Source organism: Eretmochelys imbricata, chromosome 14, assembly GCF_965152235.1.
Source record: "Eretmochelys imbricata isolate rEreImb1 chromosome 14, rEreImb1.hap1, whole genome shotgun sequence".
In the NCBI taxonomy this organism is placed as follows: Eukaryota; Metazoa; Chordata; order Testudines; family Cheloniidae; genus Eretmochelys; species Eretmochelys imbricata.
Window position 1 is genome coordinate 53,860,967 of NC_135585.1, and position 70,929 is coordinate 53,931,895.

At 48.8% G+C, this 70,929-nt stretch overlaps 2 protein-coding genes across 19 annotated transcripts in view; one reads left to right on the forward strand and one right to left on the reverse strand.

The window, feature by feature from the left end:
• The window catches only part of LOC144274228 (killer cell lectin-like receptor subfamily B member 1B allele A), a 6,719-nt gene extending 4,490 nt beyond the window's left edge, over positions 1-2,229 (forward strand). Inside the window, exons 5-6 of the mRNA XM_077832879.1 lie at positions 872-984; positions 2,106-2,229. Coding sequence (XP_077689005.1) covers positions 872-984; positions 2,106-2,229 — 237 coding nt within the window. The remainder of the gene's footprint in view (positions 1-871; positions 985-2,105) is intronic.
• An 11,522-nt stretch (positions 2,230-13,751) lies between these two features.
• LOC144274221 (C-type lectin domain family 2 member B-like) lies at positions 13,752-57,749 on the reverse strand. 18 transcript variants are annotated; one of them, XM_077832852.1, is made up of 12 exons: positions 57,731-57,749; positions 53,903-54,468; positions 39,209-39,322; positions 38,856-38,982; positions 36,934-37,036; positions 36,539-36,826; positions 22,944-23,018; positions 21,937-21,996; positions 21,103-21,195; positions 19,383-19,567; positions 16,399-16,508; positions 13,752-14,239 (listed from the first exon to the last, which is right to left on the reverse strand). In XM_077832852.1, the coding sequence occupies exons 5-12, from the start codon at positions 37,016-37,018 to the stop codon at positions 14,077-14,079; spliced, it is 1,059 nt and encodes a 352-aa protein (XP_077688978.1). In that variant the 5' UTR covers positions 37,019-37,036; positions 38,856-38,982; positions 39,209-39,322; positions 53,903-54,468; positions 57,731-57,749; the 3' UTR covers positions 13,752-14,076. The 18 variants fall into 18 exon arrangements, with proteins under 18 accessions (XP_077688978.1, XP_077688983.1, XP_077688977.1 ...); XM_077832857.1 differs by lacking the exon at positions 57,731-57,749 and adding an exon at positions 57,070-57,306 and having other exon boundaries at positions 54,157-54,468; XM_077832851.1 differs by lacking the exon at positions 57,731-57,749 and adding an exon at positions 57,070-57,306.
• Between the last annotated feature and the right edge of the window lie 13,180 nt (positions 57,750-70,929).

Below are 70,929 nucleotides of genomic sequence, written 5' to 3' on the forward strand. Positions count from 1 at the left end.
GTAGGAAATCATGGGGCGGGGACAGACACTGGGCTGGGAGGTCCGGCCATAATTATTTAATGACAGTAGATGTTGAGATTCAAAAAGGTAAAGTTTTGTAACCATCAAAGTATGCAAAGTAAGAATCCTTAAATCAAATGCTAACTTCTTGAGCAGTATTTTTCTTACTTTGCCTCTCCGTAAATTTTTATCATCATCAATGGAAAATATTTTTTCATCAGTTTGTGTGTCTACAGTGAAGTTGACATTTACCAATAAAAATCTAATCTTTCCAAGCCTAAATATACTGAAATCAATACATGAATAGTAGATCCCAAAGCATTTTATGGTCTTAAAATGATGAAGTACAAACTGGAGACAGGGATTGTTCAGCTATCACTGGGATGCGGCTACTTCTGGGGTGGGGTAGCTGGGTAACAGCTGTATAGCAATGTTGCACAGGGTTTGTTCACTCAGTACAGAATCGTGGAAAGAGGTGCAGTAGCTGGATAACAGCAAAGAGTTTGCCCAGAGCTGAAATGTTACTAATTATTCATTAGAGCTGTGTTAAAAAAAGCCAGCACAAAAAAATTGTAAAAAAATTTTCATTCAAAAATGTTGAGAATGTTTACTGAAGTTCATTGAAAAATTTAAACAAAATTCATCAAAATCTTGGCGGAGGGGAACAGGACTGACTCAGTTATTAATTAGTAGTGTAAATTATTTGTTATGTTTACAGTACTTTCAATTGGAGTTTCAGCTAGTCCTGATTTGTCACCGAAATTGATGATCAAAACCCCAACAAGAGATCAGGTCTCATTTGCATTGTGAGCAAAGGAACCAGAGAATTCTACCTTGTTCTGTTCCCTCTGACACCTTGTCCATTTCACAGGAGTTCATACAGAATATTCCAGGAAATCAAAATCCGGTGTGGATTGGACTCAACATCACATCTCCAGGGAGGAAGTGGACCTGGGTGGATGATTCCCCGTTAAATCAAACACTGTGAGTGATTCCTGATTAGTATTTGACATCAGCCTGCAATAGGTATATAGAGTGAAATCCCCATTAAAGTCAATGGCAAATCTGCTGGTGAAGGATTTCGTCCGTTAATTTTACAGTGTAAAGGCTTCAATCTTGCAAACACACATGGGTTTCACTTTGGAGTGAATGGCAGTACCCAGGGGAGGAAACCTAAGCAAACACATAAATGAATCAGGGTCTCTGTTTGCATGCGGTCATCTAGGGTCACCAACTTTGGTTGGATGAATTCCTGGAGGTTTCATCACATGACAGCATCTTTAATTAAAGATTAATCTTTAATTCCTGGAGACTCCCAGGCAATCCTGGAGGGTTGGCAACCCTGGGCTCATCAATCCTTGGCATAACTGGTCACAGGTGCCGATTTTCTTCTTTCTGGGTGGGTGTTCCACCCTTGCTCCACCCCGAGGCCCTGCCTCCACTCTGCCCCTTCCCCCATGGCCTCACCCTCACTCCGCCTCTTCCTGCCCTGGCTCCGCCCCCTCCCCTCAGCATCTCCCACCTGCCACTGAACAGCTGATTGGCGGGTAGCTGGTGGGTGCTGAGCACCCACTATTTTTGCCCCGTGGGTGCCCCAGCCCCGGAGCACCCACGCAGTCGGCACCTTTGGAACTGGTTACACAACAGGGGAAACATTTTTTTAAGTCTTTTCTTGTTTTTAATCAACATTTGAGATTTCAGAATTCCAAAGCTGATCAGGTTCAAAACTGAAAATTTCCAACTACCTCAAATAATTGGTGAAAAAACCAATTCTAGAAAAAAAACTCACAAATTTCATCAAAACTTCCCCATTTTTTAATTGAAATTTGAAATGGACTCAACTTTTCATGTAAGTTTCAAAAGCGGAACATTTGCAGGGTTCTAAAGGTTGGCCTCTCGGAAGGAGCACCCGCATTAAACACTTCGCTGCAAGTTTCTGTACCACGTACAGCTCTCCAAAACATACCAACTTGCTTTACGTATTAGCCTATCTAGGGAAAGACCAAAGATCATGGCTGGAACTCCAGCATCCTGGAAGGGAGGAGAAAAGCGGCTCTTCTCCACCTCTAAACACACCGATAGTGACTGTCTCCTTCACTCCTTAGATTCACGGTATCGGGTCCTGCTGAAGAGAACAGCTGCGCTGCAGTAAAGAAGAATCGGATCCAGTCTGAAATCTGCACCACTGACTATAAATGGATTTGCCAAAAGGAAGCTGTGCTAATTTAACCGGCTGGATTGGTGACCTCGGTTTGAATAGGCGGAATGCAAAACACCAAGTGTGTTTGTCTTTATTACCACTAACGAATTCTCAGGTAGGGGAAATCTGGGCCGCTCCATTAAAGTCAGTGGAGCTAGACTGATTCACAGCAGCCGGGGATCTGGGACCACTGATTCAAATGGAGTTATGGCTGATTTCAACCAGCTGGGGGTCGGGCCACATTGACTCCATTGGAGCTCCCCCCGATTTATACCAGCGGGGGATCTGGCCCTTTGGAAGGGTTCTAGATTTACAAAATTATAAAATCACTTAGCTTCCAAAAATTGTTTTCAATGTATACAAATAATTTGATTCCTGTGATGACATTACGTGCATTATGGTAGCGCTCAGATCAGGGCCCCGTTGTGCCGGACGCTGCCCAGACACCCAGCAAGAGACAGCCCCTGCCCCAGCTGAGATCAGGACCCCGTTGTGCCGGGCGCTGCCCAGACACAGTGTGAGACAGTCCCTGCCCCAGAGAATTTACAATCAGACTCTGAGATTCCAAGGCCCCTGAAGGTGTCAGGTGTTCAAATCCCAATGAAATTCAACCCTTAGGCTCCTCTGAAAATCAAAGCCTAACTGGACAGAGCAAACATTACTATCTACATTTAATAAATGGGGGAATTGAGGCCCAGCGATGAAGCGATTACAAGGTTACAACAGAAGTGTAAAACAGAGGGTGTGTCTACACTACAGGGACTATAGTAACAGAGTGAGATTGCCATAACTGTGCTGGTGTAACCCTGTAGTGTAGACGCAGCCGACAGCAACAGGAGGGGTTTTTCCTTGGTGCAGGAACTCCACCTCCCCATGCAGGTTGACAGACGCACTCTTCCATTGACCCATTTGTGTCTACACTGGGGGTTAGGCTGGCTTTGCTCCCGTGCTCAGGGGTTTGGATTTATCAGACCTCTGAGAGGCCTCGCTAGGCCAACTTACATTGTAAGTGTAAACCAGGCCAGAGCCAAGAACTGGAGGGAGAACGCTTGTGCTGCAATTCAATGTCTTATCCACAAGGGCATTCCTCTTACTCCCTGCATACGCTGAGTGTGATCAGTGGGACACGTCAGGGCCTCCAGGGGGTAGCACTCTGTCCTTTAAGCCTGTATTTCTTTGTCACCTGCCTGGCTTTTAGCTGGTTGAGTTCTCTCACTGTTAGCTCAATGCTAGTCTTTTTGCATGACATTTCCTCCTCTATTTAAAACGTGTTTTAGAAAAATACATAAAAATGGACAATAGGGATTGCCGGCTCTCTGGATCCAGAATCCGCTTTGTTTAAAGAGACCACCTCAAACTGAAATGGAGTTACTTTTAAAAAAAAAAAAAAACAGGGACAGATTCTTAACTTGTGTAAACTGTCATCAGTCCTCGGATGTTGACGGAGCTATGACAGCTTACGCCATCTGAGGATTTGGCCCAGAGAGTTTAAAGTAACCTCAGTCCATAGGCGCCGACTCCGGGGGTGCTCCGGGGCTGGAGCATCCATGGGGAAAAAACAGAGGGTGCTCAGCACCCACTGGCAGCCCCACGGATCAGCTCCTCCCCCCTCCCTCCCAGCAACTCCAGCCCGCCGCGGATCAGCTGCTCAGCGGCATGCAGGAGGCGGGGAGGGGGTGGGGATGGAACGGTGCGGGAAGAGGCGGAGCAGGGGCGGGAAGACACAGGGTGGGGCGGGGGTCGAGCACCCCCAGGGAAATGAGGAAGCCGGTGCCTGGGCCTAAATCCCCTGCCAATTGTTGTGGTTTTTAAAAAATGGTTGTTCTCTTCTCGGCACAGGACAGATGCACACACAGGGGCACTGGACTATGGGGCAGATTTCGGCCGTTATACCAAGTACAGTTAAATGGGGAAAGTAACCAAACTAAATATAAATTCCAGAAACGGAAGTAAAAAAAGCCGTAGATTTTTAAGGCCAGAAAGGGCCATTCCGATGATTTCGTCTGATCTCCGGCGTAACACGGGCCGGAGAATCGCATCCGGTGATTCCGGCATGGAGCCCAATCCTTGTGGCAGAGCGACAGCTCTTAGACCAACCCGATCGTGAGTCAAAGAGCTCACGCGATGGCGAATCCACCACGTCCCTCGGTAAGTTGCTCCGATGGCTACTTCCGCTCACGGTTAACAAAGGGGCAGCTTATTTGCCGTCTGAATTTGTCTTGCTTCAGCTTCCGGCCACGGGATCTTCTTCTGCCTCAGTGTGTTCGACTCGAGATCTCCATTAGCAATCCTCTTCCCGTGTAGGCTGTGAGCAAGTCTCCCCTGAACGCTGTGTGTGATAAGTGAAGTAGACGGACCTCTTTAATGTCATCCACTGCCCGGCACGTTTGCCAGAGCTTAAATCCTTCTTGTAGTTCTCTGAAACAGCTACAATTTTTCAACATCTTTGTTGAAAGATGACAGCTCTGACCACCTGAGGTAGTGGGTTAAAAAAACCCTCGCTCATCTTAAAGTGTGATTCAAAGTTGTCAGTTGATCTTCGACGCCTCCGGAGCGCAGTTGACCACAAAAGGGCAGATATCGCTTTCATCAGGCGACAAAAAACACTTAGCACTGTTCCACTGTACGTGTGAAAAGCGTCTCTTAACTGCTCATTATAGATATAGTTACAATTACCAGGCCATAGCTCAGTGCTCCCCAAACTGTGGGGTGGGCCCCCCTAAGGGGGGCACAGAGGAACGTTTGGGGGGGCCCAGGCCAGCCTCCACGTGGGGCAGGGAGTGAGCACTACCCAGCCCCAGTCTGCCCCCAGCTCTGCCCCACCCCCAGCCTTGCCCCTGGCTCCTGGCCCCTGCTCCGCTCCTGGCTGCAGTCCCAGCTGCAACTCCAGCACCGGCCATGGCCCCAGCTGCAGCCCCAATCCTGGCGGGGCAGGGACCAGGTAAGGAGGGGGGCCGGGTGGGGCACGACCAAAAACGTTTGGGGACCACTACCATAGCCCCAGCCGCATTAACTGGCCCAGCTCCTTTGACTTCTACCAGCTGGAGATTTGGCTCTAATGACTCTAACAAGCTATGGCCGATTTACTGCAGCTGGGGAGCTGGTGACCGTGAAGTGTATTTTTAACACAGAAGCCCAGCGCGAAGAGGAACTGCGAGTGAACTCTGGCTCCCTCTGCTGTCTGCCCCCCAGCACAGAGTCAGTATTGTACCATGGCACGTAAACAGATTTGGATGTGTCGACACCTCCCTTTGGGGATGCAGGGCCTGATCCCCAGTGACTATGTTCCTCAGCTCAGGCTGGGATTTAAGTAGTTTTAACCCCCCTTTTTGCTTCCCCTATTCTAGGTCTGTGCAGAGCTCTGCCTGCCCCCTGGTGTAAATCGGAGCAGCTTCAAGGCTGCTCTAGTCTACAGTCTGTTCTCTATTGGCCTTAGGTAGCACAGAATAGGCGTAGCACAGTGCACCCCGACCACATCCTCAGTCCAGCCCCTACACCAAGGGGCTGGAAGCAGGGTACGTGCAGGGCCCTTATGCCAGCTCCACACCGGCCATGGTAGCATAAAGGTGAGTGTAGCTGAGAATCAGGCTCCGGGCACTGCGGAATGTAGGTTCGAGTCATGTAACCTTGGTGTAAGTGATCCCTGGAGTAAATCTAAGACCCTGAAACAGTAGGCAGACCTCTGCACCAAACTCAGGATCACGGGTCTTTAGTCTGAAACAGACTGCGTCACACGAGCTTCAAGGAATGTTGCAAAATATGTAATTTAAGTGTGTGTGTGTGTGTGTGTTACTGGAAGGGGAGGAAGGTCTGGATTTGGGTGTAGACTTGTAATTTGCCTGACTTATTGCAGGCAGGGCCTATATTAAATTGTACCCCTGCACTTAAGGCATATTATTTGTGATGCATTTTCAAGTTATTGCAGGGGGGCTGGTGTGTTAGGAAGAGGCGCCCCTCTTCTAGCAATGTTCAGGAGGAGTTTTCTATGGAAATTGGGAGAGAAACATCAGTGGGAACTGGGCCCACAAAGCTCTTCAAAACCCCCCTGCCCCCCCATGCATCTCACTAAATAGGCTGGAATTTTCTAAGGAGTTTAAGGTAGTTTGGTGCCAAAATCCCACCAAAAGTCATCCCAAGAGACTGGAGTTGGGAGGGAAACTGGAAATTCCTTCCCATGGAAAATTCCACATTTCTGGCAGAGAGAGAGAGAGAGAGAGAGAGAGGGGTGTGTGTGTGTTCCAAACAGGAATTAATGGTCAGCTGTGCGATACTTTCCACGGGAGGGATTGTTTTAAAAAAAACTCAATTTTGGAAGAATTTTGCAAAAAAACATCCAGTCCCACCTCCCCAGCTCCCTGGCATCCCACTGGGGGCAAACGTCCAAACAGGTGGGAAGCACTGGGAGACCCAGCTCCTCACCTGATATAATGCTGAGGACCTGGGAGTCTAACAACTCAGTCTCCTGCGCAAGTCACCACGGGGGCTGCTGAGGAGCCAGGAAGGCAGGCAAGTGGGTAGGAGACCAGATAAGTTTCCGTCCAAACTTTTGTCAAAATAGATGCAGCCCTGCAGAATGTCTTGATTTTTTGATGAATCGCCAGGAAAAATGGCCTGTCGAAAAATTTCTGCTCGGATCCATTAGTGGAATGCATCCGATGAAGTGAGCTGTAGCTCATGAAAGCTTATGCTCAAATAAATTGGTTAGTCTCTAAGGTGCCACAAGTCCTCCTTTTTTTTGTGAATACAGACTGACACGGCTGCTACTCTGAAATTAGTGACTCTGTAACACACTGGTCAGTATGTGTCACAGGTCGCTGTCTGCGCCTTCTCCACAGAGGATCTACGTCTGTTACACCCTTCGCTACAAAGCCTGGCTCTTCAGCTCAAGCCCATGGCCGTTTATGCGTCTTGTTCTGGACATTCCTTGGCTCGTAAGAACATACGAACGGCCATACTGGGTCAGAACAAAGGTCCTTCAAGCCTAGTATCCTGTCCTCTGACAGTGGCCAATGCCAGGTGCCTCAAAGGGAATGAACACAGGTTATTATCGAGTGATCCATACCCTGTCACCCAATCCCAGCTTCTGGCAAACAGGCTAGGGACACCATTCCTGCCCATCCTGGCTAATAGCCATCGATGGATCTATCTAGCTCCCTTTTGAGCCCCGTCCTAGATTTGGCCTTCACAACACCCTCTAGGAAGGAGTTCCAGAGGTTGACAGGCTCAACTCCTGGGGTGTCAACCAAGACAGCAGCTGTCACACCTCCACTGGGACACCCAGCGGAAATAAACACACACCTCTTAATGCAAGGACTGTTGCAGGACAGGCAAATCTCTAGGAGTCAGGTGAGGATTCACAAACAACCAAGTAGAATTTCACAAAACAGCACATTTATTGGGTGAGGATGAGGAAGATGAAGGAAAACCTTAGATCCGCATATCCCACAAGAGAGAGAGCTTCCCCCATGCTACTTAAAAAAAAAACACCACCACAAGTCGGTCAATACATTACATATAAATATAAACAGAATTCAGGCACAAATGAGACAGATACAGTACATACATGTTATTACAGACCAAATGTCATAACTCAGAGCATTTGCCCAGATGCTGCGGTCAGTTTCTATGCACTCAGCGAGCAGGATCATTTATGTTCCTGACAAAGCAACGGGGTTTAATTTCCAGTTATAAATAGAGGCAGAAACAAAGGAACTTGCACTGTTCCATCCTGTTACTTTTCTCTCTGTGTGGTTTCCCCCATCCTTCCTTAGCATTTGGTTCAGACCCGGAAGAGGAGCCCAAATGTGAACTATCCAACACTTAATTTACCTATAAACAGCCAGGGAGAGAGAGAAACAGCCTTTGTCTGACAGAAAACCTGGTTTACACCTTTGCCAGTGACCACCTACCTAGACACAGACATGGGGACCATAATGGTCAGTGTTTACACAGAACTGCTTGCACAGCAGCCGTACGTGTTTCACAATGATGCTGGTGACCAGTGTGAGGCACGCTTGAATTTGAGACCTCACATGATGCTCTTTGGTGAGCTAGAATGCTCACACCCCTGGGCTCCCTCTCTGGCCCCTTTGGCAAGTGGCACTAAGGGGTCCCTGGATCACACTGCGCGTCCATCATGGGACAGTCCAGGGGTCATCTAGAGAAGAGAAGCAGAATGACAGGGTCCCCTACGCCCTATGAAACAAAAATAATAAGATACACATGCCCTAAGCCCCATGGCTTAGCCTAAAACCATTGGTTTCCAAACTTTTTTCATTTGCAGAGCCCTACAAAATTTCAAATGGAGGTGCGGACCCCTTTGTAAATCTTAGACATGGTCTGCAGATCCCCAGGGTTCCACGGACCACAGGTTGAAAACCACTGTTCTACGGTAACAATATCTTTTGCGGACCCCTTAGACATAATCTACGGACCGCCAGTGGTCCGCGGAGCCCAGGTTGGAAACCACTGGCTTAGACAGTTAGAATGAAAGTCCAGCAACAATATCCTCATTGTTTTCTGGTTCTCTCCCTGATTGTTGTCTTACACTTAGATTGTAAACTCTTTGGGGCAGCTTTTTGTTATATGTTAGTATATTAGTATTTATTGGTATTACAAGTAACACTTACCCCCCGTCATTTAACATCAACAAGGGAGTGAAGCCGGGTTGCGTAGTGGCTCCTCCATTGTTTAATATTTACTTCCCATTCCTGCTTGAACGTGCGTTCCGTGGTGTTCAAGAGGCTCTCTGTATTAGCACTAGACATGATCGAGATTGGTTTAACGATGCACGGTTCAGAGCTAAGATGAAGCTGAAGGAGATCATCATAAGGGACCTGTTTGCAGATGATGCAGGTCTTGTGGCTCACTGTGTTGATGTCCTGCAACAGCTTATTACCAAGTGCTCTGATTCATGCAAAATCTCTGAGCTAGCAATAAGCTTGAAGACTGTTATCATGCCTCGAAGTTCTTCAGAATCAGTTCCAGATATCACCTTAGAGGGTATTCGTCTGGATGTTGTGGACCAGTTTTGCTACCTTGCCTCTACTGTTACCAGCAATGTAGATCTTGATGCTGAGCTCACTAACAGAATCAGCAAAGCAGCCGGGAACTTTTGTCTTTTGCAAGACAGAGCCTGGAACAGTGACAAATGGTCAATTAAAGTGAAAATCCGTATTTATAAAATGTGTGTATTATCCACTCTTCTATACGACTCAGAAACATGGACGACTTACACCAAACATACCAGGAGGACTAACCAGCTTCCATGTCAGATGCTTGAGTAAAATTCTTCAAAGAAGATGGCAAGACGGGGTGACAAACGTGGAAGTGCTAACTCGTGCTGGTATGTCATTTATGGGAACGTTAATTAGTAAGAAAGGACTCAGGCAGCTTGGTCGTGTCACACGAATGCCGGATGACAGGATCCTGAAGTTTGCAGTTCTTTGACACTCGCAAAGCGTTTAGAAAGAGGCAGATTCCGGGATGCTTGCAAAGCTGACTTAGTGTCCTTTGGAATCTCGCTGGATGATTGAGAAAGGAACGCAGAATGCCGCGCCGGTTGGCAGAGGCAGCTTGTAGACGGAGCGAGGCGGCCTGGATCAAGCTTTCCGATGCCCGGCATCGGAGGAGGAAAGAATCTGCTACTCGGATTCAGAGCATTGCTAACGTGTGGGTGTGTCGTACCTGTGGACTGGACTGTCACTCGCCCATCGGACTCAGCAGCCATCAGAGAACTCACTGGCGCACATACCATGCTCTGTAAAGAGTGTATTTGTACTCCAGTGGCACTTAGCCCCAGTCATGGAGCAGGGCTCAGTTGTGCTAGGGGCTGTACAAACACAGAATAGACAAGCGTACGACAAACGACAACAGGTACAGCACATGGTAAGAGTACGGTATTTTACAGAGTCTAGCACAATGTGATCGCTAAGTATCAAACATTAAAATAATAATTTGTAATTCGGTCTCTAGGGGGCAGTCCCGTACAGGGGATGCTGGTATGACAGTGTCAAAGGGGGCTGCTCAGTGAAGTTAATGGGGCCCAGAACCTCACAGGTATTGCAATTCTCATCTCCCACCTTTGACCATCTAGTCCTGTGAGTTTTTCTAGTAATTTCAATAAGCTTTGGATCAGAACTTCTGTCAGGCTCCTTTCTGGCACCCCCCACAGAGTGTGGTGCTCGTTAGTGCTGTTATAACGAATGCCAGTCTCGTTATCTGTTTCTGGGAGAGTCCCTCTCGTGCTAGTCAGGAATCTTTTGATAAAGCCGCTCCTTGTTTGAAAATGCCGATTCAGTGAACGCAAACCTTTTTGCGGAAACAGAACTGGTTTGGTGAAACTTTCCTTGGGACCAGTTCTCACAGCCAGGCCAGACTATGTGAGAATAGCCCAGGGGCCAGGGCCCTCACCTGGGATGTGAAAAACCCCCGGTCAAGTCCCATTCAGAGCAGCGACTTACTTGTATCTCCTCCCTCTCAGGTGAGTGCGCTCACTGTTGGGCGAGTGGGTTGCTCTCGGCTTGTTTGGGAAATTGTGAAATGGTTTCATCCCAATTTGGGACAGAATTTTTTTTTTTTTTTTAAATATCAAAATTTTGTGTGGGATGGGAAAACTATTTCCTGCCCAATGATACACAGGCTGCCCTGCATAAGGCACTTTCCAAACACCAAAGGCACTCTGTGTCCTGAGACTGTAAGCAATTCACAACAGGGAATCTAAAACATGTAATTTATCTACAAATCAATAGACCAGATCAGAAACTTGCCATCAAAACATTTTTTGAAACACAAAATGCCTTTTTTACAAAAAATATTTCCCCATCCCTCCCTCCCGACATGGGGAAAAGAGTTTTTAGAAGTGAGAGGAAGTAGGATTGGTTGGTTTATTTTTCCTCCCACCAAAACAAAGATTTATTTACTTGTCTATTTTAAACACCAGAGTAACCCAAAATGGGAGGCCCGGCTTAGGCGGGAATTATTTTGGGGCAGTTCTCTGGCCTGTATCGTGCAGGAGGTCAGACGACATGACCACAGTGGTCCCTTATGGCCTTGGAATCTGTGACTCATGTTCAGTTTTCTGTTTGTGTTTTCTGTTTGCTTTTTGCTTTAGTTTCTGCTCCAAGCTAAGGACCTTCAGGTTTCCCTCAACCATTGTGACAGCTCCCCTTGTGACACTTAGGGCACATTTTCAGAACGGCTCAGCTCATTGTATATGGTGTCGGTGAGCCCGACATTGGAATCGTACATCCAGTTCTGGGGTCCATGTTTTTTAAAAGGTTGAAAAGTCACACAGGGTGCAGAGAAGAGCTTTCACAATGACTGAAAGGTTGGACAAAGTTGCCTCATAGTGAGAGACTTAAGGAGCTCAATCTGTTTAGTCTGACGAAAAGCAGATCAAGAAGGGCCTTTGATTACAGTGTGTAGGTCTTTTCATGGGGAGAAACTGCTAGCTACTAACTACTAGCGCAAACAACTAGCTCCTCAACCTAGCAGAGAAAGGCAGAACAAGAACTCACGCCTGGAAGATAAGTCAGACGACATGCTTCAATCAGAAATACGACACACACTTTTCACAAAGAAAGAGACTAACCACTGACACAAACTACCAAGGGAAGTTGTGGATTTTCTATCTCTTGATGTCTTCATATCCACACTGGATGCCTTCCTGGAAGATAGACTATAGCCAAACACAAGTTGTTGGGCTCAATACAGGGGGAAGTGGGGGAAGTTCTCTGGCCCGTGCTAGGCAGGAGGCCAGACTAGATGATTTAATGCTCCCTTCTGGCCTTAAACTCCATGAATCTATTGAAAACCTGGCCACTAATTCTGGTTCCTAACTGGGAGTCATTATGGGTTATTCTGGTATTTACACAGCCTGGGGGAAGTGACTAAATGCTTTCAGGAGCTCTCCTGACCCAAACAATCTTAGCTCACAGCAATGAATTAAATGCAGATGATGAGAGATGCTAAGTTTCTCCCATTCACAGTTGGGGTCAAAATTTAAAATAAATAAATAAATAAATAAATAACTTTCAGCATTGCAAAAAAAATCCTGGAGAAAACACGCTTTAAAAAATGTTTCTTGTCAAATTGTGATCAGATCTACTCAAAAACATATTAAAAAAAAAATAAAGTTCGTAAGAACAACCATACAGGGTCAGGCCAATGGTCCAGCTAGCCCAGTGCTCTGTCTTCCAACAGAAGCTGGTGGCGGGTGCTTCAGAATGAATGACCAGAACAAGGCAATTATCAACTGATCCATCCCGTGTCCCAGCTTCAAGTGATGTTTCCAAGATCCACTGGCTACTTCTTACCCTGACTTTGGTTCAGTGTCTCTTCGGCCTTTTCCCAAGTGTAAGGGTCTGTATCCTACACTCAGGGTCTTTGTGTCCCTGAGGTAGCTGCAGTCCAGACTACAGGGCTGTTCACAAGCTCTTTGAACACTAGTGTCCACTTCCCATCTAACCTTGATCCCACCTCCCTCACTGAGCAACACGGAAAGGGCGGGGGAGGTCGCAGCTAGAGCTGGGCAAATAATGGATTTTTTGCAGTTTGCTGGAAATTCTAACAAATCAAACAAAAATTCGGTTTCAGATTGAATCAAAACCAATTTTTTTCCCCAAAAATTCTCATTGCATTGAACAGTTAAAAAAAAAAATTGAAAAAAGTTTCATTTTGATTTTTAAGGTTTAAATTTTTGAAAACAAAAATTAAAGGAAATCATGAAATAAAAAGCCATTCTCAGTCAAAAAGTTTGCTTTCAAAACCAGGAAAATGAAACGTTCAGCTTTTTTTTTTTTGGGTGGTTTTTTTTCAAATCAATTTGGCAAAGATTGACACAAATTCACATTGTTTTGGTGACACAAGATCTGCATTTTTTGCCTAAATAAATAAAACAAACAAAATAAATAAAATACATAAAAGGGTTTGGCCAAAAAATTTCACCTAGTTCCAGCTGCGACCAAAACGTATGACCTTTAGATTTTGTTAATCCAGTTTTGTCAAACCCAAGCATTCAAAAATCCCCCCAAAATCATGACTTTTTTTAATACACGGGGTGAGGGGCTCGGCTCTTCGGGAGCGCCTCGGAGTAGAGCTGCTACACCTCCAGATTGAGAGGATCCAGCTGGGGATGCCCCCGGGCAGGCTTCTTTTGGAACTCTACTGACCACGTACCACTAGGAGGAGGCCCTGAGGCCACCCCAGAACACGCTGGAGGGATTATATCTCCCGGCTGGCCTGGGAATGCTTGGGAGTTCCCCAGGAGGAGCTGGAATCTGTCGTGGAGGAAAGGGAGGTCTAGCCCGCCCTACTCTCCATGCTGCTGCCGCGACCCTCACCAAGAAAAGTGGCGTAGAGGAAACAGAAAGAAAGAAGTTAGTGTCATCACTAGGTTCCAGAGTCAATTAATTAAATGGGGCATTTTTCTGAGTTATTGTTTCAAGCTCTCTTTGATTTGCCAGGGCATATTGATAACCAAGCAAGCTAGAAACATACTCTTTTTTAAATAAAATTCTTCATAATCTAAATAATTTATCCACTTCGCGTATTAAGGGAATATTAGATTTAATATTAAGTCATCTCTTGCAGAGCATCCTCTACCTCTCCAACCATTGCTCCCTCCAGGCCCCTGCTGAAAAACTCTCCTCACAACACTCGACTACACTGACTCGACTACACAGTAACTCCAGGGCCTGTGTCCAGTAGTACCACGGCAACGGAGATATGGTGTTGTCGAGTTAGTGTAGTCGAGCGTTGTGAGGAGAGTTTTTCAGCAGGGAGCGGGAGGGAGCAATGGCTGGAGAGGTAGGATGCTCCCCAGGAGATGATGAATGTGTAAGTTCTGCATCCACGGAGGAGGCTGCATGGGCCCTTTAAGTGATCTTAGCCATCGTGTCCCCTCCTGCGGTGCTTGGCTTCCTTCTAGAGCACTCGTCCGGCTGCTTGCAGATGAAAGATCTCTCTGAGTAGCACCGGGAGCTGCTGACCCCATGTTCGTTCAGGTAGGCGCACTGCCCTTCCCCTCTGACCGGAAACCTGCAACGAGAAGCGGTGTGGGGTTATCAGATGCAGCCGGCTTCCATTCCTGCTCACGTCCAGGGAAGCGATGTGGTCCAGCGGTGGATGATGCAGGGGAACTGGGTTCTCAACCAGGCTTTGCTACTAATCAACCCTGAGCTAGTCACTTCTAGCTGTAAAAGTCACAGTGGATGCTGAGCACCTGGAAATCAGGCTCACAGAGAACAGGCAACAGAAGTTGTCAAGCCTCTTGCAGGATTTTCCCAGTGTATGAGGGGACACAGGCCTGCAAGGGAGTTCCTGGGTCCTAGCCCCGCTCCGGCAGGCAAAACCGGCATATCGTCCTGTTCGTAGACTTCGCAGGCTCTGTATTCTATCTAGTTAGGTGGTTTTCCCCCACTGCTCTGACGGGGAGGCTGCTTCAGAACCTCCCTCTTCTGATGGGCAGAAATCTTCTGCTAATTTCCAGCCCCAAATTAATTCCTGGCCAGTTTATCCCTGTGTGATCTTGTGACAACATTGTCCTGTAGCTTCAGTAGTTCTTCTCCCTCCCAGGTGTCTACTCCTGAGGTATTTACAGAGAGCAATGAGATACCCTCTCATCTTGCTAGCCTCAACCAGCCAAGCTCTTTCAGTCTCCTCTGACAAGAGACACTCTCCATTCCCGGGAGCATCCTAGCTGCACTTCTCTGCACCTGTTCCAGTCTGAGTGTGTCTTTCTTGAATATAGGTGAACAGAACTGGACGCATTAGTGCATCTAGACTGGAAATCAGGCAGTACCTCAGGGTAAGCAAACCTCATAAGAACGGCCATGCTGGGTCAGACCAATGGTCCATCTAGCCCACTGTCAACAGTGGCTGGTGCAGAATGAACAGAACAGGGCAATTATCAAGTGATCCATCCCCTGTCAGCCATTCCCAGCTTCTGGCAAACAGAAGTAGGGACATCCAGAGCATGGGGTTGCTTCCCTGACCATCTTGGTTAATAGCCATGGATGGACCTGTCCTCCCTCTTTCCCTCTCAGACTCGCCTCTTCCAGCAACTTCTCCTTTCTCCCAATATCCTTTTGCTGCCCCACCTGCCCTGCCCCCATTATCTTCTCCCCGTGGGTCTCCCAAGTCCTCCCCCACACTTTCCATCCATTTCCTCTGCCTCCCCTTCTGCCCCAGGCAGCCAGAGCCCAGCTGTGCTAAGCAAGGCCCTAACGCGGCTACTGAGATGCTCCCCCACCGAGCTGCTGCATCTTCTGTCCTGTCCCGTAGCCATAGTGACTCCGCTTGGTGGCGTGTCATTGTGTATGAACGATGGGATGTGCTTGTGAATGATTTAGGGGGACCCATTTGCACAGAGGTGGGTGACAAACGGAATTTCCATCCTGAGGGAAATTCTCATGTTTCGGGACAAAAAGTCAAAATATTTAGATTTCCCACAGAACAGAAATTCTCTTCCCCTCCGAAAAAAAAAAAAAAAAAAAAAGATTTAGGTCAACCCAAAATGAAACACTTTCATTAGCTAGACTGCGGGGCTGATGCCTGGCATCATGGTAACTGTAGTTCTTGGTTCTTCCGCCCCTGTTCTCTCCTATAGGTCCTGATTCCCAGCTGGACTACATCTCCCATGACGCACTGCAGTGTCTTCCTACCACCAAAATACCACATAAGAACGCGCATGAGTGAGACACTGCAGTGCATCATGGGAGACGTTGTCTGGTCAAAGACCGGGGCAAATGGAACCAGAAGAACCCAGAACTACAATTCCCATGATATGCTGCAGTGGCCCCACGGGCAAACCAAAATGAAAACGTTTCATTCTGGGTTGACTGAAAATAAACATTTGAGTCAATTTCCGCAATGGAAAAATCTCATCCAAAGTGACCTTTCCCTGCAGGAAATTTTGCTTTCGACACAATCAGATTTTCCATAAGGGAAAACTTTGAGTGGGAATTTTTCCAACCAGTCCCACTTGTGTCATCCGCATTAACCGAGTGGGGCTCTCTGTCTGCCTCTGGTGCCTACGCTATGGAAGAGCGTCTACAAGTCTCTTACAGGTGCAACCTCCACAGCCTTTTAAGATCCTGAGGTCTCGCTTCCAATCCCTGTTCTCCACCCAGCCCAGGGTTTTGTTGCATTTGTCTGCGCCCTAATACCGAGAAAGCAAATAAGGAAAAAGGACGCACAGGTTGTTGAATATGGTACCGTTGGTCCACTTCCAGGGCTGGCCCTGGCCTTGCTCCCTCTGGAGGCCAATCCAGCGGTAAGGGATCCCCCTATAGCGCAGCGTGAAATTCTGTGGATAAGAACACACACATTATATCCTTATCTGTATTACAGCCACCTTAACAGGGATCAGGGCCCCCATGTGCTAGGTGCTGTACACGCGAAGAAAGCTGGTCCCTCGTGTTAGGATACAGATATTCAGGCCTGTCTGTAAAGGCCTATACTCTAAGAATTTAGGTGTATTCTTATCACTTAGCTAGTTATAGAGGTATAAAAGAAAGAATCAAAATCACTGTCTGCTGGTGTAAGGGCCTTCTCTCACTGCGACAGTCTGAGGCCCTGTTCTTAGGCTAAGGCCTTTGGCTAAGCAACAGAGGCAGCCATAAGCTGGGAAGCGACAGGTCACCTCCTCACATTCCAAACTAGTCACATTGAAAGAAGGTGCTATTGGGCTGTTAGGAATACAATCCTCTCCTGATAGTGCCTATCGCCTCCAGAGAAAGGGAAGTGCCTAGAAGATGTAAAAGGAAACTTAGTTTGATAGCATCCTGTCTGGCAAGAACTCACTTATCAATAGCCGGGATGTGAAATCCTCACTTCTGTATTGTTCTATCACTGTAGTCCCCATTTTCCCATTGTTTGTCTGTATAATCTCTGTCTGGTTCTGTGATTATTTCTTTCTGCTGTATAATTAATTTTGCTGGGTGTAAACTAATTAAGGTGGTGGGATATAATTGGTTAAATAATCATGTTACAATATGTTAGAATTGGTTAGTTAAATTTCAGGAAAATGATTGGTTAAGGTATAGCTAAGCAGAACTCAAGTTTTACTATATAGTCTGCAGTCAATCAGGAAGTAAGGGGGGCGGGAATGGGAACAGGGAATGGAGGTGGGGAAATTGGAATCATGTTTGGCTAAGGGGGGAAATGGGAAGAGGGACACAGGTGTAAGGCTCTGTGGTGTCAGAGCTGGGAAGGGGGACACTAAGGAAGGAAACTGGAATCATGCTTGCTGGAAGTTCACCCCAATAAACATCGCATTGTTTGCACCTTTGGACTTTGGGTATTGTTGCTCTCTGTTCATGCGCGAAGGACCAGGGAAGTAAGTGGGTGAAGGAATAAGCCCCCTAACACCTCACCCAAAGAGCTTCCAGTCAAACTACACAGGACAAAGCAGTTTATCCAAAATGATTTTTGCCACAGGAAAATTTATTTAAAAAAAACAAACCAAATACCGCCCCCCACCCCCATTTCAAAACTAGGGGGTTTCCTCCCATTTTCTTACAGTTTCCCAACTTTTGGGAATCACAGAAATGCAGGGCTGGAAGGGACCTCAAGAGATCATCAAGTCCAGCCCCCTGTGCTTAGGCAGGACAAAATAAACCTAGACCATCCCTGAGGGGTGTTTGTCCGACCTGGTCTTTAAAAGCTCCAATGAAGGGGATTCTATAACACCCCCGTAGCAGCCTGTTCCAGAGCTTAATTACCCTGAGAGTTAGAAAGTTTTTCCTAGTATTGAACCTACATCTCCCTTGCTGCAAATTAAGCCCATTGCTTCCTGTCCTGCCTTCAGTGGACATGGAGAACAACCGATCAGTGTCCTCTTTATAAAAGCCCTAAACATACTGGAAGACTGTTAGCGGGTCCCCGCTCAGTCTTCTCTTCTCACGGCTAAACATGCCCAGTCTTTTAAACCTTTGTCCAAAGCTCAGGCTCTGTCAACCTTTCATCACTTTTGTTGCTCTCCTCTGGACTCTCTCCAAATTGTCCATGTCTCTCCTAAAGTGTGGCACCCAGAACTGGACACAATACTCCAGCTGAGACCTCACTAGTGCCCATAGGCACCAAGCTTCTCCAGCACCGGTGGGGGCTCGCGCCCCCCCGGCCCCACCCCAACCCCTTCCTCAAATCCCCGCCTCCTCCCCTGAGCGCACCCTGTTTCCCCTCCCCCCACCCCCCCAGGCTTGCCGCGCGAAACAGCTGTTTGGCACGGCAAGCCTGGGAAGGAGGGGTGAGAAGCGGAGCGCTCAGGGGAGGAGGCGGAGCAGAAGCAGAGGTGAGCTGGGCTGGGGTGGGGGGAAGCTGCCGGTGGGTGCTGAGCACCCACCAATTTTTCCCCATGGGTGCTCCAGCCCCAGAGCACCCACGGCATCGGTGCCTAGTGCCAACTACAGTGCCAAGTAGTGCGGGACAATTACCTCCCATGTCTTACATACAACACCCCTAGTCATGCACCCCAGGACGATATTAGCCTTGTTCTCAGCTGCATCACATTGTCGATTCAGATTTAATTTGTGGTCCACTGTAACCCCCAGATCCTTTTCAGCCGTACGACTGCCTAGCCAGGTATTCCCTATTTTGTCTCCATGGATTTGGTTTTTCCTTCCTAGGTGAAGTACTTCGCACTTGTCTTTAGTGCTGGTTCAATGATATAGATCTAGGTAGATCTAGGTATATAGGCATATACTGCTGAGATGAAAACGTTCCTTTCTTTTTCAGGGTAACATTTGCACTGGTTTCCTTTTTTGGAAATAGGTTTTTATTTCTACTTCTTTTAAAGGCAGGTTTCCACACCTCCTTCCCACGCTTTTTACTTTTCCTCCCTTTTTCTCTTTATAAAGTGATGTGGAAAAAGGACAAAAAAAAAAAAAAAAAAGAAGGGAACCCAAAATTTTGAAAAATGAGATTTTGGAGTTAAAAAAACAAAACAAACAACCCCCAAACTGAAATGACATTTGAAGTTAAAAATGAAATGAAAAATTGGGGGGGGGTCAACTTTTTTTTATTAAAAAAAAGTCAAATCCTGTCCCTGAATTTGCATTTTACAACCAGCTCTGCAGGAGATTCAGTTCCTTGAATCTAGAAGCTGCCTTAGGCCTTCAGGGGGCGCCAGGCTCTGGCATGTCCCTAGCTGTGGATATGAAGGTGCGTGTCTCTTCCTTACCAGCTCCGTCAGGGAATCAATCGAAGCCAGGGAGGCGTTGAGGGAAGAGCAGAGGCTCTGGCTCGTGCTCCAGTTCCCTTCAGTCTCTGAGAAGTGGTAGCAGTTCCCTTGGTATCCAACCCAGCCGTCCGGGCATGCAGCAGTGACATGGGGCGGGCAGCGTGGGCAAGGAGGAGTCTTCTTGGCTGAAAATAAGTAACACAGTGGTGAGAGAAGGACCTCTCTCTGGTGTCTGTCTCCGCGTGGGAATCCCGGCCCCACACGTCTCAGGCCTGGGTTGCCGTTTTGCATAGATCCCGAGACCAGAAGGGACCATTGTGATCTTCTTGTCTGACCTCCTGCATCACACAGGTCTTAGAACTGCCCCCAAAATAATCCCTCGAGCAGAGCTTTTACAGCAACGTCCCACTGTGGTTTAAAAACTGTCAGCGATGGAGAATCCACCGCGCCCCTTGGTAAATCGTTCCGATGGTGAATAACGCTCTCTGTTAACAGCTGATGCCTTATTCCCAGTCTGAATTTGTCCAGCTTCAACTTCCAGCCATTGGATCGTGTTAGACTGAAGAGCCCATTGTTAAATATTTGTTCCCCAAGTAGGTATTTATAGCCTGGGATCAAGTCGCCCTTTAACCTTCTCCTGTAAATAGATGGAGCTCTTTGAGTCTATCACTATAAAGCAGGTTTTAATCCTTCTTGTGGCTCAACTCTGACCCTTCTCCAATTTATCAACATCCTTCTTGAATTGTGGGCATCAGAACTGGACACAGGATTCCAGCAGTGGTCGCACCAGGGCCAAATCCAGAGGTAAAATAACCCGTCTTCTCCTACTCGAGATTCCCCTGGTTATACATCCCAGGGTTACATTAGCTCCTCTGACCCACCGGGAGCTCGTGTTCAGCTGATTATCCCCCATCACCCCCAAACCTTTGTCAAAGTCCCTGCTTCCCCGGACAGAGCCCCCCATCCTGTATGTACGGCCACCATTTGCATGGGTTGGCTGGGGAGGACAGGGTGGAGCTACGATGGCATCATGACACACTGTACCCTGGCATCCAAATGGGCCCATCCGCCATCTTAACTTCCGGCACCGTCAGGGTTGGACCCATTCTGTCAGGCAAGAGGTGAAAAATGGGAAGGGTGGGTGCATTTCATGGACTCCCCCTTGACGTACCCTCCTCAGTGCACACATGTGATGGCTGCCACACCAGGGCTAGAACTGGGGCCCTTCACAGTTAAGAGCGAGACCCGTAATGTGGGAGCCGAGAGCCCCTAGGCGGGGCTATAACAACTCATGTTCTCTGTGGCTGGGCCCAAAGGCCGGCCTGTCACACTTGCTCGCTGAGGCTTTCCATGCAGGTGAGTGAAGCAGCCACAAAAACTGAGGGGTTACTCTCATCGTCCGTGGGGGGGTTCTATGGAGCTGAGTGCGTCCCAGAGCTTGATTTTCCCAGAGGCGCTCAGCAATTGCCATTCCTGATGGCTCTGGGTGGGGTTGCAGGTGCTGGGAATCTATGCCCTTCCTCTTTGGGGGAAAAGGGTCTGGAGAGAGATTTCCCCTCTGAAAAGGGGAATGTGCTTCCACGGAGGTGTCAGACCAGGGCAACGACAGGGTGGGAAACGCAAGTGGGCCCTGTGACCTTGGGGCTCGGACAAGCGGTGAATGAAGAATATGTGACAAGGGAATGAGAATCGGCAGGGTTAGGAATGACCCTTCACTCACCCGCCAGCGCAATTATGGTGATGATCAAAGCTGTGATGACGACAGTAACGGTAATTGGGATCCGTTTATCTTTAATGCATTTTAGGCTGAAATCTGCAAAATAAAAAAAATAAATGAAAAGACACGAAAGCAGATGAAGGCAGGCAGCAAACATATATCAACAGCACATGCTGCTGGTGTGTGAAAACAGTCCTGTTTTGCTAAGTGCTTCCGTGAGTGGATAAATCTAGCTGACGATGATCAAGGGCGTGGAACAGCTTCCATACAAGGAGATGAAGTGGGCTGTAGACCACGAAAGATGATGCTCAAATAAATGTGTTCGTCTCTAAGGTGCCACAAATCCTCCTGTTCTTTTTGCGGGTACAGACTAACACGGCTGCTACTCTGAAACCATACAAGGAGAGACTACAAAGATTAGGGCTGTTCATCTTAGAAAAGAGACGACTAAAAGGGGGGGGGGTAGGATCATAGAATCATAGAATATCAGGGTTGGAAGGGACCTCAGGAGGTCATCTAGTCCAACCCCCTGCTCACAGCAGGACCAATCCCCAACTAACTCATCCCAGCCAGGACTTGGTCAAGCCTGACCTTAAAAATAACTAAGGAAGCAGATTCCACCACCTCCCTAGATAGGACAGAAGTCTATAAAACCATGAACGGTGTGGAACAAGTGAATAGAGAAGTGTTATTTACCCAGCGCCTGGCACAACGGTGCCCTGATCTCAGCTGGGGCAGGGACTCTCTCCCCCTGTGGGTCTGTGCAGCGCACAATGGGGCTCACTGCGGTCTCTAGGTGTTACCGTATTATACCTAATAAATAATATAATTTTTTACCTACATCTCTTCTCCTTTCTGCCACTGGTCCGTGCAGCATTGAGACATTCGCTCCTCTACCTACCAGAAAGCAAAAGTAACTGTCATTTAAGGTCAGATCATACAGTCCCCTCCACGCAGGGCCCAGTGCTGTGTATGAAGTCCAGGCCTTTTGAATGTATCCATCACTGCTTCCCCTCCCCTCGCGCATCCCAGAGTGACTGGCAGTCCCCAGATCTTGCTATCCTCACCCCACACAGCCCAGCCTTAGCCTGATTGAGGGGCTCCAAGCAGATCAGAGAGCATGGTAATGCATTTGACAAATTGTGTGCCATGTCCCCCTCTAGTGGCTGGCAAGAGGATAATATCTCTGCCAACATTTTTGTTAGCATTATAATAATTCGGGCTCTTCCTGTTCTCCATAGAAATGTGCAAACCCTCTTGGAATTCTTGTTAAGTTCTTGGCCTTAACATCATCGGTTGATGTCACCTCGCAGTGAGTTCCACCGCCTAATTACCCAGTGCGTGAAAAATTGTTTCCTCTGATCCGTTTTGAAGTTCTCACCTTTCCGTTCCATTCCTTTGTGCTTTGTGCTTGACATGGATCTACCTTCTCTAGCCCATCCATTATCCTGTCCCTTGTACCCGTCTCCTCTCCAAGGTAACGGCCTCAGTCTTTTCAAGCTCTCGTCACAGGAGAGGTTTCCCAGGCCCTTGATCCTTCTCGTCACCTCTCTCTGAACCCCTCTAGTCTACAATATCCTTTCCGAGATGGGGTGCACACAGTATTCCAGATTTCAAGCCTTTCACTACACCAGATCCCCTGTTGGCCAGAGTCCTTCAGGGTGGAAAAGACCCAAATTGCCAACATAAAAAACAAGCATGAACCAAAGAGCAACAAAAACTCCTTATATCCTGTCTTTATCCCCCATAAAAATGAGGAGGTAACCCAGCCACCATATTTTTGTCCCTCTGCCAGTCACACCGCAGGCTCCCTTTTGATTAAGACCAAAGTATTTCTTATTTACTGGTATCGCTTGTCACTTCGGCGCTCTCTTCGGCCATTTTCTGGACAATCAGCACCGAGACTGCTGTGTCTCCACCTACCAGGAAGGAACAGAGACGGTCACTCAGGGTGGGTTATTTTAATTATGCACTTCTCCTTTAAAGCCGTCAGAACATGCCAAATGCAACAGACAATGCCTGGTCCAACCTCTCACTGTGTCCACCTAGGTGTTTTCAGTGCATCCGTCATCACGTGAGACCCACGTGGCTTCCCCCGGCCTTAATATCCTCAAATACCCAAACAGTCCCACCCCTCCTTCAGAGATTTTAAGTCCTGAAATAGGGCTGTCGATCAATTGCAGTTAACTCACGCGATTAATTAAAAAAAAACAACTTAATCACGATTAAAAAACTTAATTGCAATTAATTCCGCTGTTAAACAACAGAATACCAATTGAAATTTATTAAATATTTTGGATGTTTTTCTACATTTGCAAATATATTGATTTCTATTACAAGGCAGAATACAAAGGGTACAGTGCTCACTTTATATTATTATTTTTGATTACAAATAATTGCACTGTAAAAAGGATAAACAAAAGAAATGGCATTTTTCAATTCACCTCATGCAAGTACTGTAATGCAATCTCTTTATCGTGAAAGTGTAACTTACAAATGTATGTTAGGATATAGATATTCAGGCCTGTCTGCAAAGGCCTGTACTTTAAGAATTTAGGTGTATTCTTATGACTTGGCTAGTTCCAGAGGTATAAAAGAAAGAATCAAAAATCACTGTCTGCTGGTGTAAGGGCCTTCTCTTACTGTGACAGTCTGAGGCCCTGTTCTTAGGCTAAGGCCTTTGGCTAAGCAGCAGAGGCAGCCATAAGCTGGGAAGCGACCGGTCACCTCCTCATATTCCAAACTAGTCACATTGAAATAAGGTGCTATTGGGCTGTTAGGCACTATCAGGACAGGATTGTATCCTATCACCTCCAGAGAAAGGGAAGTGCCTAGAAAATGTAAAAGGAAACTTAGTTTGATAAAAGAAAAGGAGGACTTGTGGCACCTTAGAGACTAACCAATTTATTTGAGCATGAGCTTTCGTGAGCTACAGCTCACTTCATCAGATGCATACCGTGGAAACTGCAGCAGACTTTATATATACACAGAGAATATGAAACAATACCTCCTCCCACCCCACTGTCCTGCTGGTAATAGCTTATCTAAAAGCCATTTCCAGCACAAATCCAGGTTTTCTCACCCTCCACCCCCCCACACAAATTCACTCTCCTGCTGGTGATAGCCCATCCAAAGTGACAACTCTTTACACAATGTGCATGATAATGAAGTTAGGCCATTTCCTGCACAAATCCAGGTTCTCTCACTCCCTCACCCCCCTCCAAAAACCCACCCCCATACACACACAGACTCACTCTCCTGCTGGTAATAGCTCATCCAAACTGGCCACTCTCCAAGTTTAAATCCAAGTTAAACCAGAACATCGGGGGGGGGGTAGGAAAAAACAAGAGGAAATAGGCTACCTTGCATAATGACTTAGCCACTCCCAGTCTCTATTTAAGCCTAAATTAATAGTATCCAATTTGCAAATGAATTCCAATTCAGCAGTTTCTCGCTGGAGTCTGGATTTGAAGTTTTTTTGTTTTAAGATAGCGACCTTCATGTCTGTGATTGCGTGACCAGAGAGATTGAAGTGTTCTCCGACTGGTTTATGAATGTTATAATTCTTGACATCTGATTTGTGTCCATTTATTCTTTTACGTAGAGACTGTCCAGTTTGACCAATGTACATGGCAGAGGGGCATTGCTGGCACATGATGGCATAAATCACATTGGTGGATGTGCAGGTGAACGAGCCTCTGATAGTGTGGCTGATGTTATTAGGCCCTGTGATGGTGTCCCCTGAATAGATATGTGGGCACAATTGGCAACGGGCTTTGTTGCAAGGATAAGTTCCTGGGTTAGTGGTTCTGTTGTGTGGTATGTGGTTGTTGGTGAGTATTTGCTTCAGGTTGCGGGGCTGTCTGTAGGCAAGGACTGGCCTGTCTCCCAAGATTTGTGAGAGTGTTGGGTCATCCTTTAGGATAGGTTGTAGATCCTTAATAATGCGTTGGAGGGGTTTTAGTTGGGGGCTGAAGGTGACGGCTAGTGGCGTTCTGTTATTTTCTTTGTTAGGCCTGTCCTGTAGTAGGTAACTTCTGGGAACTCTTCTGGCTCTATCAATCTGTTTCTTTACTTCCGCAGGTGGGTATTGTAGTTGTAAGAAAGCTTGACAGAGATCTTGTAGGTGTTTGTCTCTGTCTGAGGGGTTGGAGCAAATGCGGTTGTATCGCAGAGCTTGGCTGTAGACGATGGATCGTGTGGTGTGGTCAGGGTGAAAGCTGGAGGCATGCAGGTAGGAATAGCGGTCAGTAGGTTTCCGGTATAGGGTGGTGTTTATGTGACCATTGTTTATTAGCACTGTAGTGTCCAGGAAGTGTATCTCTTGTGTGGACTGGACCAGGCTGAGGTTGGTGGTGGGATGGAAATTGTTGAAATCATGGTGGAATTCCTCAAGGGCTTCTTTTCCATGGGTCCAGATGATGAAGATGTCATCAATATAGCGCAAGTAGAGTAGGGGCTTTAGGGGACGAGAGCTGAGGAAGCGTTGTTCTAAATCAGCCATAAAAATGTTGGCATACTGTGGGGCCATGCGGGTACCCATAGCAGTGCCGCTGATCTGAAGGTATACATTGTCCCCAAATGTGAAATAGTTATGGGTAAGGACAAAGTCACAAAGTTCAGCCACCAGGTTTGCCGTGACATTATCGGGGATAGTGTTCCTGACGGCTTGTAGTCCATCTTTGTGTGGAATGTTGGTGTAGAGGGCTTCTACATCCATAGTGGCCAGGATGGTGTTATCAGGAAGATCACCGATGGATTGAAGTTTCCTCAGGAAGTCAGTGGTGTCTCGAAGGTAGCTGGGAGTGCTGGTAGCGTAGGGCCTGAGGGGGGAGTCTACATAGCCAGACAATCCTGCTGTCAGGGTGCCAATGCCTGAGATGATGGGGCGCCCAGGCGTTCCAGGTTTATGGATCTTGGGTAGTAGATAGAATATCCCAGGTCGGGGTTCCAGGGGTGTGTCTGTGCGGATTTGATAGCATCCTGTCTGGCAAGAACTCACTTATCAATAGCTGGGATGTGAAATCCTCACTTCTGTATTGTCTTGTCATTACAGTTCCCACTTTGCTGTTGTTTGTCTGTATAATCTCTGTCTGGTTCTGTGATTGTTCCTGTCTGCTGTATAATTAATTTTGCTGGGTGTAAACTAATTAAGGTGGTGGGATATAATTGGTTACATAATCATGTTACAATATGTTAGGATTGGTTAGTTAAATTTCAGGAAAATGATTGGTTAAGGTATAGCTAGGCAGAACTCAAGTTTTACTATCTAATCTGTAGTCAATGAGGAAGTGAGTGAGTGGGGGTGGGGGTGGGCATGGGCATGTGGGTAAGGGAGATGGGAACAGGGAATGGGGGTAAGAAAATTGGAATCATGTTTTGCTAAAGGGGGAAATGGGAACAGGGAATGGGAGTAAGGAAGTTGGAATCATGTTTGGCTAAGGGCAGTTAATGGGAACAGGGACACAGGTGTAAGGCTCTGTGGTGTCAGAGCTGGGAAGGAGGATACTAAGGAAGGAAACTGGAATCATGCTTGCTGGAAGTTCACCCCAATAAACATCGAATTGTTTGCACCTTTGGACTTCGGGTATTGTTGCTCTCTGTTCATGCGAGAAGGACCAGGGAAGTAAGTGGGTGAAGGAATAAGCCCCCTAACAATGTAGATTATATTTTGTTACATAACCGCACTCAAAAATAAAACAACATCAAACTTTAGAGTTTACAAGTCCTACTTATTGTTCAGCCAATCGCTAAGACAAACAAGTTTGTTTACATTTATGGGAGGTAATCATAGAAGATTAGGGTTGGACGAGACCTCCTAGTGAAATAGTAAAAAGAAAAGGAGTACTAGCTCCCGATGTGCTGTAATAATTAAATTGTCAGTATTAAAATGTTTTCTAAAAATATTGTGCTGTTTCCTGTACATACGTTTCCTGTACATTGTGGTCTGACCTTTCTGTGGTTTAAAATACTATGGGGCTACAGTAAGGATACCATTGTTAAAGTTGTAAAACATTTTCCATTTTAACCTCAGTTTTTACAACCACTATCCTATATCGGGGCTAGACTGAATCTCCACTGCATTATACCAGTTTTACTCAGGAGCTACTCAATTAAGTTACTCTGGCATAAAACTGGTGTAATGCAGTGGAGAATTAGACCATAAAATATTAAGAAAAACTTTTTTCAGCCTGAAATTTTGTATAGTAAGTCATAGGTCTGTTGAGAATTTTTGGAGAAACTTTGAGGATAGTTGAATAAGCCATTTGTAAGTTATGAGTCTTTGAAATATTATTTGTTTTTCACATTTTTAAAATAGTTCTAACTTTAACTGCTCATAATTCAAAAGCGGCTTGGGCTAAATACGTTTTACATATTTATCGTCGCTTGTACGTAGGTCTAGCTTTACTGTTTGGAATTAATAAATCTTTAGTTATTTAAGTTTCGGTTTTGTAGGGTATTTTCCTGTGAACATTATAGGTTCTTTATGCTACCATGCAGTATTTAGGAACTTAACATGGAAACCCACAGACATTGTAATTTCCATGATCTTGAAAGTAGGCATTGCAGTCTATGGTGCTTCCCTGTGGAGATTGTAAATTCTGACATGAGAAGGAAAAGAGGAAGTCTGGGTGCACTTGAAAAACTGGTAGGAAAGGAGGATCTAATCCCAAAAAGGGTGTCTAGATGATGATCAATAAAGGTACAATAGGAGTCCCTATGGACTTTATATGCTCCAGTTTGAGATGTAAAATTAGCTATGTATTTGCCACCTTAAGAAACTGTTCCATATTAATGTAAAAATGGATTATGCTTTTGTTGTTCTATTTGCATTTGAGGTTGTAAAAGTTTTATATGTATAATATAGCGTACGACTGTGAACTATTAGGAGAAGAAACCTGAACAGATAATATAGCCAAATAATAGTGTCATGACTGGGCATGGGTGGTCTGACCTAGTGGTAAGAGCAGGAATCAGACTGGGTCAGATACCAGGAGGTCAGAGTCCAAGACAGGTCAGAGGGCAAAACCCAGACTCAGATGTCAGGCAGGGTGAGGTTACTAGGAGATGAGGAGGACCAGGTTGCAGGGTCTGCAGTCCTAATCTGCATGGACAACTTCCTGTTCCTGTGCTTGGGTTAAATAGAAGCTGGGGACCAATCAGGATCCCCTAATGTTCCACCAATCAGATTCCAGGACTGGAGTCCTCTGTCAGAATTCAGCTGCTGTTCTGGCAGCAGGTCACTGGGTGGCAGGTTGGAATTGCCTAGCTTGTAGGGGTCCTGTAGACTACTGTTCAAGACTCATGTTTCCTGATAAATAAATACACTTTCCAGATAAAATACAAATAAGGTTACAATATTAGATCTGCTAAGAACTGTTTTAGCACATATGTGGTTTTTTTTAAAATTAAAATGTCTTGAAATCCAAGAAATACTAACCTAAATCTCTAGAATCAATAAACAAACATTGAAAGCCCTGGCTGGGATGATTTAGTTGGGGATTGGTCCTGCTTTGAGCAGGGGGTTGGACTAGATGACCTCCTGAAGTCCCTTCCAACCCTGATATTCTATGATTCTATGATGAAGTGAGCTGTAGCTCACGAAAGCTTATGCTCAAATAAATTGGTTAGTCTCTAAGGTGCCACAAGTCCTCCTTTTCTTTTTGAGAATACAGACTAACACGGCTGCTACTCTGAAACTAGTGAAATAATGTTTCCTAATATCCAACCTAGACCTCCCCCACTGCAACTTGAGACCATTGCTCCTTGTTCTGTCATCTGCCACCACGGAGAACAGCCTCGCTCCATCCCTTTTGGAACCCCCCCCTTCAGGTAGTTGAAGGCTACTATCAAATCCCCCCTCACTCCTCTCTTCTGCAGACTAAACAATCCCAGTTCCCTCAGCCTCTCCTCATAAGTCATGTGTTCCAGCCCCCTAATCATTTTCATTGCCCTCCGCTGGACTCTCCAATTTGTCCACCTCCTTTCTGCAGTGGGGGGCCCAAACTTGATCCAATACTCCAGATGTGGCCTCACCAGTGCCCAATAGAGGGGAATAATCACTTCCCCCGATCCGCTGGCCATGCCCCTACTTATACAGCCCAATATGCCGTTAGCTTTCTTGGCAACGAGGGCACACCACTGACTCCTATCCCGCTTCTCTTCCACTGTAATCCCCAGGTCCTTTTCTGCTGCCTGCTTCTTATTTGTGATGAAACTGATAACAGGCATTCGCATGGCACTTTTGTAGCTGGCCTTGCAAGGTATTTACGTGCCAGATATGCTAAACATTCATATGCCCCTTCATGCTTCGGCCTCCATTCCAGAGGACATGCTTCCATGCTGATGACGCTCGTTAAAAAAATAACGTGTTAATTAAATTTGTGACTCAACTCCTTGGGGGAGAATTGTAGGTCTCCTGCTCTGTTTTACCTGCATTCTGCCCTATATTTCAAGCTCTAGCAATCTCGGATGACGACCCAGCACGTGGTCATGTTAAGAACACTTTCACTGCAGGTTTGACAAAATGCAAAAACCATACCAATGTGAGATTTCTAAAGAAAGCTACAGCACTCGACCCAAAGTTTAAGAAGCTCTCTTTCAGAAGTCTTAAAAGAGCAACACTCAAAAGCAGAAACTACAGAACCTGAACTATCAAAAAAGAAAATCAACCTTCTGCGGCTGGCATCTGACTCAGATGAGGACGTGTCAGTCTGCTCTGCTTTGGATTGTTATCAAGCAGAACCCGTCATCAGGGTGGTCGAAGCAGGAAGGGACATATGAATCTTTAGCTCATCTGACAAGTAAATATCTTGCGACAGCAGCTACAACCGTGCCATGTGAATGCCTGTTCTCACTTTCAGGTGACATTGTAAACAAGAAGCGGGCAGCATGTCTTCAAGTCACCAGGGCCTGATGAAATGCATCCTAGAATACTCCAAGAGCTGACTGAGGAGCTTTCTGAGCCATTAGCAATTATTTCTGAAAAGTCATGGAAGACGGGAGACATTCCAGAAGAGTGGAAAGTCGCAAATACAGTGCCCATCTATAAAAAGGGAAATAAGTGTAAGCGGGGGAATAGTCTCACTATTGTGGGGAACTTTCCTGGCTTCTGCACGACCCCGGTGAAGTGGGCAAACGAAAGGATCTGAGTCCTCGCTCCCACTTCCTTTACCCAGTGCCCTCCCTGCCCTTGAGGACTCCCCTTCCACTCTCCTTTCTGGCAGAGTCCTCGTCACCCCAACAAGGCTGGGCCTAGGATTCCTGGGGGGCTCAACCCCCAACCCTGCTGTGGTCACCTAGGACAGGGGCTAGGGTGTCCCCACTCCGGGGTACTCTCTCTGCACTGGGCACTTCTCTGACCCACTGACCATTACATACAAGTTAAAGCAAATGCAAGTTATTTAATCAACAATTAATTTTAAAAAGAATAAGGAAAAATGGGAAAGGTTCAAGGAAACATCACCCCGCTCTGTGGCAGGGAACATCACAAACAGGGTCTCTGGAACGTCAGGGCAGTTCACAGTCTGCTCCTTGTAAGTCCCAGACCTCCTTCTCAGGCCCTGGCTGTGCTGCAGGGATGCTGCGGGTTGGACACTTGCTCTGGTGGTGGCCACAGGCTCTCAGGCTCTAAGTGGCAGGACCCTTCTTCCCAGTGTCGCCCCCGCCCTGTCGGGGTTACGATCCAAGCCTGGCCTGCAGAGCCCCTTGGCTGAGGTGTCTCCCTGTCTTGGGCCCGCTGCCCAGGGTCCCCCTCGCTCTCCCCAGCTGCTCTCTGCACCCAGCTCCGGACTGCTCCGGCCCCAGCTCCACCACTCGATCTCTGCTGATCTGCATCCAGCTCCCTGGGCTGCTTCTCTGGCCCCTCTGGCTCTGGGTGCTGCAGCTCTGCTCCCAGGGCAAGTCTGCTCTCTCTGGACTGTGCCTCTGGCTTTGGGTCTGCAGCTCTGCTCCCAGGACAGGGTCTGCTCTCTCTGGGCTGCTTCTCTGGTCCCCCTGGATCTGGCCCAGCTCTGCTCCCCAGCTCAGCTTGGGCTCCTGCTTTCTCCTTAGCTCGGCCCCACTCTGTCTGACCCAGGCAAACCCAGGTCACATGGAGGAGGGGACCTCCCTGGCCTCTTGACTCCCTGATTAGCCTGCTCGCCCTGTCATTCAGGCTGACCAGGAGCATTGGCCTCTCCCCATTGTTCCTGGGGACTATCAGTCTCAGGGTCCTGGTTTCCCATACACCCTTCCCCTTTTAGTACTGGGAGCTAGCAACCAAAACATCCCCACTGAATGTTAATAAGGGGGCAACAGTCCCCTTACATAAGGACAACCTGGGGAATTACAGACCAGTCAGCTTATACTTCTGTACCCGGAAAGATAATGGAGCAAATAACCCACCCCTCGTCTAAATGGAAAAGCACCAGGTTAAAGATGGATTCTAGTTCAGGTGACATGATCACAGGTCACTGTAAGACCCCAAGCTTACATTCCTCCCGGCCTGATTCACAGGAAGGCCTGCAAGCCAACAGAGCCATCCACAGTCAATTGTCCTGGTTGATGGGAGCCATCAAGATTCCAAAACCAACATTAATGGCCCACGCTTTGAATAATTACAATAGGGCCTCCAAGTTATATTTCATATTTCTAGTTTCGGATACAAGAATAATACATACATACAAACAGGATGACCACACTCAGTAGATTATAAGCTTTGTAATGATACCTTACAAGAGAGTTTTTGCAGGAAGCATATTCCAGTTACATTATATTCACACTCATTACCATATTTTCATAAAATCATATAGCATGCAACATCACAACTGCCTAGAAAGGAGTACTGCGGAAAGGGACCTGGGGGTCATAGTGGATCACAAGCTAAATATGAGTCAAGAGTGTAATGTTTTTGCAAAATAAGCAAATATATCATTCTGGGATGTATTAGCAGGAATGTTGTAAGCGAGACAAGAGAAGTAATTCTTCCACTCTACTCTGTGCTGATTAGGCTCAACTGGAGTATTGCGTCCAGTTCTGGGTGCCACATTTCAGGAGAGATGTGGACAAATTGGAGAATGTCCAGAGAAGAGCAATAAAAATGATTAAAGTTCTAGAAAACATGACCTATGAGGGAAGACTGAAAAAAATTGGGTTTGTTTAGTCTGGAGAAGAGACGACTGAGAGGGAACATGATAACAGTTTTCAAGTACATAAAAGGTTGTTACAAGGAGCGAGAAAAATTATTCTTCTTAACCTCTGAAGATAGGACAAGAGTCAACAGTGTAATGATGGCGTGGACTGCACCCTCAGCAAGTTTGTAGATGACACTAAACTGGGAGGAGAGGTAGATACGCTGGAGGGTAGGGATAGGATACAGAGGGACCTAGACAAATTAGAGCATTGGGCCAAAAGAAATCTGATGAGGTTCAACAAGGACAAGTGCAGAGTCCTGCACTTAGGACGGAAGAATCCCATGCACCTCTACAGACTAGGGACCGAATGGCTCGGCAGCAGTTCTGCAGAAAAGGACCTAGGGGTTACAGTGGACGAGAAGCTGGATATGAGTCAACAGTGTGCCCTTGTTGCCAAGAAGCCTAACAGCATTTTGGGCTGTATAAGTAGGGGCATTGCCAGCAGATTGAGGGACATGATCGTTTCCCTCTATTCAACATTAGTGAGGCCTCATCTGGAGTACTGTGTCCAGTTTTGGATCCCTGCACTACAAGAAGGATGTGGAAAAATTGGAAAGCGTCCAGCGGAGGGCAACAAAAATGATTAGGGGTCTGCAACACATGACTTATGTGGAGAGGCTGAGGGAACTGGGATTGTTTAGTCTGCAGAAGAGAAGAATGAGGGGGGATTTGGTAGCTGCTTTCAACTACCTGAAAGGGGGTTCCAAAGAGGATGGATCTAGACTGTTCTCAGTGGTAGCAGATGACAGAACAAGGAGTAATGGTCTCAAGTTGCAGCGGGGGAGGTTTAGGTTGGATATTAGGAAAAACTTTTTCACAAGGAGGGTGGTGAAGCACTGGAAAGCGTTACCTAGGGAGGTGGTGGAATCTCCTTCCCTTGAGGTTTTCAAGGTCAGGCTTGACAAAGCCCTGGCTGGGATGATTTAGTTGGGGATTGGTCCTGCTTTGAGCAGGGGGTTGGACTAGATGACCTCCTGAGGTCCCTTCCAACCCTGATAGTCTATGATTCTATGAAGAAGCAATGGGCTTAAATTGCAGCAAGGGCCTTTTAGCTTGTACATTAGGAAAAACTTCCTAACTGTCAGGGTGGTTAAGCACTGGAATAAATTGCATAGGGAGGTTGTGGAATCTCCATTATTGCATATTTTTAAGAGCAGGTTAGACAAATACCTGACAGGGATGGTCTAGATAATACTTAGTCCTGCCATGAGTGCAGGGGACTGGACTAGACGACCTCTCGCGGTCCCTTCCAGTTCTGATTATCTTCTGCAAACTGCAACCAAACTTGTTTGTCTGAGTGACTGGCTGAACAAGAAGCAGGTCTGAGTGGACTCGTAGGCTCTAAAGTTTTACACTGTTTTATTTTTGAATGCAGATATTTTTTATACGTAATTCTACATTTGTAAAGTTCAACTTTCATGACAAATAGATTGCACTACAGTACTTGTATTGGGCGAACTGAAAAATACTATTTCTTTAGGTTTTTCTACAGTGCAAATATTTGTAATCAAAAATAAATATAAGGTGAGCACTGTACACTTCGTATTCTGTGTTGTACTTGAAATCAATATATTTGAAAATGTAGAAAACATTCAAAAATATTTAAATAAATGGTATTCTGTTATTAACAGCGTGATTAATCATGATTACTTTTTTTTTTTTTTTTTTTTGGTAATCGCTTGACAGCACTAGCCCAAAGACATTAAGAAGAGGCGAATCCAGCGCTTCCCTAGGGAATTTGGTCCCAGGGTTAAACACTCTCACGGTTAGAAAACCTGGGCGTTATTTCTCATTTGAATTTGTCTGGCTTCAGCTTGCAGAAATTGGGCCTTGTCCTGCCTGTCTCTGTTAGTTTAAAGAGCCATTTAGCACCCGGTATTTCCTCCCAGGGCAGGTCCAAGTCACCTCTCAATCTTCCGTTTAAGAAACTAACCAGACGGACCTCCTTAAATCTCTCACTGTGGGGCCTTTTCTCTAGCCGGCAATCATGTTAGTGGTTCTTCTCCGCCCCTCTCTGATTTTTCAACATCCTTTTTAAAATGTGGGCACAAGAAGTGGAATCACTGGTCCAGTATCAGCCTCACCAGTGCCATACACAGAGGTTAAATCACCTGCCTTCCCCTGCTCCCGTTTACACGTTCACGGATCGCGTTCGCGATTTTTGCTATGGGTTGAATTGCTTGTTCATTATCACCCCTGCTCCCCCAGGCTGAGATAATAACCTGCTTTTTCAATACATTCAGTGTAATGCATTGCAAAGGGAGTCTCTTGTACCCCTCTACTGGTCCATTCACACAGCGGATAACAGCCTACTACTGCTGCCACCTCACGTTCTATGTTGCGGTGCTGACTGTCCCCACTTTAAACCCAGCTCATAGACAATGAGGAAAGTCTTTATGTTAACAAACAGTTTAGTGGGGTTCAGGACACACTCCGCTGATCAGAGAGATCTCCTGGCTGATAAAGGGGCCCTTAATGTAATGGGGTGCACAGGGCTCCCCACACAAGGGTTTAGTAAGTAAGAGCAATGGGCCAGCGCTGCTGAGTTATCAGTCCCCATCCCCAGAACTGCAGATTCTCCTGCTCCAGCCACTGGACTCTGGGCCACCAAATTCCCAACCTTCACTTACAACAACCAGATGGCTACTTTTAAGGCATTAAAGAATGTGACCCCCTCTGGCACCAGGCCTTTAGCTCAGGGGACACGCGGCATTTCCTTTCCACCTTGGCTTCAGTGGTGCAGGCTGCTGGGAAGGGCGAGCGAGACTTTGCACAGACACCTGGGAATGCAGATGGTTCTTGACTGTCTCCCTCATTCCAGCCCTTAGTGCTACAGGTTCTCTCTCATCGCCGTAGCTTCTGAGAATCTCCCATGTGCCAATGGACTTACAGTTAATACTATTAGCTACTTCTCTTGCAGAAGTGGCACGGGACACCAACCAAGACTGGAGCCCCGTTGTGCAGGGCGCTGCCCAGACACACAGCGAGAGACAGTCCCTGCCCCAGCTGAGATCAGGGCCCCGTTGTGCTGGGCGCTGCCCAGACACTCAGGGAGAGAGAGTCCCTGCCCAGTTGTGCAGACATAGTCCCTGACCCAAAGAGCTTCCAATCTAAACAGACAAAGGGCGGGAGGGGAAATAGTGCAGAGAGGGGACTTGCTCAGAGTCACACCACAGTTTAGTGGCAGAACCAGGATTAGAACCCAGGTCTTCTGTCACCCACTCTGCTGCTCCAGGCACTAGACTACAGCATTGCTGTGGTTTTTTGTTCTGATTAGCATGGACCTGGCTGGAGCCCTTGGCATAACGAACAGTGTGAACCAAAGCAGGCCTGACCTTGGCAAGATAAGTTTTAGCTAACACCAAGCAAGCATATCCTGACCTGAGACAAAAACACCCAGCTCTCTCAAGAGACTACGTCAGCACATTCCCAAGAGATGGTGCAGGAACACACCGACCCCTCCTACGACAAGGAGGGGAGGACAGAATAACAGATAAGGATGTTTTGGTGGAACTGGAAGGTACAAGGACAAGGGTGGTGACTAGCAACGTCCGGGGCGTCACACATCACTTGTTTGTATCAATGCCTAGAAAGCAGACGCCAGAGGAGGGGTGACTTTACGCTGATCTAGGGGACAGGACCCTGGTGCGCTGACGGAGCAGGTACCATGGGCAGGGGTACACACGAGTTAGTGTCTTTGTGGCTCCTACAGGACGCTTGCGCCGTGGTTTGCCCCCAGTCTCCAGCCTGTTTCGACTCCAGGTTTCTGTTCTTTGTTCCTAACTCCCTGCCTCCTGGCCTTTTGATGTGGGCCTCCCATCCTGATAAGAAAAGTTACTGATGCATTGCTTCAGGGCCATGGTGGGGAGTTAAAGTAACAGTTTAGCACGAGGAATGTACCTAGCAGGGATAGGTGGGAGATAAGAAGAAGGTTTGTCTATTGGCTAAGGTTTCCGATGCGCGAGGGTAACATGCTTTGCTAAAAGGTCTATAATCTCTGTATAACCTGCATTCGGGGTCCCCTCCTGACTAGCAGGGGGGCACCACGCTCGAGCGTAATAAACTTAGTATCTTTGGGAACTCTGCAGTTGTGGACTTTGTTTGTGTGCCTCAGCCTAGACTCGAACTGTGCGTGACCTATCAGGTATAATTCGTAGCACAGGCCAGAGAGCCTCCCTCGCAGCACGTCCGGCATCCAGAACGGGTACGTGTTAAAGAGAGTGTGTGTTTCAGAAAGATAACGAATCTCGGTTTAGTGGCTTCACCTGCTGTTGGAACCACCTCGGCCTCGGAGCGCTGTTCCCATGAGTGAGTGAAAACAGGTACTGTTTTCTGCAGTCGGACTTTCCCCAGCCTCAGCTTCCTTCTGTTGGCTCTGCTTTTGTCTGCTCCATGCCAGGGACTTCCCTGGGGCAGCTCAGCATGGCCTCTCCAGCCACAGTGCTTATTTAGAGCCGCTTTTTCTGCGGGCAGCAAACAGGGAAAAGCCTGCGATCCCCAGATAAGCATTATCAACGTGACAGCCACTGCTGGGCTCCCATCTGAGGGCTGGGCTACGAGAAGAAGTGATTCCAGAGTAAGATAGAGAGAGACGTTAAAGCGCCAGAGCTATTCTGGAATAACTCCCAGGGCGGGGGCTCTCATTCTGAAATAAGATCACCTCGTTCTGGTTCAGCTTCCTCCACTTCTGGAACAAGGGGCGCTATCCCGGAACAGCGTAGCCCATGGGAGCTATTCCAGTCCATTCCCTGTGTAGACAAGTCCTGCGGAAGGCGTTTGACTGTGAGAGTCAGATGTGAACTTGGGGAAGTATAAACCACCCCTCCAGAAGGACAAGGAGCCATGACAGTATGGTGGATTCTCTCCCCACCCCCCTTGAACCCTTTATGCCACTGGACTTGATCAGAAGCCCTGTGACCCCCCCCTCCTACACAGACCCTAGCATAAAGGCCTGCTGGGGATGCAACTAGGGCTAGGAGCGAGCATGACTCTGCAAGGCTGCTGCAAATTAGAGTAGCCCTGGGGCTGCTCTAACTTGCACTAACATCCCTGGAGCAGTCCTGAATAAGAGAGACCCACCGGTGGCTTTAGGCCTTGCACCCCCACTGCCTGGGCTCTGATCCCTGTGCTGACCTCCCCACCCCCCCCCCCCATCTCCCCTTGTCCCTTCTTCTTGTCAGAACTCCAGGGGTTAAAGAAAGGGGGTGCTAAAAGCAGAGGCAAGGCCCATCCTCCTCTCCCTGGCTTGGGTTGAGCAGCCTCCTTCGCAGCTCTCCCTCCTTTCTGGCTGGTGCAGAAAGGATGCCCCCTTCCTGTTTCTATCTAGTTCAACACCCATGGACTCCTGTGGGACAGGATGGTCTAGTAGCGATAGGGTGACCAGACAGCAAGCGTGAAAAATCAGGACAGAGGGTGGGGGGGTAATAGGAATCTATAGAAGAAAAAGTCCCAAATATCAGGACTGTCCCTACAAAATTGGGACATCTGGTCACCCTAAGTAGTGAGGGTACCATGCTGGGACTCAGGAGAGCTCAGTTCTGTTCGCAGCTACGCCACTGCTTTCCTAGATGACCTTGGACAAGACCCTGCTCTGTGACTCAGTTTCCCCACCTGCCCCTTTCTTTCTGGTGCATTTCACTTGCAAGCTCCCTGCCTCTGAGTGTGTTTCTGTTCTGTGCCCAGCACAATGGGGTCCTGGTCTCAGTTAGGGCCTCTAGACCCCACAGTAAGAATACAACTAGTAAAGTAACAGCTGGTGATTGCGAGTGAGAGATGCCAGAGGACACATGACGGAGATCAGCTGAGGCAGTTCAGCTGAAAGTCTTGTGCTGGTTTAATGAGGAAGGGGTGGCTGACTTGATTGGTTACAATCACAGTTCCTAAATGCTAGAACTTTTACCTAACTCTCCCTTCCTGGACCTAGTTTCCTTTCTCCCACACATTTTCAGGTGGGATTGGCGAAGCGAGACCTTTAATTGAACCTGAGCCTTTAACATCGATGGGCCTTGGAGGCTTTTAGCTTTGGAGCCATTGTTACGTGGTGTGCATTTACTGAGACAGGGTGGAATGGCAGGCAGAGCCAGGGTTGACCGCATTTTCAGTCAACAAATATTTCAGATTGACAATGCTTAAAAGCAAAAATCCAAGAAGGCAAATTGCCCCTGAGCTCCTCAAAGAACCAGTTCATCAAATCATAGGATCTGAAAAATGTCAGATGGGAAGGGACCTCACAGGTCATCAAGTCCAGCCCCCTGCGCTGAGCATGACCCAGTAAACCTAGACCGTCCCTGACAGGTGTTTGTCCAGCCTGGTCTTATACACCCCAGTGATGGGGATTCCACAACCTCCCAAGATCCTTCTGATCTTGTCCTCCAGAGTGCTTGCAACTCCTCCCAGCTTGGTATCAGCCTCCCAGTTTATAAGCGTACGCTCCACTCCATTATCCAGGTAATTAATGTAAATAATGAAAAGCACCTGACTTACAACTGACCCCGATAGACCCTATTAGATACATCCTCTCAGCTGGACAGCAAACCACTGATAACTACTGAGTATAATCTTTCAACCCAGTGGTGCACCCACCTTATAGTAATTTCGTCTAGACCACAGTCCTCAGTTTGCTTGTGAGAATGTCATGTGGGACTAGGTCAAAGGCCTTACTAAAATAAAGATATATCACATCTCCTGCTTCTCCACTAGGCCAGTGACCCTGTTAAAAGAAGGAAATTAGGTTGGGTTAATATGATTTTTTTCTTGACAAATGCATGTTGACTTTTACTTATTACCCTGTTATCCTTTAGGCTAGGGGTTTACAAACCGATTGTTTAATCATTTGTTCTAGTCCCTTTGCAGGGATCAAAGTTAGACTGACTGGTCTATAATTCCCTGGGTCCTCTTTCTTCCCCTTTTTAAAGATAGATCCTACGTTTACCCACCTTCCATGAGTTCTTGAAGATAATCGCTAACAGTTCCGAGATGATTTCGCCTGCATCATCGCTGCAAAGTGGGCAGGTTCCAGGCACTCAATAATGACCCAGGGTAGGTCTACACTGCAAAACAGCACACAGGGCAGCGAGCCTCAGAGCCCGGGACTACAAACTCGAGCTTGTGCTATGGCGCTAAACACTGCCATGTAGACGTTGCCACCCGGGCTCGGAGACCCACCCTTCTCACCGAGCTTCAGGGCAGGAACGTCTACGTGGCTCTTTTCAGCACCACAGTGTGTGGCCCCAGGCTCGGAGATGAACATCTGTCATGGGTGGCTTATTCTCCATTGCCCTCTGCCCAGGGGGTGAATCGCCAGTGCCCTGGAGCGTTTTGTCTTGGCAGGTGTCAAGGCTGAATCCCCACTCTGTCACGCAAAGTGCAGAAGTGGGGCCCACAAGGATTTTTAAAAAATTAATACTGGCCACTCCACACTTGTATTAAACTCCCAAGGTCACAGCTTCTCTCTGACCTTGGCTTGGTCAACGCTGCCACCACCAAAATGCAACAAAACCCCCTTCGAACCCAGGAAGGCACACTTGGGAATTCCTCCCTGTGGGGTACCCTCATGCCCTTTCACTCCCAACCCCGCTCCGGGGAAGAGCTGAGAAAGAAAACAAAGGAAATCAGCTGTGGCTATCAGCTAATCAAACAATATGCACAAACCTCTGCTGACACCAAAAACCCAGTCCTGTTCTTAAAAAAGGTAAATTTTATTAAAAACAAAAAGACAAAAATACATCTGGGACTTAGGCTTTTTCCTAGATCTTAAAAGAAACAATTACAAAAAATAAGTACCCCAGCTAGCTTTCTTGGGGGTTCAGCTTAAAGGTTACAAGCAAACAAAAGCATCTGAAGTTAGCACAGAGTCTACAAGGCAATAAGAAATAAAAGAAATAACCCTGATCGCGTCTAGTTAAACACGCTGATCTACTTACACATTTGGAGTTCAGATGAGTAGTTTTAGGCACAATCTGATGCTTTATGATCATACCTGGCTTAAGCTGCTTATAGCATGGCTGCTCTGTCCCTCCAGCCCAGAGAACAATAGACAAAGGGAAAATTTCTTTCCCTATTTTAAAAAGTTCTACCTTCCCACTTCCCTCTTTTGGTCAGGTGCCCACTTTCTTTTCCTGGGGGACTTTTTAACCTTTTACAGGTAAAGCAAGTAAACAGCTACCAAGAGGGATTTTACAGCTCACTGGCTGGCCATCAAAGGGAGCTATCCCCCTTCATTTACCACAGCTGGGATGTGTTAATGCACACACCACCCTCTGTACTAAATACCAATGTTTGCTACTAGCCATAAAAATCTCCAGGCTGTGACAGCTTTTCTTCTGCTTCTGGGGACTTGTCCTTGCCGCCGGGTTAGCTGGGGGTGCCACTCGAGCGTTGCTCCGGAGCCAGCTCCCGAGCACACCCCCAAACCTCTAGCCCAAGTGAAGCGGTGCCGTAACCAAGAGCCAGCCGCCCCGCTGGGGTTGAGGGACCTCCAGTTAGGGCGAGTCACCGGGGTCTGTGTGGCCAGTGAACTCAGCCGGTGAGTCAGCAGCTGTTCTGCAGCGTGGATCGCTAGGCCTGAGCCGGCTGTGACAACAAACCCCTCTGGGCCTTCAGTGTTGTGACATTACTAAGGGCAGTGGCACTTGGTAGCATGTGCTGACTGGCCTCACGGCACCCAGCAGGGGCTCCTTGGATCTCCCCATAGCCTGCCCCCGCCCCACAGGCTTCCTGATGCCACCTTCCTCTACTCCCCCACTGCAGGCTCTTCCTGCAACTTCCCCCGGCCATTTGCCCTCCCTTGGCTCTGCTCACGCAGACGAAAAGCCGAAGGCCACAGTCTCGAGTGCAAGCACGATGTTTATTGGGGTTCCCAAGCAAACACAATCACAGATCCGCACACCAGCAGAGCAATTCTCGTTCCCCCTCCTCTTTCTTACCAGGCCTAATCAGACCCGTAGTGTCTGCCCCCGGTCTCCTCTTTCTTACCAGGCCTAATCAGACCCATAGTGTCTGCCCCCGGTCTCCTCTTTCTTACCAGGCCTAATCAGACCCATAGTGTCTGCCCCCGGTCCGACCCCTGACAATTGATGGTCATGTTCCGTTTTGGAGGATCGGGAGTCTGGGGGCTTCATCACCACTTCTTTTCGTACGGGGTAAGGATAGAGGGTGCGTTTTGGCCAGGGTCACTGTTTCTTTGGCTTTTAGCCTCTCTTATGCCTTCCCCTGTCCGTCCGTCCCCGACACAGACCCGTCTCTCCCCTCCCGACTGGTTGCTTGACCTTGGCTTGGGAGAGGAGTCAGGCAGCCTTCAAGTGTCCGCTCGTAAGTCAAACTCCCACCATCCCCAGCGAGACTTTAACTCTCCTCCTTCTCTTGTCTCATTTTGTGCTATAAACCCCATCTGGCCGTGGGCAGATGCAACATACAGAAGATCAAAAGTCAAACAGGCAAACCAACCCCCAAATTCCATCTCAGGCTAATAAACAGGGCTAAATACTCAATGACCGTCACTAACCCCCCTCCCGGCAGGGGTACTCTGTGCCCCCAGCTCTGTCCCCTCAACAGAGATTTCAGAGCTGCGGCACGGTTACTAGGCAAGGGACAAGCTGTGATGATCACCGGCTATCTAAATCATGCTCGTTGCACTTGCCCCATCTGTTTCGTCCACCGGTTGCTACGTTGTTGTCATGACTTGTTGTCATGCCTCTCGACTGTTGCCACAATTTGAGCCTGTGGGCCGGATAGGGCAGGTCCCACCTGTGCAGGCCCCCACACAAGGGGGCCCCTAGGCAGGGCTATAATGCAAACGACAGAAATGACAGTTGAATTCATGCTCCTTCACTTGAGTGAGTCTGTTTGCAGAACTGGGCTTTAATGAGCAACTTCCCCCTCCTCCCCTCCAAAGTTTAAGCTGATACAAACTCACGGTGGAGACAGACTGGAGTCTCTTTTCTCTAAGCCAGAGACGTGTCCCCAACATAATTCCACTGTGACGCTGTGTGAGTTGTTCCAGTGGTTAATTCCCTTCCCTGTTAAAAATATACGCCTTATGTTCAGCCTGAATTTGGCTAACTTCCACTTCCAGTCATGGGAGCATGAGAATAAGGCTTCTGACACAGTCCCACATAAACACTGTCATAAGCAAGCTTGGGAAGCATGGTCTAGATGAAATTGCTATAAGGTGGGTGCCCAACTGGGTGAAAGACCGTACACACAGAGTGCTTTTCACTGGTTCACTGCCAGACTGGGAGGAAGGGTTGACCGCATTTTCAATCTATAATTCCCTGGGTCCTCTTTCTTCCCCTTCTTAAAGGTAGGTTTTGTGATGGGTTCGGTCACAGAGACCCCCTTGGGACTGTCACCTGATGTGCTGAATTCACCTCTGAGCCTGTTTTCCCTACCAGCTTGGGACTCCAGCACCCTGCCTTGTTGAGCCAGACACGCTAGCCTGCTGCAAACACACACCCGGGTCTGGGCCACGCTCCCAAAGCTGCAGGGGAGTCGGGCAGCCTTCAAGTGTCCGCTCGTACATAAAGTCTCGCTGGGTATGGGGGGAGTTTAAACTCTCTTCCTTCTCTTTTCTCATCATGTGCTATATGGGCAGATGCAACACACAGAGTCTCCACGGCAAAACAACACCCACGGCAGCAAGTCTGAGTCTGGGACTACAGACTCGGGTTTGTGCTATGGCGCTAAAAATTGCCATGTAAATGTTGTCGCCCGAGCTCAGAGACCCACCCATCTCACCGAGCTTCAGGGCAGGAAGGTCTACATGGATCTAGTGGCGTCTACCAGAGTCCTGTCTCAGGAGCTTGTAAAATTTGCAGCTGACACCACACTGGGAAGATCACAAGCACTTTGGAGGGCTGGATGAGAATTCAAAACGACCTTAACAAATAGGAGAATTGGTCTGAATTCAACAAGACCAAGCAAGCACAAAGTACTGTACATGGGAAGGAAAAAAAAAAAAAATCAAACGCACACCTACAAACTGGGGAATAGCTGGTTCGGGGGTTGTACTGCTGAAAAGGAGCTGAGGATGCAAGTGGATCACAAATTGAAGGAGTCAGCAATGGGCTGCCGCTGTAAATAAAGTGAACTCACCCCGGGGAGTCGGATTTTCCAAAGAGCCCAGCACCCGATATCCCTTCTTCCCGCACAGCTGAGCTAACCAGGGGGAACAGAGCCTCCTTGCATCCAGGGTAGCAGCTGATGCCCTTGAGGCCTTATCGGAGACAGAGGATGGCCTTGTGATAAAGGCCTTGTCGACATGGGGAAAAAAATGTTAATCATTTTTCCATGGGTGGGGGGAATAAACCGCCTGGCACCCACACATGAGTGAGTCAGCCGGAACAAGGAACCACACAAACGATCATAACTCAGAATTCCGTTATTTCATCAAGAACAGATTTCCCCTTCATCACCTTGCAGACTGCCACGGACGTTAGCGGGACCCTTGCTGTGTATTGAGGGGTGTGCATAGCCCTAAATTTATGCCCCCTGGCTCCCCGGTTGGTAATTAAAACAGAGCTGGGCCTGTCGCACAGAATAAATTGGGGAACTTTCGCATCGTACAAATAGAATGAAACTAAAACTATTAAGGGTAAAAACAGACCAAACAGCAGCTGCAGCATTAAACTTAACTATGTAAGTAACACACCTGTGCAAGACTGCAACCAATCACATCACTAAAAAGCTATTCCCATTCTTCACATGCATGTTCTAGCAAAGGCCCCAGCTGCTGGTCTGTTTTGTGTCTATTCAGACTGCAAGCTCTTCGGGGAAGGGACTTAACTCTATCTGTAAAACTCCCAGGGAAAGGGGCTCTGATCCCAAAAAGTCTCCAGATGCTGCCATATAAATTCTATTTTTCTCCCCTCCTCATTGCTGCACTACTTGAGCACCTGTCGGTGACATGAGATTCGTTCCCTCTCTCATCTCATCCCATCCCATCCCTGGAGGAGAACAGAATAGGGTGTGCTGGGGAGCGTTTTGTTTTGATGGGGGTTTTGGTTTTAGTGCACACACTGGTCTGGGTACGAAATATAAAATGTTTACTCTGGCAGCATAAAGCATCTTTCATATTGATGCCAATTTTCCCTACGTTCGCTTTAAGGTCCCAAAGAGAAGCAATTTTCTCTCCCTCCCACACTGTCCCCCCTCCCTCCCTCCCCCAGCTCCCTCACATACACAACAGAGCTCACCCCTTCTCCACTTTATTCACAACATGGCTGCTAAGAACACAGAGTCACAGCAATGTCGGGTGGACAGGACCTCGAGAGCTCATCAAGTCCAGCCCCCTGCTCTGTGGCAGGACCAAGTAAACCTAGACAGACGCCTGTCAGGGCTGGTCTAACCTGTTCCTAAAAACCTCCAGTGACGGTTACCCTTAGAGTTTGTTACCCTGCCAGCTTAGACACCTCTCGGGTCTCTCCCACTGGCTCCCGCTCCTTTACAGCATTAGACACATATCTTTAAGGTTCGTGTAACATCATCCCTGCAGGGCCCTCCTGGCTCCTGCCCTCGCTGGGCTGAGAAAGTCACACAGAGACCTTTAGGTGCAGTGCCCACCTGGTGCTTTTACTTACAGGCTGTGCTCCCAACACCTTTCCACCATATAAGTCGTCCCCTTCTTGCAGTCCCCGAGCAGGAGAGAGGGGCCAAGCTATCTCTCTGCTTCCCCTCACTGCCTTCCCTCTACTGCAGCTTTCCTCTTTCCAGCTTCCCCCCTGGCTTTCTTCCCTGGGACTCTTACCCAACCCGAGCCTGCTGGGGCAGCAGCTGTTCAAGCTTCCCCAATCAGGGCCAGGTGGTCTACCCAGCTCCAATTAACTTCCCTTCATTGGAGCTGGAGTGACAGAGGGTTGGTGAAGCAGTTTTCTGCTTAGCACCCTGTCACAGTTCTTCTTTAGCTCCTCATTTCCTAGCAGACCTGCTATTTTGTCATGCCAAGTTCACCACTATTGCACTGCCAATGATATCCAGCCTTTCCCCCAGCAAGTGTCTCCAGGCTCTCCCCGCATCAAGGTATAAGACGTCGCCGGCAAAAAACAGAAAGTCCCTACAATACCTTCCTTTCGACTCAGTTCTGCTGCGACACCCATAGAACACGGCCAGCTGCTGAGGGCACTGGCCGGGGGTGAGCCGAGACTGACTGACTATGCAAAACATGCTGATTGTATTTGTCTTAAACAAAAGGGCTGTTATACAGACAACAGGGACCAATTGTTCTCCCGGCCACTGAAGGTAGGGCAAGAAGTGATGGGCTTTAATCTGCAGCAAGGGAGATTTAGATTAGACATTAGGAAAAACTTTCTAACTCTAAGGGAAGTTCAGCTCTGGAATAGGCTTCCAAGGGGGCTTGTGGAATCCCCCTCACTGGAGGCTTTTCAGAACAGGCGGGACAAAGGCCCATCAGGGATGGTCTAGGTTTACTTGGTCCTGCCTCAGCACAGGGAACTGGACTTGATGACCTCTCCAGGTCCCTTCCAGCTCCACATTTCTATGAGTCTAAGCTTAAGGCCTCTAGGCACTGCTAGAATACCATGGACCGCACCAAATGCCTGCTCCCCCAACAGATTCTGCAAGGGAGTAACAGTCTGTTTGCAGGAACGGGCTCTTAATTAGGAGGATTCACAATTCACCACAACCCGATTTAAGCCTGTATTAGCATCGCACTAGTGCCCGGAGGTCCCATCTCCTCTGTCTATGGACCCCATTCCAATAGCCTCTAATCACCTTAATCTTTTAAAGCATTTAACCCTACAAAGAAGGGCAGTGCTTTTACCCCCGTGTGACAGAAGGGGAACTGCAACCAGATTGATTTAAATGGGAAATAGGCTTGTAAATACCAATGAAGATCAGGACCTAGGTGATTCACCCCAGGTATCAATGGTGGAGCAGGGAATCAAAGCCAGGTTTTTCAGGTCCCAGGCTAATGTCCTAATGACTGGACCATCCTTCCTCTCTTCAAGGCAGGGAGGCCTGGACCCACAAAGGGTGTCGTGCTGCGGAGAGTCACAACACCTAACTTTCAGATGCCTAGAAAAATCTCAGGAACAGCACCGGGATCCACCACGCCTGGGTTAGGTTCCCCGGCTCCCTACACAATGAATGGGGAGAGGTAGATGCCGTAGAATGGGGGCCACACCAGCCAGCATGCTAGGCAGGGAGACACCTACTCCAGCCAGTGCTAACGAGGGATGTGTCCTAAGCCCTGCCCCCTCAGGGAGTTTGGCACCTAAGTCCAGGCCGGAGCGAGGTACCTATCTCCGCTAGCTATCCACGAACGGGACATGTCTCTGGAGTCAGGCGATTAAACCCCCTGAGTAGTCTATCTAGTCATCCTCCCTGCCCAGCTGCCTCTCCCTATGAGCCAGAAATGTGATCAGGCCATGCATTAGGCAAGATATTTCCAGTAGAGACAGGGAAGTGTTCGTACCCTTAGTCCGTACTAACTGTCAGGGTGGTTAAGCACTGGAATAAATTGTGGAATCTCTCATTGGAGATTATTAACAGCAGGATAGACAAACACCTGTCAGGGATGGTCTAGATAACACTTAGTCCTGCCCTGAGTGCAGGGGACTGGACTAGATGACCTCTCGAGATCCCTTCCAGTCCTATGATTCTCTGATTATACAAAGCACTGGTGAGACCTCATCTGGAATACTGTGGGCAGTTCTGGTTTTCCGTGTTTAAGAAAGATGAATCCAGACTAGAACAGATGCAGAGAAGGGCTACTAGGACGATGTGAGGCATGGAGAGCCTACCCTATGAGAGGAGATTTAAGGAGCTTGGCTTGTTTAGCCTAACCAAACGAAGGCAGGGGAGAGATAGGATTGCTCTCTATAAATCCATCAGAGAGATCAATACCAGGGAAGGAGAGGAGTTATTTAAGTCAAGGGCCAATGCTGGCATAAGAAAAAAAAAATGAATACAAACTGGCCATCAATAAATTTAGTTTTGAAATTAGATGAAGGTTTCTAATCACCAGAGGAGTTTAGTTCTGAAACAGTCTTCCGAGGAGAGCAGTGCAGACAATAAGATAACTTGTTTTAAGACTAAGCTTGATAAGTTTATGGGAGGTGGAGGGGGGAGTTATGATGAAGTTCCCTACCGAGGCATGTGGCCCATCCATGACTGCTATTAGCAAATATCTCCAATGGCCCGTGATGGGACACTAGACGGGGAGGGCTCGGAGGTACGACAGAGAATTCTTTCCCAGGCGTCTGTCTGGTGGGTCTTGCCCACATGCTCAAGGTCTAACTGGTCGCCAGATTTGGGGTCAGGAAGGAATTTTCCCCTAGCTCAGCTTGGCAGAGACCCTGGGGAGGTTTCATCTTCCTCTGCAGCCTGGGGCATGGGTCACTTGCAGGTTTGAACTAGTGTAAAATGGTGGATTCTCTGTCGCTTGAAGTTTTTAAACCATGATGTGAGGATGTCAGTGACTCAGCCAAAGGTTTGGGGTGGATCACAGAAGTGGGTGGGTGAGATTCTGTGGCCTGTGATGTGCAAGAGGTCAGACTGGATGATCACGACGGGCCCTCCTGGCCTTCAGGTCTATGAGTCTATAAGGCTGCGTGCGTGTCTGGTGGGTGGGCAGGAGGGACACGAGTGTACAGGCCAGAGATCAGCAGATGAATCCTGCACTGCTGGGGGCGCCGACAGGGGTGAGTTGGGAGAGTCTGAGGCAGGCGTTAGTTTCTCCCTCCATAACTAACGGGTGTCTCAGAACAATCCCCATGACACCTGCATCTGCCGAATTGAACAGGCAGTTGGAGGCTCCCTGCTTCAGGGCGCTGTGGGCGAACCGTCAGAAAACAGCAGTTGGGAGTTGTGGCTGACTGCAGCAGCGGCTGGGGGGTAGATACAACCTATCTCACAACCGATTATTTTCCAGCCCGGAAGGGACAAACTGCAGAGCTAGATAAGGAAAGACGGAGCGTGGTGAAATACCACAGCCCTCCTCCACGGAAAAGCAGCCGAAATAAATTTCTTCTTTGACGGGTGTTAAAATCCCCTGCCCCTCCCGAAACCGCAAAATTACAGGGAACAATGAAGAATTGTAGGTGTCTGGCTGGCTGAGTTTCTGGCTGAATGCTTATTATACAGAATGCCATTAGTTTTCAATTTTTAAATGAAAAATTCCAGGGTTTTACAAAAGCTATTTGGTGGGGGGGAGGGGTTAACCAATTTTTGACCTCTCCAGTACATGAAAATACTGATCCGCTCTGTCTCAAAGTCGTGGGACATCAATGGGCCCCAGTTCCAGACCCTAGAGTTGTCATGAGCAAGTCTTATCACCGCAGTTTGGTGCCAGGCTTTGTGTCTCCGCTGCGCTGGTATAAATGGGCTGCATGAACTGGGCCCATTGTTTGCCCTGCTGCTTAAAAATCAAGCCAGGCTGGCTTCATGATGCAGTGGCTAAAGAATCCTAGAGCTCCTGTCTCTGAACAAAGAGCTCTGGTCTCATGAAGAACTGGGTCAGATGCGAGATCAACCCACCCAGCAGCCTGCTCCCCTAGTAACAGCATGAAAACCGGCAGTAGGCACTTCAAAGGAAACAGCATTATCCCCGCAAGCTACTCTGTCTGCCTGCAATGTTGATACAAAGCCTGGCACCAAACTCCTTGGGGGTAGGATGTGCAGAGTGCCCATGGCAATGGACGGGTCTGGAACTGGGACCTGTTGATGTCCCAGGACTTTGAGACAGTGCTGTCCTAGCTGACGTCCACGCTGGACTCAATGCACCAGCTGCTGGCCGCTTTTGGAGGCCAAACAGCCCCAGGCCTGGCTCGTGCTTCGAAGACCAGCCAGGAACCCAGGCAGTCTCCGCCACTGCAGAGCGTCTGCCTAAAACATCTTTCCCCACCCCCACTCAGACTCATTGCCTGAAGAAAAACAGGCTATAAACTAAAAAAAAAAAAAAAAAAAAGAAGTGAAACGAATTGGTTTAAAAGCACAAGAAACAGGATGCAATGTGATGCACCTGGTATTCGTTGGCCTGACTCCTAGCAACCACATTTGCATGCCCACAGCCGTTTGCAGTTAGATGCAAGGGAAGCAAAGGAAAAACAAGCAGCAGAAGATAAATTAGCAATTAACAGACAGCTGAATCCGATCAAAACCAGTTTTTGCAATTTCCCAGGGGATGGTACTTCTCCAGAGTCACTTACCTGGTCAGCGTTTTGCATTAATTAACCCCCTTCCCCCCCCCCCCGTGATTTTAGTTCCTGCAGGTATTTCTGTGACCTTCCCCCCGCCCCCGCCCTGGCAGGGGTGGCAGCACAGGGGAAGGGGACATACGAGAGCGCCCCTTCTGCAATGGAAATATGCAGGGGCTGATCTGTTTCTGGGGGGCTTGCAGCTGCTGGGGGCAGAGACAAGAGCAGGACCTGAAAGGGGTGGGAGCAGCCACTGAAGCTCCAGGGATCGGGCTGGGGAGCAGGTGGGGTCCAATGAGATCAGGTCAGCAGCAGCTATCCCGGTGAAGAGACAGAATCACCAGGACCCCTCTTCCTTGGCCTTTTTACAGGACTAGATTCACAAAAAAGATAGAGGTGGTCATGCACCGTTATCCCTGTGGTTAGAGCAGCTCCTTGGAGATGGTCAGGCTGTGGGGTGTTCTCCCCATCTCTCCTGCTGACATCATATAAAGTATGACTGGGGGAAAGGGATAGCTCAGTGGTTTGAGCATTGGCCTGCTAAACCCAGGGTTGTGAGTTCAATCCTTGAGGGGGCCATTTAGGGATCTGGGGCAAAAATTGGGGATTGGTCCTGTTTTGAGCAGGAGGTTGAACTAGATGACCTTCTGAGGTCCCTTCCAACCCTGATATTCTATGATTCTATACTCAGATCTTCACTGGGCCAGATAGCATGTGAGAATGTCCCAGCCACCAGGCTACGAACCAGTCACCTAGGACGGAGAAATCTCTGCTCCATCCTCTGTGAACATCCTCCCCCATAGAGCTTTTAGCCCAGTGGTAAGACAGCATCTACCCCCCCATCCCACTATTTTGTGAATAGAACCTAAGTCAAGGGGGGGAAATGGCCAAACTAGTCAGTGAAATGGTGTCAAATTTGCAAATAGCTGCAGCAAATAAATGATGAATGTGAAAAATTTCACACATACCCTGGGGATAAGCCAACATAACTTGTAGCAGAACATGAGTAATGAAACATGGGGGAAGCCTTGTTTCTTGGAAGACAATCATAGAATATCAGGGTTGGAAGGGACCTCAGGAGGTCATCTAGTCCAACCCCCTGCTCAAAGCAGGACCAGTCCCCAATTTTTACCCCGGATCCCTAAATGGCCCCCTCAAGGATTGAACTCACAACCCTGGGTTTAGCAGGCCAATGCTCAAAACACTGAGCTATCCCTCCCCCTCCTCCAAGATTAGGGAAGGTAACTAGAGCAGCAGAAATGTTGTGCTAAGATAAGCAAATGGGACAGTAAGCTAAAAGAGAGAATGTATGGGCTAGCTATAATAAGAGGGAGACCACATGGGGAACCATTCGTTAACAAGAAGAAAACAAAGGACAAGAGAAGTCAGGAGCATAAATAAGAGTAAAGTCAAACATAGTGCGTGAGTAGAACTTGCGGTACAGGGATTGGTTCCTGCAAAGGAACCAAGGCAATTCCAAAATGTGAAGCGATGTATCATGAATGCAATGTAATGTATAAAGGAGGAGGTTGGCGGTGTAATTTGGGGAGGTGTGGTACGACCTATACCCACCCCCTACACTTGAGTTTGATCAGCTCAGAGTAGCTTTCCGATATGCCAAATAAGAAACTTGAGCGATCTGCCCAGAGTTGTGCTTGGGGAGCTGAGGGGAAGAGGTCTCAGGGGAACCCCAACGTAACTAAACAGAGACAAGCCCCTGTGTGGTTGCCCTGAGTGGTGTGCTGCAGTTTAGCTTAACACCTGCTCCCAATGACCATAGGTCCAAGCGTCTGGCGTTTAGAAGCAGCAACGGGGGTGTGTGAGAGCAGAGCTCACATGTCCTAGTATGCTGGGGGCGGGCGGGGGGGCGCGGTGACAGATAGTCTCTTAGAAGCTGCATGGTGGGGGAAGCAAACAAAGGACTCTTTAAAGCAGAGAAGCAAAGTGCATTGGCCTACGGAGCATGGCTCACATGCACATGTCTGGAATGGAGCTACGCAGCAGGGGATTACCTTTATCCTCAGGAGGAACAACTTAGGGGGCAGTGGGGACAGGTACAGACCCACACACACCCCTGCCCAGGGACGGACACACACACACACAGCTGGCTTGGATTCCTGAGTCTCTCATGTCACAGATTTATATAGATCTCTTCGGAAACCTGGTCCTCTTTCTTCCGTTATGAGATCGTCCTACAATACACACTTGGGGAGAACACCCACATAAGAGGGGGGTGCAAAAGGCACATACACACACCCCAAGGCAGGGGGGGACTCACACATACTAGGAATCAGAGAGGACACAATGGCGGGGAACACAGAGGGCAGGGGAGGGAAGAGAGACATTTTGGGGGGAGCAGATGAGGACACTGAAAAAACCCCCACACATACACACACACGCACACCAGGGGTCAAGGACACAAACTGGGGCAACACAGACACACACACGCGCCCCTCTTCACCCACTGGGAAGCAGACAATGTTCTGCGATGGACCTATTTTCCAGGCTCCTGAAAGCTACCTGGGGAGAAAGGGGACTTTCCTTTGTGAGGTTTCAGAGTAGCAGCCATGTTAGCCTGTATCCATAAAAAGAACGAGGAGGACTTGTGGCACCTTAGAGACGAACAAATTGATTAGAGCATAAGCTTTCGTGAGCTACAGCTCACTTCAGCGGATGTTTTCTTTTTCCTTTGTCAACCATTCATGCAGTATAAATAGGCTCGGCAGGATTAGATATGGATCTGCCACTGATCAATTTCGCCGCAAGTGCACAAACTGACGACAAAATATTTCCATCCAACATTATCAAGATTTACAGAAGGGCAAAGTAAGGAAAATGCTGCTTGAGAATGGATTAGGGTTTCTCTGACGTGTATTTCCCTCGTCTGTTTTGACATGAGATGTTGCAATTTGTGTTTTAAAGGTTATAAAGCTTTAACTGTTTAAATCTCAACATCTATTGCCATTAATTATTCTCTGCTCCCCCTCTCCCCCCCATTAATTTCCCACAACGGCGAGCATTTACAGAAACATTTTTTAAAAGGCTTAAAACTCATAATTTTGCACAGCTGTGAACATTTAAAATTGATAAAAATCTTTTTTAAAAAAGCTTAAAAATAAACTTCAGTATTATCTGTCAAAGTTATGAAAATCATCATCATCGTCTGCCAAGCCTAGTTATAAACACAAGTCATTTAAAGTCCCCTAGTCAACAAATCCCCACTAGCCCAAGCTTCGGCTGTTACCCACCTACTGTGGTTCTGCCAGCTCGGACCCACCACTCAGTGACCTGAACAGAAACAGCGGGTTTGGGATCAGGTTCTAGTATGTCCACACTGCAAGGTAAGCCCAGGGTTCAAACTCAGACTCAAGGCTAACCCCTCTTCCATCAACACACAAATCATGCTAACCCAGGGTTTCACTGGGGTAGAAGGCCTGAACCGGATTCAAGCCAGGACCCAGGGTTCAAGCCCTATTGCTTCGTTGGGTAGATGCAGCCCCACTGGATTCGTGCTCTGGGAGTCCACCAATAGTATCCCACAATCCCACAGGCCGACGTTCTTTGTCCTCTGGATAGCCAAGTTTTTCCACACAGCATCACGAACAAAGGGCTAGAATGGCTACATTTTGGCAGGGCACATTGCAGACACTGGAGCCCTGGGGTGGGGCCCAGGGTTGAATAAGTGTAGATGCTCAAGTCCTAGGTCAGTGGTTCCCAAACTTTAACAACTAATCCCCTTTCACTAAAATGTCAAGTCTCGCGAACCCCCTCTTAAAAATGAATATTTCCAGGGATTTTCTCCATTACCTGAGTATAAATTCTAAAAGCAGTGATCTGGGAAATACAGAATTTGTTCTTATGACATGCTTATTACACACTATTATTAATCATTACATTATGAAAATGGCAACACTCTTCCAAGATCTCACTTTCGTAGCTTGTATCACTTTGATTAATCCTGTTATAAGACCAGGCTCCTATGTTTCATCAAAGAGTATCAGACGTGAAACAGCATGAAGGTATTTAAGAAGCCAACTCAGAAAGCATTCAGGTCTTGAGCAGTCCAGGCAACCAACGTATGTTACAACAAAGCTTAAACTTGTTCTTCATAATAATTTAAAAACAATACTAGCTGCCTATTTAATTTCAAAAACAGCAAAAAATATTCACCTCCCTTTCCACTTCTTCTAAGGAGTCCTGAAGTTTAAATCTCCCCAGTGGGACGCTTGCTTTGATCTGCTTAGCTCTTGGAAGTCCAGGGACTCTAGGCCCCATGGTGCCCGGGGACCCTAGGGACAGCTCTGTTCGCCATTAGGGAATTTTTCCCCCCCGAGAACCCCCTGTAACATTTTGCAAACTCCAGCTTGGGAACCACTGTCCTAGGTTAACAAACCCCAGGTCTGCTCAGTTGAGGTCTACGAACCCTGGGCTTACATTGCAGTGTAGACATACCCTTTAGGGCTACCCTCTATATCTTACCTCAGTCCCAACAAAAGATGGAGACAGCACAGATCTGCTGACCAGGAGGTCTTGGTTCAATTCCCAGCAATGACGTCACAAGGTCCTTGGGCTAGTCAGTTCATCGCTCTATCCCTTACCTACCAAACAGGCTCCTGATAATGCTTGCTTGGCGAGGAAATATTTCATTCCTATTTGGGAGGCTCAGACTCTGCAGTGACGAACAGCAGACACCTCCTCAACTCCGGACACCTGGAATAGGAAATTCCACCCACCTCCAACTTGGCTGTTACCCCAGAGAGGCAAGGCTGGAACAGCAGGTTTGGAAGCGAATGTCAGAGTGACATCTGTGTTCCTTCACAGACACGCAGCTCATTTCAGAGCCATAGTTTGTACTTCTGGGTTGGGATACCAAGCACGGACACTTGTTTTTACATCTCAGCCATTCGTTGTTGATTTCCACTGTAAGCTCTTCAGGGAGAGGGGCTGTGGCGTTTAATTAATTCGTATGGCTCCAAGGATATTGGTGGTTGCTAAGTAACAAAAATCATAATCCCTTCCGCAGAGATCAAACGGCCTTCAGCCCCCTGCAAGAACAAGAAATGTGCAATATGAGGAACGGAGAGGAATTCTCCATACCCTTGAGATCAGCTGCTGAGCCAGCCCACATAGGGCAAATGTTACCCTTTGCTAACATTTCAGTATTCCTAAATAACACAAGGGCTCAAACATCATGAGCAAAGGTCATGAGACTAGCTTCTAAAACCATGAACTATGCCAACATTTACTAATTTTGTGCAACAGCTGCTGTCGATGCATTTAATATCTTTGAGACCCCAGATAGAAAGTGTGAAAAATCAGGGCGGTGGGGGGAGGGAATAGGTGCCTATATAAGAAAGATCCCAAAAATCGGGACTGTCCCAATAAAATCGGGACATCTGGTCACCCTAGGCTTTGATCTACAAGAAACCACTAGGAGAGAGGTGTGGCTTTTGGTAAGATTAACGTGCATTTAGACCTTTGACATGTTCTCACTAATGCCTTTGTCCCTCAAAGACGAGCACTTTGCATCCGAAGGCATGGGGTACATGGAGAGACGTGAGCAGCGTGAGAGAGGAGAACGCCTATCAAATTGCAATGTAAGATCTACAAGACGATAATTAGGCCTGGATTTTTATATGGCTCTGAATGCTGGGCAAGGAGAAAGAGACAGGAGCAGATCTTGAAAACAGTGACAAAGAGAAGGTGGCGCCGGCCGCTGGGAGTTACGAGGAGGGTTCTGTTTGTTCGCCTCCTGGCTTCTCAGCCTTTCGGATTCATGTTTTCCAGCTTTTCTCCCTGGCCACAAGGCCTAGAAACGGACCAGAAGGTGAATAATCATTCGGGGTTCACGGCACGTCTCTCCCCCTCCCTGCCTCCTCAAGCCCAGCCTCTTAAATTTCAGGCCTCCGGCCTGGTGCCACACTACCGGGGCAATAGCTGCTGGCCTGGCTGAATTCAGGGATCTCCAGCGCTAACAGCATGAACTGCTCCAGTGTGAGCTGAGCCAGGCTCAAACAATCCAGATCCTCTGTGCATTGGGTGCAGAGGAACAGCCCGTAACACACACTACAGGATGGGCAGCTTGTTCCCGTCTGGCCCTGGAAAGGCCCCTGCACTGTTGAGGGGGATTTTCAGGGTATTCCCAAAGCAGAGGGGCCTTGACCTCTCCTCTCCAGCCCCTTTGCATCCTGACTCAGGCCCTCACTTTGCAAACAGACATCGGACTCCTCTTAGAATCATAGAATCATAGATTATCAGGGTTGGAAGGGACCCCTGAAGGTCATCTAGTCCAACCCCCTGCTCGAAGCAGGACCAATTCCCAGTTAAATCATCTTCCCAGCCCCACTCCCCTCTGCTCCCCCACCCGGCCCCTATCCCACCCTGCTCCCTTAGCCCGGCTCCACCCTGCCTGCTGCAAACCAGACCCCCTCTGCTGTCTGCCTTCCCCATGGAATGAGCCGCCTCTGTCCTTCCCCCAGCAAGCATGGGTCTCCCCTCCTGCCCCACCCCTCAAATCCAGGGGCCTCCTTCCCTCCCCCATTCCCAGTTCCACCCACCCCAGTGCTGCTGGTCCCAAAACAAGGGAGCCTCCTTCCCTCCATGCTGAGACCCCTCCACCCTTCCCCCAGCCCATCTGAGCAGAGCAGGGGGAGGCTGGTTATGGCTGCAGCTCTCCCTGCATGAGGCCCCATAGGAAGGGAGGTGATCCAGCAAACCCACAATTGCCCATCTGTTCTGTGCGGCCCACTGGCTCCCATCTGCCCACAGATGCCCCGGCCCTGCCTTAATTCAGGAACCCCACTCCCTTTCCCCAGGGATTTGGGGTGTGGCCCAGTGGAGATACATCCAGGCAGCTGGATGGAGACAAGCAGGCACCTGGCTAATGGAAATAACTCTGCGGGCCTTGTGACAGCCCCTGCCTTCTCGCTGCCCCCAGGAAAACAGACACACACACTGCCCTGAACCCCACCGGGGGTCCCACACTTCACAACCTGTGCAGGCCAAGCTCATTGCACACACCGTGGGCTACCTGCATCCATCCTGCCCCCTCTCAACAAGCTCCCATCCCCCTTTATTGTGGGGACTCCAAGCAACTCCCTCCACTCTGCCAGGGGCTCTGTGTGCCCCCAAATTCCTCCCTCCCCAGATACAAGGATCCCCCCATTCTGCCCCCAAGCCAGGGCCTCTGTGCATCCCCCTCCCCCCACACACTCATTTCTTTTCTCTGAGCCATCAATCACGCCTGTCAAACTCCCCGGGGACAGGGACAGAGCTGAGCTGGGGGGTGGTGATGCTGGAAGGAGCTGCCAGCACCCGGCTCTTTGATCCCCAGACCAATCCCTGCCATCCTGCAACTGATCCGCTGCAGCTTTCCAGAGTCATCCTGACCCAGAGAAACGCTGCCAAGCCGAGGGCTGCCCCTTGCCTGGCTGGGCCAATTCACTGCCCTGAACACCCCTTTTCTCCACCCTTGGATCCGTTCCCCCCCGGATCTCAAACCCTCAGTCCCTTCTCAGATGTTTCCCCCACACCCTTGGGGGGAGTTGAAGGGAGGGTTTCCTCTCTTCTGCCTCCAACAACCATATTCCTTTAAGAAATCCACTGACCCCCCCCTCAACTTCCCCTGGACACAAGCCACCACTTACCCTGACCCCAAGCAGCTGCAGGGAGCTAAATGCATTGGGCCTGCTCCATGCAGTGAGCATCTGTAGGATCCAGCGGTAGGTGGCATTTCAGCCCCTCTTGCTTTTTTTCTCTCCTGCGCCCTCCCACTCCTTTGTCATCCTCTACAACCAATGGGAGAAGGAGCTGTCAGAAGAGGGGCAGGTGAGCAGGAGGAGGGCGAGCGGGGAATTGAGTTCATGCTGCTAAGAACTGGAATAAATCGCCTAGGGAGTTTGTGGAATCTCCTTCCCTGCATGACCTTCCCCTTCCCGTCTTTTCTAGTTGGATAATAAACTCTCCCAGGCAAGGACTGGGCTGTGCCTTTTGCTCTTTGCACAACAAAATAGTGTGTGGCACCAGGGGAGTTCCCCATCACCGTGTTTACTGAGTACACACCCGGCTTAGCTACACACACAGTGCCGCTCTGGCTGGCTCAGGAGAGCCAGTCACTGAGTCAGTCCGAGCCCTGGCCCTTTAGGTCGCAGAAAAACCCACCATCAAAAGGTAACAAAAGTTTCTCCCCGGTTCAGTGGTTTTTATACCAGCCCTGCACCGAGATCGCCTTTCCCCCCGCCATTCCCTGCTGGCAGAGCTTGAGAGCAGCTGGTTTATAGCTTCCTCTCCCAGAGCAGTTGTGTGTACCTGAGCTGGTATTTAAATCATTCTCTCCCCACCGGCGCCGCAGGACGACAAACACCAGATCCCCAGCTGGTGTGTGTCAGAGTCGCTCCATTGGAGACAATGGGGCCAGATCTCCAACTGGTGTGGCCACACCTCCATCGCTTATGCTCAGATAAATTTGCTAGTCTCTAAGGTGCCACAAGTCCTCCTTTTCTTTTCACCTCCATCCCACACAGCCAGCTGGTCTGAGCGAGTACTTAACCAGCTGTACTCCTTCCTGGCTAGATTACTAGCTGGGATGAAGTGACTGCAGTGGATCTAGGTGATCTAGTTACACGTAATTTTACATAATTACACTGTGGAACTCATTGCCACAGGAAGATGTCGGTTGTAAGAACTTTGCAACATTTAAAAAGGATTGGACCCTTTTATGCATAAAAAGAGCCACCAGAGCTACAATAGTTAATGCTAACAAATTGTGGCAGCGAACCTCCTGGTTCAGGGCATAGCTCAATCTCCGACTATTAGAGACCAAGGTATGACCTAATATGGGGGGCAGATTAACCCACATCTCCTGCTGCACTTACATTTGCCTTTGAAGCATCGGTTACCGGCCAGAGGCAGGGTACTGTGTTAGATGGATCTTGGATCTGATCTGTTCCAGTCCGGCAAGTCCTATAGGAACTGCCCCGAGTATAACGGACGCAGTGACTTCTGCCTGAGTCTGCAGACAGCCTGAAACACAAACTCTGAGATACGAACTTGTCTCCACTAAGCGAGATGATGCCTTAAATATTAATGTTGTGAGTTATGTCACTGCTCATTAACGTCTTGGAACAAGGAGAGGGCTGATTAGTGTTATGAAAATCCACATTAGCGGTTCTTCTGGTGAGGAATGATGGACTACCTGGGGCAGGGAGCAGATACGGAGCATGGTCTCAATTGAATTATGGAGGCCTTTTACACTTCTTGCTTTGGTTACGAAAAGGGGCACAATTAGTTTCATTTCCCTGACGTGGGAACACGGGGAGTCAGGCTGGGTTTTGCACCAGTTTAACTAAACGGATTTCAAAATGCACCTTTTGTGAAACCAACACAACCCTGATCCAACAACAAAGCCAACACTGGTTGTGTTGAGCAGTGTTGGCCAGGGCAGCCATATTGTGAAGAAGGCTGGCTCGGCGCTCGAGGCGTTGCCATGGTACCTGGAAAATTTAGATTTAATTCCTGACTTTGCCACAGACTCCCGGTGTGACCTTGGGCAAGTCATAACGTCTCTACAGCTCAGGTCGCCAGACTCTGCGGGGCAGGGAGGATTGCCTCTCCCTGTGGGTCTGTGCAGCGCCCGGCACACAGTATTCCCTGTAATTTTTTCCACCCATGTGCAGAATGAATTTTGTTATGTGCACCATATTGAGGTAATGTGCGGATGTGCATCACCAGTAGAAACCAAAAACCTAGACATAATATATATTTTTTAAAAGTTACCAAAGGGAGAATTACTCCAGCCAGGACAGGTTGGGTATTTTAGAACTCACTACTCAAAGAATTAAATTTAAGCGTAAGAGAGAAATAACAAGTATGAAATGCCTAGACCAGTCAAAAAATTAAAATCACACACTTTGAAAGAAGTATCAAGAAGTAACAACAAGAACACGAGCATGTTTTGGGAGGAAAGTGAGAGAGAGAGAGAGAGAGAGAGAGGCGTGCATTGCCCTTTAAGTACGCTGCCCTCTTAAGTAGATCAGCGAGTTCAGATATAGCACAGCAGCAGCTGCCAGCCAGCTCCCTCTGTCCTGAGCCTTGGCCTGCCCACCCCCCTGTGGAGATGGGGTGCAGGGAGGGGGACACCCTGAAATCAGCACCCCTCTCCCTCCTCCTCCTTCCCCCCCACTGAGGCTCCCGGGTGCAGCTCCGAGGCAGAAGGCAGGCATGCACGGCAGTGGGCGGACGGACATCTGAACTGTGTGGGACTTGATAGCCTGGTGGGGGCACAACGGGGCCCTGATCTCAGCTGGGGCAGGGACTGTCTCTCCCTGTGGGTCTGTGCAGCGCCCGGCACAACGGGACCCTGATCTCAGCCGGGGCAGGGACTGTCTCTCGCTGGGTGTCTGGGCAGCGTCCGGCACCACGGGGCCCTGATCTCAGCTGGGGCAGGGACTGTCTCTCCCTGTGGGTCTGGGCAGCGTCCGGCACCACGGGGCCCTGATCTCAGCTGGGGCAGGGACTGTCTCTCCCTGTGGGTCTGTGCAGCGCCCGGCACAACAGGGCCCTGATCTCAGCCGGGGCAGGGACTGTCTCTCCCTGTGTGTCTGGGCAGCGCCCGGCACCACGGGGCCCTGATCTCAGCTGGGGCAGGGACTGTCTCTCCCTGTGGGTCTGTGCAGCGCCCGGCACAACGGGGCCCTGATCTCAGCCGGGGCAGGGACTGTCTCTCCCTGTGTGTCTGGGCAGCGCCCGGCACCACGGGGCCCTGATCTCAGTTGTAGTCTCCAGGTGCTACAGCTGTTAGTAACCGTTCACCCCAGCAGGGTGTGCCTAGCGGGGAGCTCAGTACAGCACAAGGCCAGAGAAGCCCCCGGCTCCAGCCCATGAACCCCACCCATTCCCAGAAAGCCGTGGATAACTCCATACTGTGGTTGGCAGAGACAGAGGGAGCCAATGTCCTGAGCACTGGGACATCAGCTTATAACAGAAGATCAGCACAGCCGCTGCTAATCCAGCCCCCCAAGGCAGGCGATTAGAGGGGAAAAGGGAATTGAACCCGTGGGCCCCTCTGTCCTTGTGCCATGTCCCTCCAGGGTCCCTTCTCCCAGGGACAATCCAGCAGCTCCTTGCCGATCTGCCAGGCCGAGCTCCGATTTGTGTATGTGGTCTCACTCAGGACTTTCTGCACCGTCCTCCTTCCACCCCACGGTGGAAGGTGTCCCACTCTGCCCCACACCGCCTCACTGCCGTCCCCCCCCCCCCCCCGCCCCCCATCCACAGCATTCCCAGTCTCCGTTTTTTCTAGCTCAATCTCATTATGCAGCCCTCTGAACTGAGTGACGCAGCGACCTCTGCTGGCTAGATCCTCTCCCTCCAGCTCAGACCCATTGAGAGGAGAGGGCTGGGTTCATAGACGGGACCACACTAACCCTCTGCCAAGATGCAGGATTTGTTGTGTCTAAACCATCCAAGGCAGATGGCTCCAGCCTCCATTCGAAAACCTCCAGCAAAGGAGCTTCAACCACCTCCCTAAGCGTCTGTTCCATTGCCCTGCTCTTCTTCCAGTTAGGAAGCGCTTCCTGAGATTTAATCTAAACCTGCCATGCGGTTGTTTGAACCCGTGGCCTCTTGTTCTGCTCTCTGTGACAACTTTTCTCCATCTTTTTTATGGCAACCTTTCAAGTATTTGAAGAATGCTGTCATATGCCCTCTTTGTCTCCTCTTTTCCAACCTAAACATACCCAGTTCCTTCAAAAAAAGAAAAGGAGTACTTGTGGCACCTTAGAGACTAACCAATTTATTTTAGCATGAGCTTTCGTGAGCTACAGCTCACTTCATAGGGCTTGCATTCCATCCTTTGGGTCATCTTTGTCACTCACCTCTGGATCCCTTCCAATTTCTCGACATCCTTTCTATACATCGGTGACCAAAACTGGACACAGTACTCCGGCTGCCAATTTGCTGCTTTGGCCTGACCCCTTGTCCCCACCCCTCTTCCGAAGGAACTTCCCACTGTGTGGACCGACGCTCTGACACCCTGGAGCATGGCCCTGAAGACACACACACAGATTCTGTACCTCAATGCCCACTGAATCTTCCCCCGGGGCATCCCGCCAGTGGGAGGCTTTTAACCCCTGATTCCAACCTCTGATGCTTCCCAAAGTCCTCCCAGAGCCCATCGCTCTCTGTCCTGCTTCCACCAGTGATGTTGCAAATCACTTTAGCAAACCGCTAAGACTCCATCCCTTGCACACTTCCTCCTGCCGAAAATGAATAGAAAATACTGACGGAAGGGTGGCAGCTAATTGCAGAGATGAATGTAGAGACAGCCCCGTTCAATACACATGTTCTGTATGATCCAATTGAGTCACTGATACACGCAGCTCCTCCTCTCTTCTGCTCAGACCTCCTGCTCCCCCCAAAACAAACACCTCATACAGCCCCTTGCTTGCCCACCACGAGCTGCTGTCGCTGGAGGTAGAAGGGAAGGAGCTGAGGTTAAAGAGGAAGCAGATGCAGCATAGATGGGGTGGAATCATTTCACTAATTATCTTGCTTTCTCCAGCCGAGCCTGACAGGACGTCCTGCAATCTGCTCACCTCAGCCCTAGGGCAGGTTGACTTTTTACCACCAGAATTTTTGGATGGAAATTTGGATTTTCAGTTAAATGGGGGAGGGGAGGCGGTTAATGGACATTTTCTGGTTTCCCTGAAAAGTTTTGACTTTTCTTTGGAGAACAAATTTGGGCGAAAACCTGAACATGCTTAAGTTTTCAGCTGATATTTTTTTTCTTTTGGTTTACAGCAGGGTTTTTGGTTTTTTTTGGGAGGGGGGGCGGGAATCAATATCAGATAAAAATCAGTTTTCTGTTGCCAACCTGAAAACAAAACAAGGTGGGGGGGGGTTCCGTTTTTTTACAAAACATCAAATTTTTTCCCCTTGAAAATGTTGACAAAAATTATTTTTCCCTCCAGTTTCATGGGCATTTTCCTCAGGAGAGGAAAGATTTCCTGCTAGCTTTAGCTGCAAGCTAAAGTTGCATGGGTAAGAATTAAATTAAATAGTTGTCAGTGTTGCTAACTCTCACAATTCTATCAGAAGCCTCACAATATTTAATTGTTTTCTTAAAGTGCCAGCTCCTGGAGTCATGTGATTACATAAGAATCTAAGCATTTGTTTTATAAAGCAAATTCCTTACCTTTTTGGTTCCATAGGACAGCTTGAAAAAATGACCAGAGTGGGCCCTAAATGCTCAGAAAACGTAAGTCAAATAAAAGTATCTTCTAACATTTATTTTTAAAAAAAACCTCATCATTTTGAAGCCAATTTCATTATTTGGGGACCTGATCCATGATTTTTAAACACTTGGGGGTGACAATACTGATTACTGGCTGCATCAATATGTATTCCGGTTACCTTCTATCTGTACTATAGCAACGCAATCGATCTGGGCATGGAGCCAGCTCCCACAGGACAGTATAATGAGCTTTTAAACCCCGACATCATGTTGGCTTAGCAACGGGGGTTCCCATCCTCTGCTCTCTGCACTGGCTCCCTAGAAAACATCACATCAAGCCTTAGATCTCCCAACGCACTTAATGAATTGGGCACCTAAAAGCCCAGCACCACAACAGAGCTGTCTGAAACAAAGGTTCCATATATACAGCTTGGTGAAGTTTTTCACACAAAGCTTTTTTTTCCCTGAGATAAACGCAGATCCAGTGACATCAGGACATTTGGCAAATTCATCTCGGTTTTGACAAATTGTCTCAGTAAAAATAACAAACCAAAACGAACTCCAAAAAAGTCAAAATGTTTCCTTTTTTGGCCTTTTTTCCACAAAATGTTTTGATTTTTTTGGTTCAGCCTGACTTGTAGTTTCAAAAACTTCCTTTCATTTTACCGAGCAAATGCTTAAAATGCTCAAAAGAAACACACCACGGTTCATTTTGGATCCAACAAAATGTTTAATTTGACCCCAAATTAATTCTTTCTTCTTCAATTTTTTGATTCACCAAAACTTTCAAAGAGTTTCATTTTTTCGGTTCAACCCCAAATAAACGTCGGCATTATTTTTCAGAATGGCCAGCGTACCAAAACAAACCAATTATTTGCCCAGCTTTATCCGCATCTCATTGTGCAAAAGACAGAGGTTTCTTGGGGTACGTCTGCAGTGCCAAAAACCCCGCAAAACCCTGCAGCCGCAAGTCTCAGAACCTGGGTCTACAGTCTCAGGTTTGCGGGCCTTGCGCTAGAGGGCTAAAAAAATAGCCACGTAGATGTTCCCACTCAAGCGCTGAAACCCAGCTGGGGGGCGGCTCTTAGACCCTGAGCTCCAGCCCAAGGAGGAATGTCCGCACAGCTATTTGTAGCCCTGTAGCGTGAGCTGGAGACTTGCTACTGCACATTTGGGGTTTTTTTGCAGTGTAGACGTACCCCTGGGAGCCGGGCGGGCTGTGGAACAAAGTCCAGCAGACTCTACGAGCTGCCCAAGGCTCAGCACGAGGGGCAACTTTTGCCTTCACGAAATACAAACAGAAGCCCGGCTGGTAGAAATCAACCTGGAAAGTTCACCGCTCCTGGCAGTAGGGGGCAGCGTGCATCCATGCTGTGCTCGTTTACACCCCTAAAAGCGATGCAGAGTGTGCTGAGTGTTGGTAATAGCCAGGCTCTCTTAACTCCCTGAGGCACCCCGACCCCCACTCTCAGCCCCCCACCGCCGAGAGTGACAGGAATGAGCGAGCAGCTGAGAGGCAGGCTCATTCGACAGGGCCTGCGGGATTTCCCGGGTCTGAACGAGCTCTCCGCTGGCATCTAGCAATGAGCTGGGGGGGAAGGGGGGAAGACCTCAGCACCGGACTGTATTTGCATAGACACACCCACTCTGCTCAGGTATTCAGCAACGCAGCTGGGTCGCCAAAGTGATCGATTCTGGCTGGTGCTGGGTTACAAACCCCTTTATTACTGAGTGCAGGGGTAATGAAAGGTGGTTTTTCTGCTTGTGTGAGTAAAGGGCAGCAGAACTGTGCGTAGCCGGCCCGGAGTGAGGAGCTCACCCTCAGCCTGACCTCACTCGCTAAGCCTGGGGTAGGAAGGACAAACCCCACTGAAAGCAGAGAGAGGGGGCATAGGTGAAGGGCTTGTGTTTATGTACAGCAGTGTGGCTGTGACAACAAGAGAGCGCTTTCAAATCAGTATCGTTAATCTAACTCCCTGAGAGGAAGGATAAGTTCTCCCTTAGGCATAGCGCTGTCTATCTGGGCAGGGGGAGTAAGTTGCTTGTGGGGGATGGGATTTTTACACCCCTTAGTGATGTAGTTATACCCATATACACAGGCGCCGGTTTCCCTGGGGGTGCTCAACCCCCATTCAGCCCCATCCCTGCCCCCACTCCACCCCTTCTCCCAAGGTTCCACCTCTGCCCCACCTCTTCTCCACGTCTTTCTATCCCTCCCCCAAGCTGGCCCCGTCCCTGCTCCACTCCCTCCCTCCCCGCGCTGCCCTCACACCGCAGAACAGCTGTTCTGTGGCATGCAGGAGGCGTGGGGAAGGAGGGGGAGGAGTTGACTGGTGGAGGCTGCCGGCAGGCAGGAGTGTGGAGTGCGAGGAGAGAGGGAAGCTTGGCTGCCAGTGTTGGTGCTCCAGGACGGGAGCACCCACGGAGTCGGCGCCTTGGCCAAGACAGGTCTGCCGTGTAAACCTGCCCTTAGAGTCCTTGATGCCCTTTGACCTGTCCCCTCCGCACTGTTTAAACACAGCACAGATAAGACTCAGTGGAGAATCTTTTGTCAAGTTCAATGCTCCCTGGAGCTGAAATCACCGGTAGCCAGGTCGAGGTGCTCAGCCTTAGACCCGCTGTGGGGCAGTGAAAGTCACGGCCCAGCCTGCACGAATGGTGAGGTGCCCGGCTAACGGCTGAGATCACCGAGAGCCGGGTGAAGGGGTGGGACTTCAAGACCCGGCATCGCAGAGAGTGCCGTAGAGTGGCGGGCGGCAGCAGAGAAAGCCATGGCCCCGGGGTCAACGATGGCACAGCGGCCAGGGGGTGGAGTGAACAATGGCCCAGCAGCGGGCAGCTAATGCAGAGTGAACGGGGCAACTGTGAGCCCGGTCGCAGCGGCAGGGGTGGGAGGTGGCCCCGTCTGAACTCTGGGCCTTCTCTGGCCAAGGACAGCGACTGAGTGTGGGATGCGATGGAGGGAGAGGGGAGCGGCGCGTTAAAGGATCTTCTGTGAGCCGGGCTTTCACACTGTCAGATGAGACACTGAGGTGAAGGCCACCGCCCAGCGTACTCTGGGGTGGGTGGTTTGTTTATGGTGGCCTGTCTTGGCATGTGGTTACCATGTCTTCCTAAACTAACACTCGGTTCCCTTTCATAAAAGTTCTCACTTCCTGTACGCAGACTCTGTGCTTGGGAAAGGGGAAGTTCTGCCTTGCAGAGATGCCCGGGGTTGGAAGTAAGTTTTCTCAGAATACTGGGTGGGGGCTGGAGCTGGTTCTGTTTGTAGGGTTATGAGGAACTGCTAGATATTGAACCCAGCCCTCGTTGCTGCCAACGTCACCAGGCAGAAGGGTGACACTTGTAGATCCTCAAGCACGACAGGGCGTTGAGACCTCACTCCTTCCTTGTAGGAGAAAACACACCAGGCAGCTCTGCGTGTCCAACCCTGCAGAGCTCCATCCATTGACCCAGCCTGACCCCGCATGGATCCATCCACCCATCTCTGCAAATGTCTCTGTTTCCGTCCTTCCATCCAGCCACCTTCACAGATTTCTTTCTAGCCACCCCTGCGGGATTTTCCTCTCCTTCCCTTTATTCACCTGTCCCTGCAGATTTTCTCTCTCTCTATCTCCACAGATTTCTGCTTCCAGCCAGTCATCTCTGCAGATTTAAATTTCCTTCTTTGGCATGGTCAACCCTAAGAAGTTTATCAGGGAAAACTTTCCTTCTGTTGGCACAGCCTGCGTCCATACTTAATTTTGTGTCTTGCCAAAGAAAACCTTCCACTTTTGCCCACTTAAATAATCCCCTTCACACACAGTGAGAGACAGTCCCTGCCCCCGCTGAAATAAGGTCCCCGTTGTGCCGGGTGCTGTAGAAGCAGAGTCCAGACTCACGTGGCTATAAATGCAGCCATGGTGCTGAGATGGGAGTCCATTCTACATGAATGACCACCTGCAAGTCTCCTTCTTTCATCAAGAGTTAGTATGGGAGGCTTTAGCCTTCTTACAGCCCTCAAAATTGTGTCTTCCAACCTCATTCATGGCCAACCTCATGGTGTATTTCCTTCCACCAATGCTCCGTAAACCTTCTGTAGATGCGTATCTTCATTTGCACGGTGGACATGATCCCACCATTGCAACGGTCGTATTCTCAACTGGTGTAAGCTGCAACTTGCAGGGGTTGTCTAAGTATCTCCTCGCTTATGACAAAAATCAAGCCAACGGACATTAAGAATATGCCGTAATTTTTGACATCGAAAACTGTTTCATTCTCTCTCCTCAGCTGTTTTTAACAAGCTCCATAGAACCAGGTTGTCACCGCCACTGCATTGAATGTTCACCTGAGTTATCACACAGCTATCCTGCCACCCAAACAGGGGCCTTTGAAGATACTGAAGGGCCATCGATGCAGGACCCAAAGCATGACTTACGTCTTTAGAGAACCTCTGGTTGCCAATTGACTACCTAGAGAAATAAAGCTATTCACTCATTTGGTATCATTGCCATCTACCTGCAGTGTTGGCAAGTCGTCCGTTTCCATTTCTAGGAGGCGTGCACACCTTTAGTTTGATCACCGTTGATCTGACGTCCCATACAGTCTGCAGCTCTTCCACCATTAGCTGTTGTCTCTCCAAATCAGGCAATATCCTCTGAATACTCAAAATCCTTTAAAGATTAATCTTCATGTTTCACATCTCCTACTTTGGCATCCATCAGCTTTGGCATTAGATAATCTATTAGAACATTAAATAAAGTAGGCAAGAGACTGCATCCCTGGTGTACTCCTGATTCTACGGAAAACTAGTCTGTAATACAGCTGTTGACAATCACACAACGAAAATGTACCCCAGTAAAATCACTCACTAGGAACACTAAATTGTCAGGTGCCCCATACTGATGTAACAGTAACCACAGTGACAATGGAAGCACTGCGAGAAGAGTCTATAAAGGTGATGCTAATTTCCCTTTGTTACTCTCGTCATTTTTAATTACATTCCACAAGGCCTATATAGCACGGATTGCAAGTCAACCTATAATGAATCAACACTGATTGTCGTTCATTTTAGGGATGAGCCAGTTTTTCAGTCGGTTCAGGAGCATGATGATCAACACCTTCGCTGGGTCTGACAGCAGCGTGATGTGATTTGAGCAATTTGGTCGTTCTCCCGTTTGTAAAAAAGGGATACTGCAGTCCTTTCCCCAATCTTCTGGAAAGTGACTTGTTCCCCAAACATTTTAAAGGATTCTGTGAAGACAGTGAATGAAATCCGGACCTCCCCTCTTTAGCAGTTCTGATGAAATACTAGCAAGGCCAGATCCTTTATCATTTCGTGACTGTTTTGCCTGCAAGTATCACTTCTTATGTCACCAGCCAACTTTCTGTTGGATTTATTTAAGGCACCTATGTGTAACAGGTGGCTTGGAGGGCCAGGTGGCCTAGGGGTTAGGGCGCGAGGCTCTCAGCCCCACTGCTTGGTTGAGGAGCCTCAGTCTTTAAGGCCGGAGAGGGGTGGGGAATACAGGGACCTGGGCCCACCCTCGCCACGGAGTCCCATCCCAGGCCCCTGTACACGTCAAGGCCCTCTTAGTAGGGAGTCAAAATCTGCTGCCCTGAGCTACTTCCTACCAATGTCTGTTCAGTTTGGGGGTGTGGCCCCTCCAGTCCCGTTTGCTGGGTGGGTTGCTTCACGTTGGATCCCCTCTTCGGTCTTGGGTGGGACCTTGCTGAGGTCCTTCAGGCTCCTTCAGGCAGGGCAGCTGCATGTTGGTGAGGGCAAGCCCCACACTGTCTCTGGGGTTCGCTCCCTCAGTGACTGGAGGCTCCTCGGTTCCCTTCCCAGTCTCCCTCGACCGGGGAGATGGTGCTTACTCCTTGTTGGTGGCCTGAGCCGGCAGGCTGGTGCACCTTCCCCTCAGATAGGGAGGCAGCCAGCTTCTGCCTCTTCACCAGCCAGCCCCGAAATGGGCCAGGCTCCTTCCTTTTTTCCCCTTCCCAGGCCAGGCATTGGCTGCAGGTATAACAGACCAGGGCTCGCTGGGCCCAAAGACTCTCCTTTACCCCTTCCATGCTGGCTAGCTTCATCACACCACTTCTGAAACTTAATTACGTGGAACATCATGGTTGCTATTTGGAGTCACCCAGATTCCGGAGCAAGGTCAGCCTCCCAGATGAGTTTAGTCAGGGGGTTCCGAAGTAGAACGTGATCCGAGGCTGCATCGTGGCCCGGTGGCTACAGAAATGTATACTTCTGGCTATTACTGGGCTGAAACCTGGTAGCCGTTACAAATAATCCGTGTGCGGAAGCAAATTTGAACAGAGGCAAGCCATGGGGGGGAGGGATAGCTCAGTGGTTTGAGCATTGGCCTGCTAAACCCAGGGTTGTGAGTTCAATCCTTGAGGGGGCCATTTAGGGATCTGGGGCAACTATGGGGGTTTGGTCCTGCTTTGAGCAGGGGGTTGGACTAGATGACCTCCTGAGGTCCCTTCCAACCCTGATATTCTATGATTCTATGATTAAAGGGGGAGGGATAGCTTGGTGGTTTGAGAATTGGCCTGCTAAACCCAGGGTTGTGAGTTCAATCCTTAAGAGGGCCATTTAGGGATCTGGGGCAAAAATTGGGCATAGGTCCTGCTTTGAGCAGGGGGTTAGATTAGATGACCTCCTGAGGTCCCTTCCAACCCTGATATTCGGTGGTTATCTGACCTCTCTTCCAGTGAGCTGTGTGGCCCCAGAACTGGTTCAAATCTAGTTTTTTCATGACCCGTTCAAATCCAGTCCTCTCATGACTAGTTCTCACGTTCACCTGGGTTCCTCTGTGAACCCCACCCCTCGGTGCTTTTGAAAACCCCACCGGGCACCTATCATCATCGTTAGGTGCTGGGAGGTGGGGGCTAGTGGGGGCAACAGGCGCTGTGATGTTGACGTGATGCACTAGCCACGTCATCGAGCGTGGCATAAAAAGCAGCTGATTCGCACATCCCAAGGCCAGAAGGGACCGTTGTGATCATCGAGTCCAGTGGTACTCAAACTTTTCCTCTCCCCCCGCCATGCCCATTACCAGTAATAGAATGTCTCCGGGCCCCCAACCGGGCTGGGAGCAGAGTCACAGCTGGCCCGGGGCTGGGAGCAAAGCCGCAGCTGGGGCTGATGGCCGAGAGCGAGGGCTGGGGACCGGCGGCCGAGCCGTGGCCGAGAGCGGAGCTGGGACCGCAGCTACGGCCGGGGGCGGGACCAAAGCAGAGCTTGGGGCAGACTGGGGCCAGGTGGCTCTCCCTCCCCATGGGGGCTGGCCCGGGGCCCACCACATCCCCCTGGACATTCCTGCATGTGCTCCACAGTTTGGGGCCCACTGATCCAGTCTGACATCCCGTATATCACAGGTCAGAGAACGTCCCCAATAGCCGCTAGGGGTGGAGTTCACAAAAGTTGTAAGGTGACAGGCCCATGAAAATACACTTGGGGCCTCTGTACCTCATTTGCCGGTGCCCCACCTCCTCCTATTTCACCCCAGTTTCAGACATCCTGAGCCCCCCTAAGCTGGGGTTCCCCCAGGCACACTTAGGCGAACCAGGGCCCTGCGTGCTTTGAAAATGCTACTAGGAGCCCTATCTGCGGTGGTGGGTGCTTAAATACCTTTAAAAATCTGGCCCTTTGTTTCGGTCTTTGTTGCCCTGCTATAAAGCGGGCTGACCAGCGCTTCCCTAGTGGCGTTGCGAGGGTGCACAGGCTAGAATATGCAGAGACGTTACAGTAACAGGGGTCAATAAAAGGGTATCGCACAGTGAGCATCATTCGAGGGGTCACAAACTATTAAAAGAGATACTACCTCATTCCTAAACACGACACGCCGCTGTGTTTAGCGTCAGCGGGGCACTGATATCTGACTGCCCCACCTTTAAAGGGCTCTTCATTTTGGCCTCTACATCACCCAGTGGCCTTCCCGTTAAATTGTGTCTTTCCACCCCAGAGCGTCCGGCTGGGTTATTTCTCGCCTCGCTGAGTTTTCCGCTGTGTCGATTCGCGTCTCTGAGGGATGGGAGGGCTCGACCGAGAACGGACAGTTCAAATCTGCACGCCCCTTTTCCTGTCCCCTCACATCCCCTTTATACCGAACACACCAAAGGGTGGCGTGAAACCATGAGAAAGAGCCATGTCAAGTAAGAGGACACACTTCCCTCAATGGAATAGGGATGTGGTTAGCAGCACATAGCAACCGAGCCTTCTCTGAAGTGTGATGGGCCAAACCCACAGCTAGTGTAAACCAGCACAGCCCTGGGGAGCTCAGTG

Excerpts from the sequence above, each read along its gene's own strand:
- LOC144274221 (XM_077832852.1), bottom strand. The coding sequence starts at position 37,018 with ATGGACTGGAATAGCTCCCATGGGCTACGCTGTTCCGGGATAGCGCCC. Across the intron at positions 19,568-21,102 it reads CACCATAATTGCGCTGGCGG|CCAAGAAGACTCCTCCTTGC; the intron begins GTGAGTGAAGGG and ends ACTTATTTTCAG. Across the intron at positions 16,509-19,382 it reads TTGATTCCCTGACGGAGCTG|AATTTCACGCTGCGCTATAG; the intron begins GTAAGGAAGAGA and ends TCTTATCCACAG.